This window comes from Citrus clementina, unplaced genomic scaffold, assembly GCF_000493195.1.
Source record: "Citrus clementina cultivar Clemenules unplaced genomic scaffold, Citrus_clementina_v1.0 scaffold_8, whole genome shotgun sequence".
NCBI lineage: Eukaryota > Viridiplantae > Streptophyta > Magnoliopsida > Sapindales > Rutaceae > Citrus > Citrus x clementina.
The window spans coordinates 16,021,911-16,093,035 of NW_006262022.1; the positions used below are offsets into that span (position 1 = coordinate 16,021,911).

At 35.7% G+C, this 71,125-nt stretch overlaps 2 protein-coding genes and 1 pseudogene across 2 annotated transcripts; 2 read left to right on the forward strand and 1 right to left on the reverse strand.

The window, feature by feature from the left end:
* The first annotated feature begins 22,723 nt into the window (after positions 1 to 22,723).
* LOC18035158 (chlorophyll a-b binding protein CP24 10A, chloroplastic) lies at positions 22,724 to 24,023 on the forward strand. Its single transcript, XM_006423858.2, has 2 exons — positions 22,724 to 23,153; positions 23,378 to 24,023. Exons 1-2 carry the CDS (start codon positions 22,942 to 22,944, stop codon positions 23,925 to 23,927), a joined length of 762 nt encoding a protein of 253 aa, XP_006423921.1. The 5' UTR covers positions 22,724 to 22,941; the 3' UTR covers positions 23,928 to 24,023.
* Positions 24,024 to 24,568: 545 nt separating this feature from the next.
* LOC18034207 lies at positions 24,569 to 32,577 on the reverse strand (annotated as a pseudogene).
* An 11,085-nt stretch (positions 32,578 to 43,662) lies between these two features.
* Positions 43,663 to 47,058, forward strand: LOC112096405. Its single transcript, XM_024179828.1, has 3 exons — positions 43,663 to 46,142; positions 46,238 to 46,337; positions 46,429 to 47,058. Exons 1-3 carry the CDS (start codon positions 43,663 to 43,665, stop codon positions 47,056 to 47,058), a joined length of 3,210 nt encoding a protein of 1,069 aa, XP_024035596.1.
* The last annotated feature ends 24,067 nt before the right edge of the window (positions 47,059 to 71,125 follow it).

Here is a 71,125-nt window from a genome sequence, read left to right on the forward strand (position 1 = left end):
CAACAGTTGTTATCACCATAGAAGTCTAGATCTTAATTCGTCTGTTAATTACAAAAGTATTTTTTATTGGACTTACCAACTATGTTTCTTTTAGTTTGTTATTCCTCAAATGAAATTTATGTTTGTAGGTTAGTTATTTGCTTATTGTGGCTTTTGTTTGGATTTGCAGGCCGTTATGGGTATGGCATGCAAAGGCAATGGTTTGTTATGTATTTTTTCCATTCCCTATGATATATAAAATTTCAAATTGTATTACTAAAAAATGAAAAATAAAATTCATGGCCTATTACTTCCATTGGTCCAGATGAACTTCTTTGCATCGTTTCAACCTTTAGGTTTCTTCCGCACTGATGTGTTCTATTCGTAAGATTGAACTCTTGCTTGCCAAGCAAAATGCCTTTAAGTTACCAAACAATATTTACACTTCCAAAACACTTGAAGTTCTTAAACTCGATTCAAATTTTGTCCTCAAACTTCCTATAGATGGAATTTGGTTTCCTAATCTTAAGATTCTTTGTGTTTTTGCTTCAATATCCTAAAAACAACTTAAACCAGATACTCTTTTTTAATTTGCTGTTCAATTGAAGAGTTGTCAATTAAGGCATATATGACTGATGATGGCCCTCCAACCAAATTTATCATTTCATCATCTACTTTGAAGAAGTTGACCTAAAGGGTAGTAACAGACGTCAATTATTTTAGTCAAATTGAGCACAAAGTTCTTACTTCAGCTCAAATCTTGGAATCTGTCGATGTAGCTACTGACATCTTGGGATAGTATGTACTACACAACTTACATTCCTTAAAGGATGTGATTTTAGATATTTTCTATGTGGAATGGGCACATGTTGATCCTATCCATGCTATACAACTTCTCAACGGTGTTAGTAAAACAAGGGTTTTCACTATATTTACTAGGATTATAGTTGTAAGTATTCTCATACTCCATTGCATCAGATAGTAAAATGCAAATTTATACTTTCCATGTTTTAGTGCCACATATTTTGTTTATTTTGGTTATAATATAAGTACCACATACCAGTGCTAACATTCTTTTATAACATAATGTTTGACAAATTTCATGCCACTATAGGAAATTCAGTTCCACAAAGTTAAATTTGTATTTTTGCTATTTCTAAGATATTGTGTTATTTTTTTGCATTTTGATATATTTGGAAATAAAGGTTGGCACAATCAGTTGGTGAGTTTTTCCTCACATCCTCAGCAATTTGCCAAATGTAAAAATTGTTGCCATATGCAAGGTGACAATTTCTTGAACATTAACAGTAAAAGGTAGTCAATTTAAATACATTCATAAATAACTCTTGATCAATGGTTGAGATTAACCTTCATAAATAACTTACTAAATTCTAGAATTCTTTAAGTTTCTCTACAATTCTTCTTACATCATCACTTATGTCATCGCTTATGTCATCATTTCTTATGTCATTGCTTATGTCATCATTCCTTAAAATTAAATATTATAAACTCAAGGGGCTTGTTAGCTTAAAAAATAAAATTCTACTATATTTAAGAAAATTGTACCTCATAGTTATAGTCCATTGGTGGTTTAGAAGGATGATAAAAGGATTGGTATGTATCAAAGAACGGGGTAGAAATGGGTAAAGATTGAGTTTTGGTGAAAAAAGATGGTTGTTCTTTCTCTGCATCAATTTTGGCTAATTCTGCTTTGAGTTTTCTAATCTCTGCTTCTTTTTTGTTGAATTCTAGACCCCAAATACGATTATTGATCATCGATCTGAGATCAGTACTAACTCAGAGATTCTGCTTTGAAGATTTAGATAAATCTGTTCAAGCTGAGCACTAATTGAATCCACCTTTGTTTCAGTTTTTGACATCTGCGTTCCAACTTTATCAATTTTTCTGCCAAGGTTATGAAGTGCTTGATTATGAGCATTGGCATTCTGAGTTTGCCAACTTAGGACCGCCTCATATTGTTTTGGAGGTTCTGGTTGGCTAGAGGAAGTTATGGCTGATTGCACAAAAGGTTGAGAAATAACCTTTGTTTGTGGATCTGTTTGTTTTTCCAGAGGGGGAAAAGATTCTTGGTAAGACCGGCTGGAGGAAGAAAACATCAAGCACGACCTGATATTTGTTTGAGAAGGAATAGGTTCTTGTGGAGTGACCTTTTTGTCTTCTTGTAGATGGGTAAAGGCTGACTTGAGCTTGGATCATCTGGTGGTTCTGGAGAACACGATCTGCGAGGAGTTTTTGAAATGGAAGGCTTCTTCTTTCTCCTTCATCTTCTCCTCATAATTTCAAATTCTTCTTCATCATTATATGGGTCATCTAGACAAGGGCAATCAGGGTTGCACATATGGGCTTCTGGAACATCCCATAAGAAATGACCATTAACTTTGTCAGGATACACCAGATATCCTTCTGAAGAAAAACCATGGATTGGAAGATTTTCTTCTTGTCCCGTGGAGTTTCTAGAGCTGAAGATTGTCCTGGTGAAAGATAGCCTCAGAAGTCTGGATTGGTTCTGAATTATGATGAAATTGCTCATAATTAGAGAGCCAATCCAGTGGCATTAATTTGAGCAATTCGTGTTTTTGAATCTTTTTTGGGATCTGGATGATGGTTTCTCTTCCTTTCAAAGCTTTAACCCAAAAAACTTTCCCTTTCAATCTCTCCTTCAGTTCAGCCTTTCAAATCCAAAACTTTGCCAGAAAATTCCTTTTTCGGTATGTCATGAATGTTCATAAAACTCAACCACTTCAATTTCCATCTCTTCACCTGGAACACTTATTTTTTACAGAATTCACCCTCAGCCCAAATCTTACCATTTCAGAAGATGAATTATGGTATGTTTGGTGTCTCACAGTTCTATATGCCACGAAACTAGTTTTTCCAATTCAACCAACTCTCAGGCACATCTCTACACCTGATCATGCATCGTCTCTCCTCTAGACATTACTTGAATGGTTTTCACCACTCACATGGTGGCGCAAACAGCTTTAAAACATTTCAAACCACCACCAACTAAACAGACTTCCTGACCAAGAAGCAGATATGTTCACTTCCATGTTCATCATACACAGGCCATATTTTCAACACCCGATCACAAGGGATTGCTGGACACAAGACATGGCATATGAATGGAAAACATTTCCACATTTATTTCCAATTAACCATGATCCAACTGTAATCTCAACTCTCAAGGCTTTTCTTATGGAGTTCAATAATGTTCAACCAGCCCCATCAGACATCTACCACACCTCTATAGGGCCATCTCACTCCCTTGAGATTTTACCAAAAGCTCAAACATGTACCCCAGGATCAAGCTCTTGTCCTCAACGAATTCTCGTCCGAGAAGAGCGTCCTGATTACACCAATGTCCTTTTCCAAGATGCTCAAAACATTCGAAAGCAGTATGAAAAAGAGAAAGGTGACATATCACCATCCAGATACCCCTCCACTCCATAAAGCTTCATATGGCTACAGAAGCTTTCCAAAAATCGAGGCTTTAATAAAGATAGATAGGGGTCTTGTCCTATCTAAAGTGTGTTTTTATGTTTTTCACGTGTGTGCTTTTGCTTTTGTCGTTTGCTTTAAAGATAAGGGTCATGTCTTATCTTTTGCTTTGAGAGGCTCTATATAAGAGATCTCAAGTCTTTGTATTCGGCAGAACATCTTCAAAAAACATTTGAAAGTTTGTTCATAATTCCAATGTCTTTCTAAAAACCCTTCTTCTTCTAGGTAGCAAGTCAATACTTGAACCACTATTCTAAGAGTGTTTCATCTCTATATCTATACTGAGTATGCTCTGCACTTGCGTTTGATTAAGGATCCTGTGCATCAGAAAAGTCCTGATTTATCTTCAAACCAGTTCACAAAACTATTCGCTCGCAACGTTCACCCTCTCCAAGAGTCTAGAGAATGACTTGTTCTTGGGTGGTATCGTGGGCAATGGTTTTCTCCCACTGGTTTGATATCTAAAGGATAAGGGTATATCGGTTGGAAACCCGAACTTGCGGACTACTGGTCCAAAGAACAAGTTCAACCTGTTATAGTTTTGGTATAACAATGCCACGTACTCTGACCCCCAACTGGTATCAGAGCCAAACGAACTCAAGCAGAGGTGGTACCATAGTTTAATGTGTTTAAGTGTTACTTGTAAACCTAGGAGAAACTTCATTCATATGGCATCTTCATCTGCAAATCCAGCTTCTTCTCAATCTTCTCATATATCCCTTTCTTCTTCTCTTTCCCTTCCTCGCTCTTGCCAAAAACATGTTGCTTCAAAAATTGAAAATCTTGTAGAATACTCTTACATCCCTGAGTCAGTACAGATTAATGAGTCACAGTTCCCAGTAATGAGCCCTTACCAACTTTACAAACAAAAAACCTCCTTCACCAAAAGCATTCGAACTTTGATTTCTACAAAAAGACCTCTTCCTAAAGAGTATATACAGTCTTCCAGACTGGACCAATGTGCTCTTCAAGCTTCCCAAAGTGAACAATATGTTACACTTGAGATACCTACTGATCTCATTACCAGTTGGAAACGAGAAGGGTATACACACCTTCATTTAGGAGGTGTAAGATTAATCCTCACTTTGCATGGCAGAAAAAGGTTTGCCAGTTTCAGCCAGAGTTGCCTTGCTAGACACCCGATTCAAGGAATACCAACATGATGTCATCGGTACTGTTTTAACAACACTCCATGCTGGAAGTGTACTGTTGGGAAAATCATAGCCTATTCCATAAACCTATTCCTGTCATTGGTTTTCTTGACACTTGTGCACAACAAAGCATGCTTAATCCTTCTGTCCTCCCTTCTTCTTATTGGGAAAATCACACAGAATTCTTCAAAGCAGCCAATGGTGAGATCTTTGAAACTTCCTTGATTACCAAAAAACCCATTGGAATTCAGTTTTTTCCAAACTGTGTCATATGGCATAAATTCGTTGGTTCAGATTTACCAGATAAAGACCTTCGCATAGGGTTTGATATTTTCCATCTGGTTAAAAAGCTTCACATCACACCAACTGGAATCAAGTTCAAACAAATGTTCTTACTTTATACATATGTTCTATGTTTGTATACTCTCTCAGATACAGCCCCTCTCTATTCCTCCATCACACAAAACATTCTTCAGTTCTGTCCTGAAAGTCATTCTCAATTTAATCATCCTTTTCCTCTCTGGATATCAATCCCACAAAAGCAACTCATGCGGGAATGTCACCTTCTGATATTCTTTTAGCCAAACAAGAATGTGATCAATTGTTACGGCAAGGTCTCATTGAGTCAACAACCTCAGATTGGGCATGTCAAGCCTTTTATGTTGAAAAAAAGTCTGAATTAGTTCCAGGAAAAAAGAGATTAGTCATTGATTATCAGCCTCTGAATGCTTTTCTCAGAGATGATAAATTTCCTCTTCCAAAGATCCAGTCTTTGTTCGTGCATCTTCAAGGTGCCACAGTCTTTTCCCAACAGTACCAATTCCTCCTTCCTCAGCCCCTAAGTTTTCTCCCAAACCATCTCCAACATCATGGTTCACTTTTGATGATATTCCCTGACACAAATGGCCAGCCAGATACTAAGAATTTGTTGCATGGATCGATGTTCAAATGACACGACCTAATGCTCAGTCATAAGCAGTCGTCCGAGAATTTTGTTCTAGATTTACTAGTTCACTACGAGATTGGTTTGAAAGTCTAGGAGAATACAGACAGCTTCAACTAATTCAAACTACTCCAGCTACAGCTCTTGTAGTCATTCATGAACAATTTATTGGGGAACCAACTGCAGCAAAGGAAGCAGCCAGAAAAGAATTTCATTAGATGAAATGTTGCTCCCTTAAACGCAATCATCTGGAGATACATTACAAGCGAATGAGCATGCTATGCTACAAGTTAAATGGATTCAATGATCCAACTTTAAAGCATGTCTTCATTGCTTCACTTCCTCCAGAACTCCAGCCAGAACTTCAAAGATAGATAACAGTTTTCAACCTGGACATAGCCAACATCTCCCTTGGAAAAATCTTTCAGTTGACTATGTTATGTCTCGACAAGATATGTGAGCAGAAAGATTTCTTCAAAGACCTCATTGAAAACAGACAACCTTTTGCTTCAGCCTGCAAAAAGCCATATCTAAAGATTCAGTGCAAGGACGACAACAAATGCACTTGTTCCACAAAAAAGAAAGGTCATTTTCAGAAGCACTCTCACAAATCTTCTTCCAATAAATTCAAAAAACCCTACAGATATTTCAGGAAGAAAGATCCATCCCAGTTCAGAAAAAAGAAGCATAACAGATGTTTTATCTGCAAAAAACAAGGTCATTTTGCTAGAAATTGTCTAAACAAGTCTACCAAAGCTGTTCATCTTATCCATCATTTACAACAATCTTCAATGCTTTCTGATCAAGAAGATGTTGAGTCAATTTTCTCTGAACAGACAGAATAAGATGATCAAACAGCATTCATCCTTACAGAGTCCACAGATGATTTTGACATTGAGGAAATTTCTGTTATTTCTACAGTTCAGGAAATCAGTCAAGTCCGTTCTAATCCTACCATACCCTTAGTAAAAATTTTAGGAAATCAGTCAAGTCCGTTCTAATCCTACCATACCTTCAGTAATTTGTTAATGATATAGTGTAGAAATATAATGCACACACAATATTTGACAAAATGCCATAGGATTATTTGTTGTCTTTTTAAGATTATAGGTTACCTTTTTTTTTTTGTTGACAAAATGTTGCAGCTGTGTTTTCTATTTGTTTATAATACTTTGATAATGAAAAAAAAAATTAGACTTGGCCATTCGAGTGTGGTAGCTTTGTGTGATAGGTTGGCGTATGCATTCATTTGATGCGAAAGGCATCATGCGTGCCTTTGTTTAGATGCATTTTGGTTGATGTCCATCACACGTATGAGCTGTGCTTTGGTGCGATAGGCACCGTCACACCAAACACGAGTGAGAGAGGCAATAATTGTTGTTTATTAACTGCTTTCTTGTAGCATTTACAAGATGACATGAAATCATTATAGTAGGAAAAGCAAGGAGTGAATAAAAAAGCATGGATATATTATTTGTAAGTATAATTTATATGCATTTATGTACCCATTATGTTAAAAGGTTTAATTTTTATAATTAATGTAACTTTAAATATTGATCACAGTAAGGCAGAAGCAAAACGACTAAGGTTATTAGGGGTAGAAAATGTGGATAAAACGGTATGTAACCAAAATATGACCTACTGAATATTTACCTGAACGTATATATATGCCACTGAACGTATATATATTATCATTGTTGTAGGTTAGAGCTGATATTGCACAAAATTGGAAGAAATTAACCCCCGAGGAGAGGCATCAATGAATGTTTAGTAATATGAATGAGATATCTACCTCAAATAGTGGTGAAAATAGTGGTGCGAGTAAAAATATTGAGGAATCTAATGAGGACGGGGCTGATGGTGGCAACCTTATATCTTGATGTTGTGTAGCCTCGCTCTCCGAGCCGGCTTTGGAAATATACTTGACCTAAAATGTGGATGCTTAAGACAAGAGTTATGTGCAGCATTAATTGAACAATGTGATATGGGTAGGCAAAGTATAATTCTACATGGGAAAGAATACAATTTAAGCCCTACAACATTTGCAACTATAATAGGGGTTGGAGATGGAGGGACACATGTCGACTTAAATGACCAAGCAGTTGATATAATTAATTTGCGTAGCAGTGGACCTAGAGGAATTCATATAGTGGAGGTGAAAAAAAGGCTAATGAATAGTTCAACTTTTGATGATGAATTTAAGATACTTTTTAGTCTTTTTGCGTTGGGAACCATATTTTGTCCCATAAGCGCAATATACATTAATTTGTTGTATCTTCGTTCACAGAAAGATACAAATTTAATTAGAGCAAAAAATTGGGCTAGTTGGTGCTTTACCTTTTTATGGGAAGGTGTGCAAAAGTTTAAAGAAAATAAAGTAAGCTCTGTTAGCAGCTGCGTTCTTTTCTTAAAGGTTTGTGTTTAATAAAAAAAATTATTATTACTTGTTTCTTGTATTTTGGTTATCTTTGCCATTGATGGACAACTGTTCTACTTTGCCTCTGTTGTATATGATCAACCTTCTATTGCTAGAACATTCTGTCCTATCTATGAATGGAATAATGATGAGATTCGACGATTCTTGAAATGGCAAAAAAGGCTTGGTGGCATTAAAAGCAATAAGGTATAGAAAATGTGCATGCTATTTTAATGAAATCAATTTACCATATTTTGGGACTAAATTATTATTATTTTATGAATTATTTTAGGTTTTGATGCGTGACCCTAATCGGCTTCATAAGCCTCAACAGACAGAACCTCCTAGGTGGAATAATGTGAATAATTATGCTTTTCAATTACTAATGGAAAGGTTTGGGTCATTCGTCGACCAAAACAAAGAGTCGTTCCAAACCCTTGAACGGAGATTGGAAAACATAGAAAAAAATATTAGGAGAGTTGACATCAGAGTATCATGGAGGATCAATCAAACAACCAACTGCCCCCGATCCACCTTCAAATTTACAAAGTCAAAATCCTACATCTCCGAATGGAAAAACAATGTCAAAAACTGAAGGAAAAATGATTTTGGTCAGTGATGATGACTCTGTGGATCGTAAAGTGAAAGCAAGTTTACGAGCCTTTGATGCCATGTTGGGCTGTATTGGGACTACTGACATACTAGCGAAACTTCGCTCGATTCATTTCAATTTGATGGAGGACATGCTCTTAATCTAACGCCACTACCTCAAGAGGAGGGACAGGTTTGTCTGACCTTGGACATTTATAGAATTTGGCTGAATCAATTGACATTAAGCAAGAATTCCAGACCTCTACTAGCATGAGTGTACCGATAACACAACCAGCACAGAACAGAAGGATGGGACGATACCAATTCTCTCCTTACGATAAAGTGTCTCGGGGAGCGAATGCTAAGTTTAAAGCTGGTCTTTTCTATGTAAATAACCCCCTTTCTCTTGACCAAATGAAGTTCATTCAATATGCATTTGATAAAGATACGGAAGGTACTTGTGGTTTATAGGGCTTTGTATTTTTTTATTCCCTTATACATATATATTGATTAGCTAACATTTTATTACTTGTTTGTGTTTTCAGTGAAATCATTGTCTCTACTGATGATCAATTTATCTCCATGCATAATTTCATGAGCCTTTTGCCTAACACAGTTCTGAGCAAAGAGATTTGTGGTGTATCGGTACTCACTTTACATACTATATGTTTGGATGGCTTATTCGAAGATAAAATACTAAGTTGTCACTTATTGACCACTGCTTTAGATTCTCACCATGATAGCATATCACCTCACACTTTGTGAACGGGCTAAACCTGGTGATGCACCAATAAACTGGTATTTACCGACACTATATGTAGTAAGTATCCAACACTATTATGCTGCGTTTACTTTTTGGATTGGAGTGGGAATCCTGAGGAGTGCGAATCCTTGGATTAGGAGTGTGGAGTAGGAGTGGGAGTAGGGTGTTTACTTAGACTAAATGAAAGTATGGATTGTCAATCAGAATCCTAATTATTTGTTTACTTTGTCTTGGATTGGGAGTAAATTGTTTTAAATTACAATTTTATCCTTATGTACAGAATTATAATTTGTAATTAAAAAATTAATAAAAAATATATTTGGAAAATAAAATAAATATTTTATTATATTTATAAATTAATAATAATTACTAATATTCTTAATTATGTAAATAATAATTTTTTATTAATTTAAATTTAAATTATGTGAATAAAAATTATTAATAATAGCAACACAAATGAAATATTATTATTGATAATATAGTACAAAATTAATATTTTTTAAGAATAAAATATTTATTATTATTAAATAAATAATTAATTAATATTTATTAAAATTAATGTTTAATATTATTAATTTAAATATAATATTTATTTATTTTTATTTTATTAAATTTAATAAAATAAATATGATATAATTATTATTTTTAATAAATATGATATTATTTATTTTATTAAATATTATTTATTTATTTATTTATTTTTATAAGGATAAAATGGGAAGAGGGGGGAGTGGATTCCCACTCCCACCTCCCCCCATGGGAGTGGGAATCCCACTCCCCACTCCAAAATTGAGTGGGACCCACGGATTCCCACTCCCACTCCCCCCCTTTTTTAAGGTAAGTAAACACTAGAGTGGGAGGAATCCACACTCCACACTCCCACTCCAGAAAGTAAACACTACATATGTCTATTTGAATTGAACTTGTTGTTTATCTATAATAATTTTTCAAACATTGCTCTATACAATAACGTTTTTTCAATGCGCCATTTATTGACATATCACTTGTTTACTTATTGTTCTTTTATAGCAATCAACACTTACTGTTGGAGCTGACGTTGATGGTTTTGCACAATCAGCTACTATCGTAAAACCTTTCATGCCAAACTTTCGAAGGTGCCAAAAGGTTACTTTCTAAACTCTCAACTGATTACTTTTTTACTTTTTGTAAAACATCATCTATGAGAAAGATATTGATTTTTTTTGTTAGGTTTATGTTCCAATTAACGATGGTGTCTTTCATTGGTTCTTGTTCAACGTAAATGTCAAAGAAGGCTATGGTGAGGTTTAGGGCGCTCTTCCAGATGGTCAAAGTAATCGAAAACATGAGCAACAAGCTGAACGCATAGTATGTTTCATGTGTATATGATGTTCCTCAATTTCGTGTAGGTTTTATTGTTTAATAATTTAATTTTCCATTTTGTTTTGAACTTGGCAGCTACATTCTCTTGATTTCATATTTCATTCTAAGTTACCTCGAAATGCCAAGCCATCAACACAATTCATTTGGTTCCTTATCCGGTCTGGTGAGGGGGTTCCGAAACAACCAAATTGGTTTGATTATGGAATTTATGTCATCAAATTCATGGAGACTCCAGAGCTCATTCCCAACAAATCATATATGGTAGAAATTAAAAAATTTAATAAAGATATTTTAACTCATTGTCTCCTTATTGTATTGATCAAGTAAAACAATTTATTCCAAAATATTCTCCCTGCGTAGCATGATTCACAAGATGTTCGTGGAAGACTAGCAGTTCAACTTATTGACTCGACCTTTAATGAAGCATGAGCCAGATTACTTGCTCAAGCAAATGTTATATTTGATGAACATGTTGCCTAGGCAAGGGCCATAGCCTCTATGCAGAAGGCAAACACATTTAGAATAGGCACAAAAGATCTAGGGAAAAGCCAAAAAAAAAACCAAAAAGATTACAGCAGTAAATGTTGGGTCTTCTTGATAGGGCTTGAGTGAAATTTCACATTTTGTTATAGGTTTAGCTGTGGAATCAAAATTGTTCATTTTACGCACTGACTTTTGTAGTATACATTACTAATAACTTACTAGTAACATTGTTCTGATGTGTGTATTCAAATAATTTTTAGTCATGAATACTGCTTTGAATGCTCTCTGTTTGTATAATGTATATTTTAATATACGAAGGTGTTGTGGTTCATGCTACCTTGGGTCGTAGCTGAATATTTAAGTGTTTTACACAATTTAAAAATTCTAGTATCAGGTGTCTAGCTGATATAAAGCTTGTTGACTAGCTGATTTATAAGGTTAGGATATCGATTTTGATTGTCTCAGAGCAATTTGCCAGAGGTCGACAAGCCACTTGAAGTCAGTCGTCTTCTCGATATGTCTTCGGATGACATATCGTTAGCCACTTCATCATAGTCGGATAGTCGCCATTGGCATGAAAGGAGTGTGAAAGGACTGGAAAAGCTAATATCGATTTCGGCTAGCCGAAACATTTCTGGATTGTAAGCATTGTGGCTGAATCCCGAATTCGACTAGCCGCTAAAAGAATAGCGGTTAGCCAAAACATTTCTGGAATGGCCAACTTTGGGGACGGGGAGAAAATATCCTGAATTTGGCTAGTCGCTAATCTTGTAGCAGCTAGTCAAAACTTTTCTTGAATGGCCAAAGTAGGTTAGTGGGAAAACAAAACCCGAATTCGGCGAGCCGCTACATGAATAGCGGCTAGCCCAAACATTTTTGGAATGGCTAACTTTGGGGACGGGGAGAAACATATCCCCAATTTGGCTAGCCACTAGAAAATTAACGGCTAGAATATTAGTGGTTAGCCGCTAAATGGTAACCGGCTAACCGTTAACTCTCTGGGACAAGATTGAATTTTAATGCAGACGAAATCGGCTAGCCATTTACTATAGAGGCTAGTCGAAACATTTTTGGAATGGCTACTTAATTGTAGTGGGTTTAGAAATCCCGAATTCGGCTAGCTGCTAGAAAATTAGTGGCCAACCGATATATTTCTGGAATATTAGCAGTTAGCCGCTAAATAGTAAGCGGCTAACTGCTTACTATAATCGGTTAGCCAAAAAAAATCTACTTACCATAGATGAAAATCTTAGCCAAACACATGTTCTCTTGAGCATCAAATTACATTTCGCTAACCCTTAACCTTTGTCAGCAATACAAGTCCATCAACAAGACAAATGCCAAGGCATCACAACCTTCAGAAATGAAAGATGCACATAAATACAAAATGATCATCCAACTCAAATATTCATAATCCATCGCCAAGATACACATAGAATCCATGAGTTCGAAAAACAAAATACATAATATAAATAATGTCAGTGCATAGAACAATGGATCATAACAAAAAAAAAAAAGGGTAATTTTTAAAAACTTCCCCTGAGGTTTGGGCTTGTTGCAAGTAGATAGCGAGAATTGATTTATTTGTAAAAAACCCCCTACCGTCAGTTAAGTTTAACATTGACCGTTAGTTGACCGTGCAAAGACAATATTACCCTTAACAATAGTTTATAAACGAAAATAACTATAAAAAAAACCAAAATTATTGGTGCAAAAAGCACAAACCCTATTTTTTGACAATTTTATCCTTGTCAATTCTAAAAATTTACAATATCATAGGTAAAGATTATGACTATTTCATTTTTAAATTTTTAATTTATCTTTTCTTGTATGAATTTTAAGGAAATATCAATAATTTAAAGAGGATTTTTTAATTTTTTAATTTTAATTTTTTATAAGAACTTTAAGAAAATATCAATAATTTAAAAAGTGTAAAATAGCTAATAATTTTGGTTTTTTTTTTAGTTATTTTCGTTTATAAACTATTGTTAAGGGTAATATTGTCTTTGCACGGTCAACTAACGGTCAATGTTAAACTTAACTGACGGTAGGGGGTTTTTTACAAATAAATCAATTCTCGCCATCTACTTGCAACAAGCCCAAACCTCAGGGGAGGTTTTTAAAAATTACCCAAAAAAAAATCACTGGCCAGGAGGCTTCGATGATGGTGCGGAGGGGTGTTGAAGCTCGAGAGTGCGAAAGAGTTGCATTTGCCCATTTAGAATCTGTTGCTGTTGTGCAAATACCCGCTACTACTCAGAAAGTATCTGCTTCTGAAATGCCTCAAACTGGGACTGAAGTTCGCTTTGATGTATCGATATGGAATGAACTTCAGTCAATAACTGCTGCATCAGATCCTCTAGGCCAACTAAAGATGACAATGGAGCATCAGAACGACGGGGTGAAGCTTGTGATCGCACGGAAGTACTAAGGTCAAGAAGCCGGTCGGGAGGAAGCACATCATTAAAGATACGATCATTGGAGGGAGCAAATTCCGTGGCTTTTTTCGTAAGGTTTCGATTCTTGACCCACTAGCCACTTTCCCAGACAAAGCCCAAACTGGCAATGACCTCGTCCTCTAACTCTCTGCTCTCATCATGAGATGGTTCAGATATCGGGACCCGGAAATGCTTGAGGATACAGGTATTTGGGGTGTTAAGCATATGCTAAAAGATAACATAGCCCACATTAATTTTTCTTCCCACAAGAATGCTAACCTCATCACCATGTCCCTTTTGATGACTAATTACATGCTGAAAAACACTATGCAGGACTTGAACTTGAAGAGGTAAAGCCTGGGATTTAAGGGCAGAGTTACAGAATTGTTCCGATAAATCAGACCTCCTACATATGTTTTGAACAACATCTACCACTAAGTACTAGGGATGATCAATCCTACTTCTAGATGTATACACATGGAATCCCTCATCCTTGGTTCTAAGAATCATGTTTAAATCCTTCACATCAAATTCAATAAGAATTCCAGCAATGTTGGTAACAATCCTACTTGCAGTATTAGAAGAAATAATCATATTGGAATAGAACACTCGCACTAAGTTCAAATAAACTGGTTCCCTAAGAACTAAGGCATTTTCCCAGCCCATATTGACAAGTAAAGTCCTAAGCGTTTTGTAACAAATCGATAAATTATCAAGTTTATCCATATTGACATAGCAAGAGTGAATAATGAACCTTGTCTATGAAAAGTGAATGGAGATGAACTCTGGAATGTCCTCAGTGAGTTCTTTTTGCTTCTTGGCTAATTGATTGGCCTTTGATTTGTCACCATCAGCCATTGTGACAAAATCCATTATACCCACAATTGTCAAACTCAATTTGAATCATTTTGGCATAAAAGATAATTTTGATCCCAAGCATATGTTCATGGAGGATATTTAAGTGAATGTCTAGGCTTAATTTGGTGTAGAATGAGGAAAAATAGCTATAATCTGAGCAAATAAGAAACGGGTTTAGGGTTTGCAAATTTGGAGATTTTGAAACTGAATGGAGAAATTGTGTCTTGAGAGTGGAAAGATGGGGTTTAATGAAAGGAAAAGGGATCACGAGGCTTGATTTGGCAAGAAATCGGGTGGCAAACAAAGAAATCTAGAGAGAGAGAGAGAACTGGGAAACACAACATTAGAGAGAGAGGAATGGAATGAGTGACGAAGAAGAAGAAGAAGAAATGATGCTTCCTATAAACAAAACCGGCTAGCCACTTGATATAAAACGGTTAGTCGGTTCATTTCCATAAAGAAGTCGGTTAGCCTTTTCATCTCTAGCGACTAGCTGGTTTTCCCAAAAGGGTGCCAACAAATCCTGAAATTGACTAGCCGTATGATATAAAACGGCTGGCCATTTCAATTCAAAAAAGATGCTAGTTAGCCTCTTCATCTCCAGCAGCTAGTCGATTTTCCAAAAGGGTGCCAACAAATCCCGAAATCGGTTAGCCTCTTCATGAATAGCAACTATATGATTTTCCCACAACTGTGCCTCTTTATCTTTCAAACAAAAATTGACCAATTCCAAAACCATTTTACGGTCCCAAAAAATTTGAAACGCCATTTGTAATGCATGCACCATGATGGTTAACATTATGTCATCACAATTAAAGCGTATCACAACATTACATCTTAAGGAATGTTAAAAAAAGCTTCAATTAAATACATGTCTTTTGATTAGTGAAAAGCTTCAATTAGATACATTTAAATACATGTCTTCCGATTAGTGAGAAGAATTGTCCGAGGCCACATCTCGAAGTGCATGGTGGGATATGGAAGAAATGTAAAGGTATTCCTTCCCACCGATGGTGGCATTGATGAATTATTCCAGAAGTGATCTGTGGATTCATAGCACTGTTGAGAACTACTCCCACATTCATTTTGGGTTTCAATTTCATACAAGACTTTAATGTTGTAGAATGAAAATTGTTTACTCAAGCCAGCTAATATAGATGTACCCCAACATTGGCTTCGCTACTCCTGCAAATAATCATTCGTGAATAAAATTTTATTTTGTTGCCATAAATGGATCAAACAATCAACAACAAATATAAAAGCAACTTACCTCACGCCATTACTAGCAGTAGGATAGCATCTTGCTGTATGGCCAAACGCTACACTTCCTATTGTTTCTAGGGGATTTTTTTAATCTTATTGTAGCACCTTTTGTCCTCACCACAACTAGATCTAGTACCCTGAAATTTGTTTGTGGACTGTATGCAGGACTTCAAAAGCTAGTTCTCTGTCCTCCAAATAGTTCTTGAAATTTTGATGTCAATTGATTGATTGCAGATAAAGCATCTTTATACGAGTGCTCGTTTTTTGCCACATAGAAACATATTTTGTTAGTTGCGGAAAGCATTGAATCTAGCAACATTGGAAACCTCACTATCAACTTATGATCGTGCTAAGCTGCACGATGTATAATCCTTCGCCTTTTTTGTCCACTGATGAAGAATCATATTATTACGAATATTTCTAAACTGTTCCACTTTCATGACATGAAATATGTGTCGACATGGGATTCTAGCAAAATCTATCATTTGACAAGAGCAATCGATTTTGTTAGTGGGTTTATTATAAACCACTGTCCACTTTATGTTTACATTCCCAAATTGTGTCAGTGTGTAGTAGTGAGTATAAGTGTAGTTCAAGGCTTCAAACTAAATCAAAGTGGCTTCTTGACGAATTTCTTCCCTAATCCAATGGAATACCCTAATTGGGAAAACATATGTAGCATGCTTTTCTAGGCTACATAAGTGTGTGGTCAACACAGGAATTCTAAATTTTGTTTTAAACTCATCTTCAGCTTCTGTGGTCCGAATGTTGCAAAGTGCACGATCAATTTGTAGTACAAATTCATATAATTTTAACATGTACTACAAAAAATAATTGAGATAACAATTCATACTTTCACACCATTGAGTGCTTCGCATACCGACGAAGAATGCTCCTTTAAGAAAAGCTTCGGCCCATTTATGTCGCTTTGCATACATTTTTTTAACCCAACCATGTTCGTGCAACTTGAACTCATCAACTAAAGCAAACCACCACTGGTCAAATTCACGTGGACTCATGCCTGTCAACATATGATCACAAAATTTATGAGTGAAGTCTTTGTGTTTAATATTTTCTTGTACTTCATCGCCATCAGTAATCATAGAGTTTAGCTTCCGATTACCAAAAAAGTTTGGAGTAGCCATGTGCCGTCTGCCAATAGGGCAAATCCAAACACTGTAGTCCTACGATAATGGTTAGTGCCAACAAGGGTCACAAGTGGTTTCTAATATGCATTAGTTTTGTATGTCGCATCAAATAGCAAAACATCACCAAAGCATTCATAATCATACCGTGCCATATAGTCGGTCGAAAACAAGTTTCTTAGCCTATTCTCATCATCTAATGTATACTCATGATATAGATCAAGATCATTATTAGATTTTGCCGTAAAATATGCTATAGTTGCCACAAAATCAGTATCACCAATTTCAGCACATCTATATGCATCTAATCTATTTTGCAAATCCTTACACTTGACCTTGAGATTTTGTGAACCCCCAACTTAATCGCCTATGTAATCCACAACTTGGCATGTCTTTACACCAACATGCCTCAAAACCTTAGCTTAAGCAAGATCTCCTTCACTAACATGATGATGTGAACAAAGGAGATGTACTTTGTTCGGAGAAGTCAACAGATGATTGTGCTCAGTTCTGGATTCTGTCACAGTTTACTTGCCATTGGAATTGTCGTAATTCACTCGAACTGATGCTTTACAACCCGTATGTGTTATTGGTTGTGGTTCCCGCACTCTATTATCATTTGCCAAATATTTTTCAGCCTTATATCCTTCCAAATTACAAACCCACCCACCGATGGATCATAGATAGTCCAAACTTGGAACGACGAAGCTCATTTTTTATAACACTAAAACCAAGCATTCTTGAATAGTTCATGTACCATGCATTTGCATCTTCTACTGAATCAAACTGAGCTCCAAGTACATTGGTCCAAGGTAACTCAAGAACATTAGAGGATTTACTTATCTGTAAATCCTAAAAGGTAATAGCATGAAATTTCACTATAAAAATCAAATACAATTACAATGGGTATATTTTAAAAAATCAATTGACATTCATCCAACAGCACACATCATTCATATATTTTAAAAAATTAATGAAAATGACATCAAAATCTACTTGCCATAAAAATAAAATAAAAACTAAACTGAGGTGTGAAGATTAAAACAAGTATTTAAGTCATAAACACTTACTTGAGGAACAACACAAATTTTTTCAACAGTTGAAATTTGCACCTACAGTAGCTATGGAGGTGAAACAAAATCTTAGTCCAAGGTGAGTGAGTTATGGTGGGAAAGTGGCATTTAAAATGAAATATATATATATATATATATATATATATATATATGAAGGAATGGACAATAACATTAATTGGTTGAATAGTGAATGAGTTATAAATGCAACAATAAATATACTGCTAGAGTTGTTGGAAAAAATATAAGTACGTTTTCAAAATACATACATAAAACATTAAACAAAACAAATGAAACAAATTACTTAAAACATGCAACACTGAACATACAATATGAGTACCTCCGTAACAGTGAACATGCAACATGAAACACAAAACACCTCACAGTTAACATGAAACCTAAATGTAAACATGAAACAGGGGCAAAAAAGAAAAATTTTGGGTATTTGGAAAATCAATACATGAAACATTGTTAGAGCTGATATTGCACAAAATTGGAAGAAATTAACCCCCGAGGAGAGGCATCAATGAATGTTTAGTAATATGAATGAGATATCTACCTCAAATAGTGGTGAAAATAGTGGTGCGAGTAAAAATATTGAGGAATCTAAAAACAAAAAATTTTGGGGTATTTGGAAAATCAGTACATGAAACATTGAACTAGAAAGATGAAATAAATTACTTAAAATATGGAACAATCAACATAAAATATGAGTACTTCCGTAACAGTGAATATACTTAAAATATGGAACAATCAACTTAAAATATGAGTACCTCTGTAACAGTGAACATGTAACATCAAACACGAAACACCCAATAGAAAACATGAAACCTGAACGTAAACATGAAACGGGGGCAAAAAAGAAAATTTTTGAGGTATTTGGAAAATCAGTACATGAAACATTGAACAAAAAAGATGAAATAAATTTCTTAAAACATGGATCAATCAACATAAAATATGAGTACCTCTGCAACATTAAACACGAAACAAATTAGGCGGCAGAACCGACCATAACATAACTAAGTATTTTAAATTAGGCGACAGAGCCGACCATAACATAACTAAGTATTTTAGATTAGGCGATAAAGCCGACCATAAAACTAAGTATTTTAGATTAGGCGATAAAGCCGACCATAACATAACTAAATATCATAGATTAGGCGGCAGAGCCGACCATAACGTAATTAAATATCATAGATTAGGTATAAGCAATGACATAAGAAATGAATTTATTAAATATCATAGATTAGGTATAAGCAATGACCACTTAAATATAATAGAATTTATTTTAATCTATGATACTTAATTACGTTATGATTGGCTATGCCGCCTAATCTTTAAAGCGATTTTGTAGACCGTCCATATGCACAAGTCAAGGGGAAAGACAAGGCTCAGCTTTTTAGTTATAACTTAAAATTAAGGTAATTAGGAAAAGCTTACATTTGATTTGTCTAACACGTAGAAACTAGATTAAAAACTCGTTGAGATGTTAAGCACTAGGGGCAACAAAAGCAGAAGGGCAGAAGGAGCTGCAGGGGAGCAATATGCAATTGATCGACTTACAAACGTTGTGTGACGACTCTTGGAAAGAGACATTATAAGGGATGAACCTGCTCAAGCAATGAACAATGCAAGGAGCGAATTTAGAAGATTAAATCCACCCATATTCGAAGGAGGTGTAGATCCTATCGCAGCAGACCAATGGTTGCGAGCCATGGAAAGAATGATAGAAGTATCTAAAGTGCCAGAAGAAGAAAAAGTCACTTGTGTCTCCTTTATGCTACGAGGAGCGGTGGAATACTGGTGGGACTCTATCAAACGAATTCATAATGAAGCAACAATACAATGGGTGGAATTTAAAGAACACTTATACAACAAATACTTTTTAGAGACTGTTTGCTCAGCCAAAAGAAGAGACTTTGTTTATTTATAACAAGGGAGGATGTTTGTGCTCGAGTACATTCGAAAATTTGATAAGCTCTCTCGATATGCCCCACATATGGTTGCAACGGAAGATTTGAAAAATGACCATTTTATGCAAGGATTGCACAAAGATCTGGCAAAAGATTTAAAGGTGGCGGGAGTTCGTGATGGTTCCTTTAACGAACTCATCGATCGAGCTTTGGTAATTGAGCAAGCAGATGAAGAAAAAAAAGGAAGAAAAACGAAAGAATAAAGAAAGTATGGACTAGAGGAATTTTCAAGCTAACCACGAAGGACAACGCTAAAATAATAATAAGAAAAAAGGAATGCTAGTGGTCCAAGATCAGAGTAAAAGCAAGCGCCCAAAGAATCATTAGAAGGAAGTCCCATAGAAACCAACGTGCAACTAGTGCGGCAGAACTCATCCTGGGGAATGTCAAGCAAATACCAAAACATGTTTCAAATGTGGAAAAGAATGACACTTCATCAGGGACTGCCCATAAAATGGTACGGAACAAGAAAAGGCTAATACTCGAGTATTCACACTCACCAAGACTGATGCAGAAAGAAACCCCTCAATAATATCAAGTGAACAATTTATCTCCAAAACTCCTGCATATGTGCTAATAGACTTAGGAGCTACACATTCATTTGCCTCACCAGCATTCATTAGGAAAATCGAAAAATGTCCCTGACATAATAAATAGGCTTTTTAGTGTCATGGTACCATCGAGTAAAATATTAAACTCGAGACAATTAGTGAAGCCATGTGAGGTTAGCATTAGTGGTAATACACTATGTGTTGACCTAATAATCCTCGAGATGCATGACTATGATGTAATTCTTGGCATGGATTGGCTATCAAAGCATTATGCCAAGATAGATTGCAAGAAAAAGGAGGTAACTTTTTGACCACCACAAACGGAATCATTTACATTTAAAGGAGAATGCAAAGAGAACATAATGTATGCCATCTCTGCCTTAAAAGCAGCCAGACTATTAAATGAAAGGTGGGGGGGTATTTATAGGATTTTTTAAGGCTAATGGATGGTTAGGATTTTACCACCATAACTCTTGATCAATGGTTGAGATTAACCTTTATAAATGCCTTACTAAATTCTAGAATTCTTATATTTTCTCTACAACCTTCTCTTACATCATCACTTATGTCATTACTTATGTCATCATCACTTAGAATTAAATATTTTATATTATTATTATTTTAATACTTAAGGGAGCTTGTTAGATTAAAATAAATTCTATTATATTTAAGTGTGACAATTGTACATCACAAAGAAAGATGAAATAAATTACTTAAAACATGGAACAATCAACATAAAATATGAGTATCTTCGTAACAGTGAACATGCAACGTCAAACACGAAATACCTAATAGAAAACATGAAACCTGAACGTAAACATGAAATGGGGGAAAAAAAGAAAAATTTCGAAGTATTTGGAAAATCAGTACATGAAACATTGAACAAGAAAGATGAAATAAATTACTTAAAATATGGAACAATCAACATAAAATATGAGTACCTCTGTAACAGTGAACATGAACATCAAATACGAAACACCTAACAGAAAACATGAAATTTGAACGTAAACATGAAACCGGGCAAAAAAAGAAAAATTTTGGGGTATTTGAAAAATCAGTACATGAAACATTGAACAAGAAAGATCAAATAAATTACTTAAAACATGGAACAATCAACAGAAAACATGAGTACCTTCGTAACAGTTAACATGAAACATGAAACCGTAACGTAAACATGAAACGGGGGCAAAAAAGAAAAATTTTAGGGTATTTGGAAAATCAATACATGAAACATTGAACAAGAAAGATCAAATAAATTACTTAAAACATGGAACAATCAATAGAAAACATGAGTACCTTCGTAACAGTTAACATGAAACATGAAACATGAAACACCTAACAGAAAACATGAAACTGTAACGTAAACATGAAACGGGGGCAAAAAGAAAAATTTCAGGGTATTTGGAAAATCAGTACATGAAGCATTGAACGAGAAAGATGAAATAAATTACTTAAAACATGCAACAATTAACATAAAATATGAGTACCTCTGTAACAATGAATATGAAACATCAAACATGAAACATCGAATAAAAAACATGAAATGGGGGCAAACGAGAAAAAATTTGTGGTATTTCGAAAATAACCATATGAAATATTGAATAATATACATGAAACAAGGCACTTAAAATGTGTAACAATCAATATAAAATATGAGTACCTCTGTAACCGTGAACATGAAACATCAACTATGAAACATCCAACAGAAAACATGAAACTTAAACGTAAATATGAAACGGGGAAAAAATTCGGAGTATTTAAAAAATTAATACGTGAAACGTTCAACATTAAACATGAAACTTCAAGTGTTAAATATGGGACATATTAAATTTTATATGAAATAAATTAAACTTATCTTTTTGTTAATATTTATTTTATTTTATTTTAAAAATATTTATAATTAATTTTTTTCTATTTTTACTTGTCTTTTTTTTTAATTTTTATAATATTATTTATTATATATATATATTTAATTTATTTATATATAAAATACATATTAATGGCAGCAACCGTATGGAAAACCGGTTGCTGAAGTTGTTTGGCTGCCATCTAGGGGTCAATTTATATGATATCATAGCCAAGTCCCGATATCTTTGGTGCCTTGTTGGTTCCTAAAGTCGTTAAATGGAGAATATTAAGGAAAAAAAAATGTAGACCCCTACCTTGTGAGTTGTGAGTGCAGAAGAGGAGAGATAAAAGAAGAGGTCCACATGGTTGGAAGAGATTTAAAGATGTGGATGGACCTCAGGCTCCCATTGGTCCGTAATCTATCCACGATAATTATTCAGATTTCGTCTCTGGATTTCATTATCCGACTTGGCTCTCTAGAAATCTTCCTTTAGATATCTTAAGAACCTGACCAAGCAAGCATTTTACTACTTAGTATTGATTGACAGCCCATTCTGCAGCTACAGAAGTCAAGTAGAGATCATATCTATGGCGGCTGCAACATCCGGGGCTGTGTTAAACGGATTGGGTTCTTCATTCATAAATGGTGGCAAGAAGAGCCAGGCTCTTTTGGCTGGCACGAATAGAGTGACAAGTTCTAAAAAGTCAGTTGTTGTAGCTGCTCTTCCACCTAAAAAATCTTGGATTCCTGCTGTTAAAGGTGGTGGCAACCTCATTAATCCCGAATGGCTCGATGGCTCGTAAGTATTCTCTCTATCTAATCTATTCTTTGCTTGGTTAATAATACATCATATGTCTCGTCGGCCTCAAATACAACTAACTCAAACTCATGTTAGAACAGTGCCTAAACGCCGAACAAGCTAAGAATCAATCAATCTATCTATCTATCCTTCTTGTTTTTTCTCACATTTTAATATTCTACCATATAACTTCGTGCGCGTCTGGGGCGTGTCTGTGTGTTTAGTCTCCCAGGTGACTACGGATTCGACCCACTTGGGCTTGGAAAGGACCCAGCATTCCTGAAATGGTACAGAGAAGCAGAACTGATCCACGGACGATGGGCAATGGCTGCAGTTGTTGGGATATTCGTCGGACAGGCGTGGAGTGGGATTCCATGGTTCGAGGCTGGAGCAGATCCTGGAGCCATAGCACCCTTCTCCTTCGGCTCACTCCTGGGAACCCAGCTTCTCCTTATGGGTTGGGTTGAGAGCAAGCGGTGGGTTGATTTTTTCAATCCTGAATCTCAATCAGTTGAATGGGCAACACCTTGGTCAAGAACTGCTGAAAACTTTGCCAATGCGACTGGTGAACAAGGCTACCCTGGTGGAAAGTTTTTTGATCCCTTATGTTTGGCTGGAACAATTAAGGATGGTGTCTACATTCCTGACACTGAGAAGCTTGACAGGCTCAAAGTTGCTGAGATTAAACATGCTAGGCTTGCTATGGTGGCCATGTTGATTTTCTACTTTGAAGCTGGCCAAGGCAAGACGCCACTTGGGGCTCTTGGTTTGTAAAACATGCTTATGTAGATAACTCACTGATTGGTGTTAAAGCGTAATCAATCGGATGTATATGAGTTCCCTCAATGAGAGTTCAATTTGATGGGGTTAGTTTGGGATTCCAGTTGAGATTTTTAAGAATCTAAAACCTAATCGAAATCACTCCATATTTTGAAAAGGGTAATTATAAGAGTAAGATTATTTGTCTTTCAACTCTTAACCCTACTTGCTCCCTTTCTTCTTTAAGCCCCAAATTTCTCCCACTCACCAAGTACCATCCATTAGACTGATCATATATCTCATATTCTAATCGTGCATGTTCATGGATTTCTTAATCTCATACTGAAGTAAAAAATTTAAGAGAAAAGAAGGTAGTGTCACAAAGTTAACTGAAACTAAAGCAGGAGCTTTGTCTTTTAATCATAACTGAAATTTTATGTCTATTTTCACGAGCTATCCATAATAAGACCAGAAAATGCGATGATGCAAAAAAGTCTGCAGCTACCGAGGTTGATTTTACAATAAGTGAAGGGAGACCAAAGAGCAAACATAGGGTTACTCAAAATTCAATGACCAAGGGAGACAGGGAGAGGCTGGAATTAAGGAATATCTGAAAAAGCCACCCATTTAGATACTATTTCATAATTAGAACATTACTAACTACCAGTAGCCATCAAAAACTCGCCCTCACAGATGACTTCACCTCCCACGTAAGCTTTGCCTTTCATCTTCGCTATTCCAAAGCGTTTCTGTAGCTTGATGAGTGTCATTCTCATGACCCAAGTATCACTTGCAATCACTGGTTTCCTAAATCTTACTTTATCAATTCCAGCAAAGAAGAAATTTTCACGAGAGCCTCCTGCTTCTGGTTGCAGCATAACCAAGCCACCAACCAGTGCCATTGCCTGATCCAACAATCAAAGCCATGCATCATTATTTAATTGGAATACAAATACAACATAAAAGAATAGAAATGGCTTTAAATAAGTTTGTACTACAGCAATTTCAATGTTGCCTGTAATCTATGCCTTAAACTCATTATGCAGCCATGGAGGAAGTTCTAGTTTTTGAAAAGCAAATCGTTTACACACTCTAACCCAAAATAACATTTCTAGCGCATTTGGTACCATGGACTAGATCGGATTACATTGGGTAGGAAAGAGCTAAACAATTTAGAACTGTTGAAATTAGAGCAGTACTACATTGGCAAGCTTGTAAATATTTAATAAAAGCAAGAAATAATTAATTTTGGTTTAATTATTTATTTTTTGATTATTATACTTTTGTAATTACGTTTTATAATAAAAACTAACATGACACCATTTTACAAAAAATAATTAAATGCTTAAAAACATAAATTCAAATTAACTAGTAAGTATTACTGAAATTATTTGTGGTATTAAATACTGAATATATATTTTTATGTTATTAATCGAATATATCAACTTAATAAAAGAAACCAATTAATATCAATATTAATGTTTAAGCCTTTTTGCAGAGATTTTTTTCTTTTGTGTTTTTAAAGCCATTTCATGGGTTAGGATTTAATTTTAGCAGAGTTTCCTACATATAAAGATCAAATCTTCAATCAGTTAAGTTATTCTACCGTATATATAAGTTAATCTAGAATAACTCTTTTTATATGTATTCTTACTAACATATACTAGAAAATTAGTGTCAGGTCATTTGTTTTTGGAATCTTGTGCTCCCTATTTGTTTTAATATCTTCCAAACTCATATTTGATTATGGTAAGATCTGTAACAATATTTGAACTCTTCCCTATCCTACAAGAATGAGGACAGCTAGCCAGACCCTATTACCCATTTTGTATTCTAGATCCTTATTTCATTCATTCATATTGGATCTCCAAAGTCAAAATCAATGACCTAGCACTAAGGCACAAACTTTAAGATGGTGTTTGGTCGGGAGAAAAGAATGGAGAAGAAGAAAGTAATTTAAATTCTATTTTTATTTCCATTCTTTGGTTGGACAAAATATATAAGAATTTAATTTTTATTACAATTTAATAGCCATCATGATATAGAATTTGGATTCCACACCATGGAGTGAAGAATTTTAATTCCTCTTATGTTGGACACCAAATCTTCCAAAATTACGCTTCAATTTTTTAACTTGTTCAATGCCATTAACAATTATTATTTATAAATTTATTTTATCAATTTAATATTATAAATAATTTACATTAATTAAATTTACCGAATGATTTAAGAAATCTAATAAAATAAATAAACTTATTTATTTTTTATTTAATATGAAAATATAGAAATATAAATTAACCGTCATCGGAACTCCATCGGACAGTCACTAGACCATCGCCGAAAAGTCATTTGAACTCCATCAGAAAGCTGCCAAACAATCGTCGAAACTCTGCCAGGCAGTCATCGACCTTCGTTGGAACTTCGCTGGACCGTCACCGGATGACTGTCGACAATCGCCGGAACTTCGCCCGACCGTCGCTGGACGATCGTCGACCGTCGGCAGACTGCCGTTTTATTATACATATATATAATTCTAATAAATTATGAATTGTTTTAGAACTTTTTGACATTAAAATAATTTGGTATTGATTTTAAATTATATTTTATTACTAATATAGATAATTTAATATTTAAGATAACGGATAAATTTGTCCAAAGAAAAAAAATTATAATTCCTTTCCTTATCAAATTTTGTATCAAATCAAACAGTGAAATTTAATTTTACTATTCTCCTCCACTCCTTTCTTCTCCCTTCCCCTCCATTCCACTCTTTTCCTCTCCTCCCCTGTCTTCAAACCAAACATGGCCTAAGAGTAGGATAAAATAAAATAAAATCATCAACCGGAGGAATTCCAAGCTACAAAACAAGTGCATATGATTTCTAAAAGGATGAGAAAAGAACATAGTAGCTTCTTTTAAGCATTTTCTTGCGTGTGCTGGTTGTTTGAATCTCACTCACACAAGGGTGGGAAGGATTTTGGTTTACATTTATATAGTATTTGACAATGGAAAAAATGAAAAGATATACACTTAAAATTTTTCTTAACCAAACTTAAGATTTCAAATTCACTACTTATCATATGATTTGCTTCCATTATTGCAGAAGAAACTTTACATGGTTATAATTTATATGGGAACCTCGTCTTTAAAATGTCTACGTGTGTGCGAAACCTATCACCAATATATATTACAGATTTATATGTGAAAATGTTTACCTTCATTTTAGTGTTTGTACACATTAAAACAAGAAAAAAACAATAACCAAATCTACTTGCTATAAACAGCATTAGCGGGGAGGTACAATACCAATTTTTAATACCCACAACAGGAGTTAAAATGCATAAGATTCCAAATAATCGAGATTTTGCTAATAATCATACAAAATAAAGGCTATCTTGGGAGGAAAAAAAATCATTTTCCATTTCTGTTTGTTAGGTCAAACTACTAATCATAAATTCAAATTGCATAACTAAAGCAAGTGAGTACATAGTAATGATACTTTAGACTGAAAAATTGCTATCCTACTCTTCTTTTTAAACCCACCTAGCTTCAAGGAAAAATTAAGCTTCCTTCTTATTGGATTCAGTGCTAATCATTTCAAAAAGTTCTCCATCTTCATTTCAAAAAACATTAACATCACCTCCTAGCCAACAAAACAACAATTGGTGGTTCAAAAAGATTCAACTATTGGTGCAAATTTGTCCCAACTTGTTAGAAGGATTGGTTTTCCTCTTTTTGGATCAAACCATGTTGAACTCTCGACGTGGGCCTGTCATTTTCAAGTTCTATTGTACTCCTCTAAATTTTCTCTTGGGATGCACCCACCTCCTGGGATTTAAAAAGGATGATATATTGTGCAAATTTTAATGTACTCGAATCTATTGTAGAATAGACTAATGGTGACGAGTGTCGATCCCACGAGGAGGTGGATTTTAATTGTGTAGAATTAATTTTGTAAATGGGTGATTGGATTTGTGGTGGAAATGATTTGGAATATGCTAAAACTTAAATTAAAATGGCGAGAATAAATTCTAAAGTTGGAATTGAAATGGCAAGAATAAATTGAAGAGAATTCTATTAAAATGACGTACTTGGGTATCTGGATCCGTATCAACATGCATCATGGGCTAAATAATCCGTATTAATGCCAATTAAATCATGAGGGGGGAATCCACACCTCATGAACCACGCTCTAATCAATATGGTGCTAAGGGCTTATCGTGCCAAATAATAATAACCTTATACTAGAGAGCCGGTGTAACCAAGGCGGTATCTAGACAAGATTATTATTATTTGTCGACGAAAAGTCAAAACATCCACAAAAACTAGAGGGGAAGAGAAAATAAATTTACCAAATTAAGCCCATGACACATGTTGAGACTTCACCTTCAACCCAAGCTTGAAAGAAAATTAGCTACTCATAATTGAACTAGGGGCAAAATGGGAATTTATTAAAATACGAAGAAAATACAAGATGGAGAGAGAATTACAGAAAATGGAGTCCAAAAATAGATTCAGAGATATCAAATTAGGGGGGGAGGCCCCCTTTTTATAGTACATAGAGTAAATCATGGCCATCGGATTAAAAACAGTTTGGACGCTCAGGATTGCGCCACGTCATCAGTCAACAGTCCACGGTTTGACCACGCGGATGAACAGTAACACAGTTTGACCCGACTTTGAACAGTAACACGGTTTGACCCGACTTTGAACAGTAACACGGTTTGACCCGGATGAACAGTAACGAGGTTTGGTTGAAAATAATCCTGTGTGATGCATGCACCGTACGCGAGATTTTTCGTCCACTGATATGCTGCCACGTCACCATCAACAGTACGTAAGAATTTTAGTCTAACAGGATCGTAACACCTCATCAGTCAATGCCACATCATCGGTCAATGCCACGTCATCGATCCGTCTATGTGAACAGTGCCGTGAACAGTAACGTATACAGTACCGTATATGTGAATAGTACCGTACATGTGAATAGTGTAATTTTTCCTTTTATGCTCCTCCTAAGGTTTTCGACCGTCTGATCTCTCCTTTATTGTGAAATGACTATAATGCCCCTAAAATACATAAATTACTTAATTAAAATAAAACATACGTAATTAAATCACAAGAATGTTAAATACATAAAAGTAAGGGTTGTTAGTAAGACTTGAAATGTAAAATGACGGTTTTCTCCTTTATAAATATGCATTTTCTAACACTCAACATGATACTGCGCGATAATATTCTACAAACGTAATAAAGAAGTCAGAAGACTGGCTTTACTAGCATAAACCCTTTGACCACCAAATCATTCACCAGATTTTTACAGAGATAAAGTTTAGAGAGGGAAAGCCAATATTTTCCCTAGGTGACTTTGATTTGAATTTAGTCATTATTTTGATGACAAATGTCATTGTGCTTGTGACAATTGGTGAAGCTTGTAATTCTTTTGTCCAGGCTGGGTGACACTTGGCCATGCAATCATCTTCTCAAGTCAGAGGAGGAAGTGTATCCATCCTCTCCGTTTGGTTAAGGATATGACGTCCTAGTACTTAGTTCGAAAGAAGCATTTTTATCTTAAGTTAATCTAGAAGTTTTGTCCTAAGAGATATTATTCTAGGTGATTTGTCCTAGGTGATTTTGTCCTAGAAGATTTGTACTAGGTAATTTGTCCTATGACAAATTTAGAAGATTTATCTTAGGTGATTTTGTCCTAGAAGATTTGTACTAGGTAATTTGTCCTATGAAAAATTTAGAAGATTTATCTTAGGTGATTTATCCTAAGAGATTTATAGGTTTATCCTAGGTGACTTATCCTAAGAGATTTGTTTCAAGTGGTTTGTCTGATGAAGTTCATCTTATGAGATTTTCCTAAAGATTTTTATCAATTAGGACTTGTACTTTGTTGGGACCATATTTATTTGGGCTTTAGTTAGAGCCGTTCTAATTTTGTTCCAACATCAACATCACCTCCTAACTGACAAAACAACATTGGTGATTAAAAAAAAAATATTATCAACTCTTAGCTGTTAAAAACAACTACTGGTGCTTCTTTAAGCAAATGTAAAATAATCCAATGTTTTATGGACCAACATAATTTCCCCATTGTAAAACTATATGATATGGGTTCCACTATAAAGTCCACGTTAGACTCCAAAATAAACAAATAAATAAATGTTTCGTAGAAGAAAGAATTGGTTTTAAATGGATGGGGAGAAAAGTAAACCAGAGAAGAGATACAATGATACAAACAAAAAGTGTTCGAAAATAGAGTCCAAATACAGACATCAAAAGAGAGACATCTAATAGTCTAAAGATGATAAGAGTTCCTCAATCTATATTTGAAGGAGCTCATCTATTTCCTTCAAAGATTTTCCATTTCATTATTATGCAAACTACCAAAACAATAGCCATAAATCCAAAGATTATTCCAAAAATGCATTTGCTCCAATTCTAGGCAATGTATTAATGACGATAAAATATGGCAACGCCCGCACCAACCCACAAATTCATTATTCAAGACACAAATTAAAAACCTAAATAAGCATTTGGATCGTGGAGCATCTACTCCCAAGAAGAGTAAGACAGTTGCCAAGCTCAACAATTTGAATGCTAAAAGTGGTATTCATTCATGCCCGTTCATAACACTGTTTGAAAAATTTTCAAGTTCTATTCATGCATTCCCAAAAGCAAATTACCATCTTAGCAAAATCCTGTTCTTCATCCTAACTTGTGGTTGTGAGAAATGTTGAAGTCAACAAATTGTTGGTGCACCAACAATTTGTTGAAAAATAATAATAATTAAAAATTATATTTTTAATTATTTTATTCTTAGCATAGTAATTCATTTCTCCTATAAATAGCTAAGGATTTCATTCATTTGATATCATCCCAAAATTGTTAAGCTTATAAGTTTCTAAGCTTTTGAGAGAAGTGAGAGAAGTGTGTCTGTGGAATTTATCTTTCTTGCAGAGTGTGAGAGTACTGGGTATATTTGGGTTTCTGGGAAGTAAGATTCGTTACTCAAATATTGTACTCTATTAATTGTTAAATAAATAATTATTCTTTCTTGCCTCCATGGATATAGGTTTAATTACCGAATCACGTAATTCTTGTGTCTTTTATTTTTCTATAATTATTTGGTGCGCTTGATTCTGCATTCCGCGCACAACAAGAAATTATCAGACCCTTACATGAAATTCTCTCGAAAAAGTCTTACACAAGGAACATCCATCATCTTACTCTCACTCCCACTTGCTCCAAGATTCCCTACCACTATATTAAAGGATTTTTGCTTTGTTTTCTTTTCACTTGGTTCTGATCTCGAAGTCCTACTTGTGACTGTCACATTCTCTAATCTCTATCGCACTATCAACTTCTCTTTTCTACTAGTCTGAAATTCATCTTATTATTCTTATGAATCCACTTCTCTAATCTCGAAGTGGATTCATAAGAATAATAAGATTTTTGCTTTGTTTTCTTTTCACTTGGTTCTGATCTCGAAGTCCTACTTGTGACTGTCACATTCTCTAATCTCTATCGCATTATCAACTTCTCTTTTCTTCACAACCACTTTCCAATGCCAAAGGCAATCTGGCAACTACAAAATTTCCAAAAAGATAATAGTTTGAAATCAAATAAAAAAAATTAATAAGATCGAATCCAAGCCATAATGGCCATCTTAATTACTCAATTATTTGATCAGAATTTCATTAAATAACCCAAGGAAACCAATGCATTGGTGTGGCTGTAAATATGATGTGTCGTAAACTTGAGGACACAATACTTGTTTCGACCCATGTAAAAAACTTGTATAGAAAGTTGTAGAAGTGAAGTGATTATGGTCTAAAAGGTCAGGTAATTGTTTGAAGGTATATCCTAGATCTTTTAGAGTTACCAAGTTCAACATTCCACGTCTATGTTTAAGCATGACTTTTGTGCCAATTTTTGCCGATCATAACTCATTTGTCTTGCACCACTGGCAATTCACAACAAATGAATACAACAATCCACAACATTCGCAAACCCCAGGGAAAGAAAAGCAAACAAAAGGGATAATACATTCAATTGACAAATCAATTTTGTCAAAGAAGAGTTTGAACTTTGGTTTTAAAAAAATGGGATTAGAAAGTTACAAACTAATACTCATTGTAGCCCTATCAGTAATACGATTCGATGTAAGCCCACTATAAAACAGATAAGCAAAGAGCATTCAGTATTGACTTAATAAGAAAAAGAAAATACCTCAACCATGATAACACTAGGCCTAATTGGCCTCTCACAAAAATGGCCCGGAAAGAAATTATAATTAATAGTAACACTCTCAATAGCAATTCAAGAACTCTATCCACCAAAAGAAACGGGAATCTATACAAGTACATCAAAATCATAATTAATTGTTGTGTCATGAATGTGTTTAAATTTCAGTAAGCAAACTAATCTGTGTGGCAAAATGTCACAAATCTAGTTGATGTCCATCACTTTAGGAAATGCTGTGTACCCTGTAAAGAGACAAATTAAAGTAATGTTAACAAAAAAATAATTAACAACATACAAACAAATTATTAAATAAAAAAGATTTTTCAAATGAAGCAGCAGCAACAGCAGCAACCATTGTCTTTTGAGATAAAAGTGAATTGGCAAAAGAAGCAGCAGCAACAGCAGCAGCCATTGTCTTTTGAGAAATTCAATTGAGAATGAATATGTTAGCTAATGGTAGTAGTGGAGATTTGTATCATAGAAGATGTAATAATAAAATTTAAGTCAAATTGGTGCTGGCGTTGGCCACATAAACAAGGCCTGGTGGTGGTAGGAGAGACTAATGCTTCAGTGTGTAAGATTTTTCAAATAATAATCCACTGCTAGTATGGAGATTCCAATGCTAGTTTCCACAATCATGGGTATTTTTACCCAATCATACGAACACGCTTCAAAATTATTTATACTGCACCAAAATTTCTTTTATAATGATAATCTCTATATTAGAAAAATCTTCATATAACTATAAAAAAAATTACGATTTAATTTGAGTAATTATAAATAAGAATAAAGTTTATATTATAATAAATTGTAACTTTTTAAATTATGTATTAACAAATTTATCTCCATATAATAGTAATTATTTATATATTGCAAAAAAATGTTATATTGCATTAAAGGTTTAATATAGGATAAATTATTTTTTTAAAGTTGCTTGGAACAATAATTTATTCTTTAGAGTTATTACCAAATTATTGTATAATATTTATTGGAATTGTATTGAGAGAAAAACATTAAGGAGAATATAAAAGTTTAGACTTTTAAGATAATTTTATATATTTCTAATTATATAAGATTATTGTAATGCATACTTTTTATTCCTATATCACTTGGATTAAAGATAGCTAAGGACCCAATTGGGATTGCTTTTGAGAGGCACAAAAATCATTTTGAATAGTTAAAAGTTGATTTTTGATGTTTGGTAAATGTTTTAAAAAATCATTTTTGGTAAAATCAGTCTATTTTACAGCTGATTTGAAAAGTAGGGAATGAGTAATTCTTCAAAATATAATTTTGAGAACAACCTTTATACCTAATGCAATTCTATATATATCCTCTTATATATTAAAAAAAACTCTAAAATTATCCTTGTTAAATAGAAAATGAAATCATTAACTTTAAACATCTTATTATTATTATTATTATTATTATTATTATTATTACTAATAATTATACTGAGATAACAAAATAAAAAATTAAGAATATAAAATATTTATTTTATTATCAGTCATGATATGTACACAATAAAAAGAATATTGTTTATAAATATTAGACATTACATTCATACAATAGTTTAACAATAAGATTTACCAAACACATAGACTAGCTTTAAAACTCACAGTCCTTCTAAAAATGAGTTTTTTCAAAAATTCAACTAGTTTTTTTTTATAGTTAATTATTTCTATCGTATAACTAACAACAATTATTTTACAAGATTCAATATTACCAAACTAATCTTAAGTCAAATCAATAATTTTTGTAACTACTTGTAGTTTTGAAAACTATTACTATTAGATGTGCTATAAAAATAGTCAATTATGAAAAGAAATAGTTAAATGTTTAATAAATTTTTTTTAAAATGCTGTAAATTTGGATTTAACAAATCTTATTATATAAAATTTATTATTATATGAAATGGACATAATATTATATATAATAATTGATAACCAAATAAATATTTTATTTGTTTGTTTGTTTTGGTATCTCAATATTACTGATAATAATATTAATCTTTAAATTTTTAATTTTATTTTCGAATTAAATATAAATGATTTTGAATTTTTATAATAAATGCGAGGACATATAAGAAATTTTAATAAGTGTAAATTAATTCTCAAAATTAAATTTTTAAAAATTATTTAATTTTGTAAAATCACTTTTAACTTTCTAAATAATAATCACAAATAACCTTAAGTTATAATCATTTTATAATAATAAAAATAGTTGGTCCACTGTTATGATATAAAGACATTCTATTGCACATACTTTTGAGAAATTTACCAAAAATAACCCAATTTTTTTTGTAATTTTCACAATTGGCCCTCCTATCATAATTAGCCAAACATAAGGTTTCTTCCCCAAATTACCCTTGTCCATCACATCAAACGCAACTTTTCTTCTCCCTCTTTATCAAACCAAACGCAGCCTTGTACTCTTGAATCATCACCAACAAACGGCAACGACAAACGACGACGGCGAACGGTAAAAGTGCACTCTGATCAAATACAGCTGAATCCATCCGGATCCAACACCAATCCAACATGAGTCTAACAAAGTGAAATAGAGTCAACTTGATTTCGTATGACAAGAGAGTTTCAGTGCGATTGTATATTGGTGCGACAAGCGCCTGTCCCACTGAATTTGTGCGACAAGCAACTTGTTGCACCGAAACTGTCTCTTGGTGTGACAGGCACCTGTCGCAAAAATTTAGTAAGAGAATTTGGCGCGACAGGCAACTTCACGTTAACAAAAAATTTTGGTGCGACAGGCGCGATGCCTCCCGGCACCAAGCCCACGCTGTTAGAATCCTAGTCTTAGATCTACATTTTTTCCTTTTCTGTTAAGAATTAGTTATTAAGTTATTATGTTATTAGGAATTATTATTTTCGTAGGATCTCTTTGGCTTATATAAGGAACTGTTGCTACTTTAATAAATAATAAGAATTGCTTCTAAAACTCTCGTTTCCCCTCTGACCACTTCTTCTCATTATACTTCTCATCAATTCGTCGCTTCTAAACTGCTATCTCAAAGCAGTAGCCTAACATATGGTATCAGAGCAATTTTTTTTCTTGGGCATAATGACTGTTAAGGAGCTGGAAGAAAGGGTAGAGCAATTATCTCATCAATTTAATGAGAAAGTTAAGGTCTTATCCCAACAGTCCAACGACCTCCAAGAATTAATCTTAAGTCTCCGCGATCAATTTGTTGAGTGTTAGAAAATGCATATTTATAAAGGAGAAAACCGTCATTTTACATTTCAAGTCTTACTAACAACCCTTACTTTTATGTATTTAACCTTCTTGTGATTTAATTACATGTGTTTTATTTTAATTAATATTTTATGTATTTTAGGGGCATTATAGTCATTTCACAATAAAGGAGAGATCAGACGGCAAAACAGACATCGCTTTTGAACTCAGGACGTTCGAAAACCTTAGGAGGAGCATAAAAGGAAAAATGGCACTATTCATATGTACGGTACTATTCACGTGTACGGTACTAACTACGTTACTGTTCACAACACTGTTCACATAGACGGATCGATGACGTGGCATTAACCGATGATGTGGCATTGACTGATGAGGTGTCACGATCCTGTTGGGCTAAAATTCTTATGTACTGTTGATGGTGACGTGGCAGCATATCAGTGGATGAAAAATCTCGCATACGGTACATGCATCACACAGGATTATTTTCAACCAAACCGCGTTACTATTCATCTGAGTCAAACCGTGGACTGTTAACTGATGACGTGGCGCAATCCTGAGCGTCCAAACTGTTTTTAATCCGATGGCCATGATTTACTCCATGTATCTATAAAAAGGGAGCCTCCCCCCCCTAATTTGATATCTCTGAATCCATTTTTGGACTCTATTTTCTAAAATTCCCTCTCCATCTTGTATTTTCTTCGTATTTTAATAAATTCCCATTTTGCCCCTAGTTCAATTATGAGTGGCTAATTTTCTTTCGAGCTTGGGTTGAAGGTGAAGTCTCAACATGTGTCATGGGCTTAATTTGGTAAATTTATTTTCTCTTCCCCTCTAGTTTTTGTGGATGCTTTGACTTCTCGTCGACAAATAATACTAATCTTGTCTAGTACCGCCTTGGTTTCACTGGCCCTCTAGTACAAGGTTATTATTATTTGGCACGATAAGCCCTTAGCACCATATTGATTAGAGTGTGGTTCATGAGGTGTGGATTCCCCCCTCATGATTTAATTGGCATTAATACGGATTATTTAGCCCATGATGCATGTTGATACGGATCCAGATACCCAAGTACGTCATTTCAATAGATTTCGCTTCAATTTATTCTCGCCATTTCAATTCCAATTTTAGAATTTATTCTTGCCATTTTAATTTAAGATTTAGCATATTTCAAATCATTTCCACCACAAATCCAATCACCCATTTACAAAATTTATTCTACACAATTAAAATCCACCTCCTCGTGGGATCGACACTCGTCACCATTAGTCTATACTACAATAGATTCGTGCGCTTGCGAGTACATTAAAATTTGCACAACACAATTCATCCGGTTTCAAGAAGATAGAAACAACAACCAACCGTTACAAATCAATAATCAACAACCCAAACCTGCAGGACGTATTGGAGGAGCACTTGTGCAACCCTGCCATATACAGCTGGATTTCTCAATTTTCAGCGGGGAAAATCCAACAAGCTGGATCTTTTGTTGTGAACAGTATCAGCGATTGGCTGCCTTGCCTGAGATAGATGTGCTGTCACTTGCTATCGGACACCTAGATGGAGATGCGATACCTTGGTATCATTGGTTAGAGCAAACTATGGGTAATATGACTTGGGCACAATTCAAACGAGCTCTAGTTACTCGATTTGGAACATTCAAAGACGGTGATGCAGTCGGGTCCATTACCAAACTATGACAGACTGGGATTGTTATTGAATATCAACGACAATTTGAACGATTGGCTGATAGAACTCAGAATTTACCAGAATCATTCTTCATTAGTTGCTTCCTTTCGAGATTACGAGAGGATATTAAAATTGGAGTGCAGATGTTGAAACCTGCAAGTCTCCTACAAACTTTTGAGCAATTCCAAGAAGAATACGCGGCTGTTTCTAATCGAAGGATTCCACCTCGGCCTACTATGAGCAGGCCATCGCCACCACTCCTTAATTCATCTCCCACAATAACCAAAACTGGGGGGTCATCACAACCGTCTTTATTAGGCCCACCCCCTCTGGGATTACCACCATTTCGACGTCTATCAATTGCCGAACAAACTGAAAGACGAGCCAAAGGATTGTGTTTCAATTGTGATGAACAATTTAAGCCTGGGCATCGTTGTAAAGTTCCTCAACTTCTATTGTTGGATGCAAATATTGAAGATAAAGATGAACAAGCTGAGGCTTTAGAGGAATTACTAGAAATAGTAGAAGTCTCTTTAAAGGCTTTCACTGGAGGAACCCCACAAAACACCATGCGACTGAAAGGGAATTTAAAAAAACATGGTGTCACTATATTAATAGACTCTGGTTCTACTCACAATTTTTTGAATCCATCCTTGGCTAAGCAATGTGGGTGCCTTGTCACTACTACAACTCAGTTTCAAGTTACTGTAGCTGATGGTGGAGTGATCAACAGCTCGAGAAAATGTTCTCACGTCCCAGTGAATATTCAAGGCTTCCAATTTCACTTGGATTTTTTCTTACTTCCAGTAAGTGGCTGTGACATTGCGTTGGGTGCTGAGTGGTTACGTTCATTGGGTGCTATATTGTGGGACTTCTCAAAGCTAACTATGCACTTCACTTGGAAAGGCCAAACTGTTCAACTCACTAGATATGATTCCCTGCCACCGGCTTTGGGAAATCATGGTGAAATTAATTGGTTATTGCTTCAAGAAAAGCAAGGCATTTTTTTCCAGATTATGGCAATAACCACTTCAGTAATTGATATATCAGCACCTTCAATTATTACTAAAGTCCTAGAGACATATTCTGGCATCTTTGCGGAATGCACCGAACTTCCTCCTGAACGCTTAATTGATCACCGTATTCCATTATTTCCTGGAAGCTCTCCTGTCAATGTGCGACCTTATCGTTATCCTCATTTTCAGAAACAAGAAATTGACCGCTTGATTCGTGAGCTTTTGGATGCTGGGCTCATTCGGCATAGTGTTAGTCCTTATTCCTCTCTGGTTTTATTAGTTAAAAAGAAAGATGGTTCTTGGCGTATGTGTATCGATTATTCTGCTCTCAACAAGGTAACCATCAAAGATCGTTATCCGATTCTGGTTGTTGACGAACTATGAGATGAATTACATGGTGCATCAGTTTTCAGTAAGCTGGACCTCGCTCGGGCTATCACCAGATTCGAGTTCATCCCTCCGATATAGAAAAAACAGCCTTCCGTACTCATGATGGCCACTACGAATTTCTTGTGATGCCTTTTGGCCTTTCAAATGTGCCAGCCACATTTCAGAACCTGATGAATGAGATTTTTCGGCCCTTCCTTCGCAAATTTGTTTTAGTTTTCTTTGATGATATCCTTGTCCTCAGCACTTCTCTACAGGAGCATGCTTGACACCTCTCTGTTGTCCTTCAATGTTTGCAACAAAATCGACTTTATGTCAAGCTTACAAAATGTTGTTTTGGTCAGTCATCTGTTAAATATTTGGGTCATATTGTTTCTTCTACTGGAGTAGCTGTCAATCCTGAAAGGTTCAGTGCATGCTTGAATGGCCTAAACCTACCACTATCAAAACTTTACGAGGCTTCTTTGGCTTGACGGGATACTACCGTAAATTTGTTGCTGGGTATGGAAAAATTACTGCTCCCTTAACTGACATGCTTAAACAAGATTCTTTTACTTGGAGTCCTACTGCTGAAGCAGTATTTGATGAGCTACGCCAAGCCATGGCTTCCACTCCAGTTTTAGCCTTGCCGAATTTCACCAAACCATTTTCTATAGAATGCGATGCTTCTGGCCGGGGAATCAGAGCAGTCCTCATGCAAGAGGACCATCCAATCGCTTATATTAGCAAAGCCTTATCTGGAAAAAACTTAGCCATGTCCACATACGATAAAGAAATGCTTGCTATTGTCTTTGCCATGCAAAAATGGCGTCCGTATCTTATGGGACAACATTTCAAAATTATTACGGACCATCGCAGCCTTAAGAATTTCCATGATCAGCACATTTCCTCTCCGGAACAACAGATGTGGTTGTCTAAACGCTTAGGATTTGATTATGAAATTATTTATAGGAAGGGATCTGAAAATTCAGTTGCGGATGCTTTGTCTCATCGCTTCGAAGACTCACATTTCCATACCATTTCTTCCCCAATATTTTCTCATCTTACCGAAATCAAGCAAGAGTACGAAGCCGACCCAGCCCTGTCACTTCTTATTGACCGTCTTCAGTCATCCCAATCTGTTCTTAATTATTCCTATGATGGCTCCATTTTATGATACAAGGGTCGAATTGTTCTTCCTTCTTCTTCCGTTAAGTGCCAGTACATTTTACAAGAATTTCACGCCTCTCCAACTGGAGGTCATTCGAGATTCTTACGCACTTACAAAAGACTCAAAGCTAGTTTTTACTGGAAAGGGTTAAAAAGGGCTGCTAAATTTTTTGTTGCTGAATGTGATGTATGTCAACGAAACAAGGCTGAAAATGTGCATCCTTCCAGGTTGCTTCAACCTTTGCCCATCTCTGATAAAATTTGGGAAGATATCTCCATGGATTTTATTGATGGTCTTCCACCTTCTAAAGGCAAAACATCTATTTTTGTTGTGGTAGATCGTTTGTCCAAGTACGCTCATTTCAGTGCCTTATCCCATCCTTATACAACCGCTCTTGTCGCTAAAATTTTTGTGCGGGATGTTGCTAAATTGCACGAAATGCCTCACACCATTGTCAGCGACCGTGATCCTATATTTCTTAGTCAATTTTGGGAGGAATTCTTTCAATTACAGGGCAGTTCTTTATGCCGCAGCTTTGCTTATCATCCTCAAACGGATGGCCAAACCGAAGTCGTTAATCGCTCATTGGAAGGATATTTGCGATGTTTTGCTAGTCACCAGCCTTCTACATGGACTAACTAGTTGCCTTAGGCTGAATGGTGGTATAATACTACATTCCATTCTGCTATCCAACTGACCCCCTTTGAAGCAGTCTATGGTCGGCGCCCCCTTGAATCGAATCTTATTTGCCTGGCACAACTCATGTTCATGCTGTTGACTTGGCTCTCCGCGATAGGGATTTGATTTTACGTCTTCTTAAAGAAAATTTGGAAGCTGCTCAGTCACGAATGAAGCTTTTTGCTGACAAAAAACGTACAGAACGAGTATTTGCTGAAGGGGATTGGGTGTATCTTCGTCTTCAACCTTATCGGCAGTCCACTTTGCATCCTAATGGTACTCATAAGTTATCTCCGTGTTATTATGGTCCTTTCCGGATTCTTTCTCGCATTGGCACTGTGGCTTACAAATTGGATCTGCTAGCTACAAGCAAGGTTCATCCTGTTTTTCATGTTTCATGCTTAAAGAGGAAACTTGGGGCTCATACACCATCACAACAGCTTCCTGATTCTCCTTATGTTGTTGCTTGGGAATGGCAGCCCTTGGCCATTTTGGATTGTGGAATTTTCAAACGCAACAATCACCCTGTTACTAAGCTCCTTGTTCAGTGGTAAGGTCAGTCTAAGGAGGAGGCTACTTGGGAGGAATGTTCTGAGTTCGCGGCCCGTTTTCCTTTTTTCCAGCTTGCGGACAAGCTGCCTTCTTAGGGGGAGGGGATGTTAGAATCCTAGTCTTAGATCTGCATTATTTCATTTTCCGTTAAGGATTAGTTATTAAGTTATTAGGAATTATTATTTTCGTAGGATCACTTTGGCTTGTATAAGGAACTGTTGCTACTTTAATAAATAATAAGAATTGCTTCTAAAACTCTCGTTTCCCCTCTGGCCACTTCTTCTCATTATTCTTCTCATCAATTTGTCGCTTCTAAACTGCTATCTCAAAGTAGTAGCCTAACACACGCCAACTTCAATCTTCACCTATGCACCACACCAACAACTTCACCCATGCCATCAATGTCACAAACACTTCAATTTTCACTCACCATCACCAACACAACAAGAAAACCACAACATAAAAGAAGAATAGAAAATAGAACATGCTTCAAAATCTAGGGTTTTTGAACTAACCTTTAATTTCAGATTTTAACCGAAATTTTGGTGATATTGGCTATCGAGGATGGACTTCGGGAAGTCTCCAGCGATGAGTGACCACCTTGAGAGAAAAATCGTTGGTTAGAGAGAGAGAGAGAGAGATGAAGCTTGGTGAGAATGGGAGGGGTATTTTTTTCACTTGAGAAGGTTTTTGACTAATGTTGACAGGAAAAAATTTAGAGGGTTAAATGTGAAAATTACAAAAAAATTTAGGTTATTTTTGTAAATTTCCCCATACTTTTTATGCACGTTTTCTAATTTACCCTCAGTTAAGATCAACCCACAACTGGCATTGCTGCATCTTCACGTCATCCCCAATCTGCTGCCACTACAAGAAAAAGTATCTACTATGACAGTCCTCTGTGTGACAGTTTTTGGTCTGGAGGCCTACAACAATAGAATCGTGATAGATTTATTTTCTGTCATACACTTATGACATATTTGTGATAGAAATATCGTTTATCAAGAAATTATGATATATTGGTGATATAAATATCATATATCAAGAAATTATGATAGACTAGTGATAAATTATTTGACTATCAAGAATGAAAGACTGATTTTTTATGTTGACTTTAATTGCGCGGGTTTGACTTAATTTTTAAAAATATTATATTACTAAAATAGAAGTGAAACGATGTCGTCTCAGTTGTATGTTTCGCAAGTTTGAGGATAACAGACGTAAATAACAAAAAACAATTAATAAAACGTTGCGTTTTGTTAAGGGGGGAAACATTTTTGTGAGAAAAGAGGGAAATTTTTTTCTAAGTGTTCAGAAAATTTGCAAGCGTTATTGTGGAATCTCAAAATCGATTAGCACACTTGGAGCAAACCCTCAAAGGCCAGCCATAGCAAACTAACGACACCCAAACACCCATAGTTTCAAAATCATTCTGGTTGTTTCACTGAATCATCTCTCTTTGCTGGGACGAAGTCAGTGCTAATCGAAACCCAAATTGGAATGAGAACAACATCCAGGGTACTTTTATTGACTGAAAGAAACCCAATCGCTTACCGTGAAAGAAGACCCAAATCGTTGTTGCCGAAGTTGAAACCCTAGGCTTGACGGTGAATTGAAGCTTCACGGCCACTGGTGAGTCATTGCTGCATTTGCATGTATTTAATTTTGACTATTTATTGAACTTTTATGTAAAGTAGTAAATAATTTGTAAAAAATTGAAATGTATTTGCATGTATTGCATATATTGCATATATTTCGGTAATCAATTTACTAAATAATTTCCTAGGAAGATATAATGTTGTTAATTTTGAGTTCTGTTTTGAGTTGTAATCGTGCATTGCATAATGCTGTTAATTTTTTTTTATTCTAGGTAATTCTGAATTATATTCATGTGTTTGTGTGTGAATTTTTTTTCTAGCTATTTCTGATATTGAAGCTTCGTTAAGTTAAATGAGTGTTTGTGTATGAAGATGGTGATATTGGCCTGAAATGTCTATAACAAAGCCTGAGGAGGGACTTTTAGTAACTGATTCTGTTATGTAAAATTGAGGGATTCTCACATCTCATTGTCATCTACCTATGCATGTGGTGTTGTAGCTATTTTGCATCTGGTGGTATTATTGTTACTGTTGTTGTCTTGAGTCGTAACATTTGCGTGTCAAATATAAATAGTTGTGATTGCTGCATAAACGTGACAGTTCGATGTTCTTGATTTGTTGAAGGCATTGTATTAAGGTACTTGAAGCTTTTCTTTGTGTTTGCTTTCATTTTTGTTCTACTGATGTATATTATTTGAAGTTGTAGTTTATTATTTCTTCTTAGGCTTACTCATATGATTAATGTAATTTATTGGTAACTTTTTAGCCCTCTTGAATCCAAGTTTTGGAATTTTATCAACTGATCATTCAAAATATATTTCAGTAATCAATATTGTTGCTGGATTTGTACCTGGAATTGGATATAACAGCAGATTGTTGTGTTTAATTTGGTAAGTTCCATTTCTTATCCTCTATTATTTGACGTAGATTGAAGTTGTTATACACTTGCTTAAAATTTACATATCTTTAAATTTATAATTATGATACTATGTAATGTGTTTGTTGTGGGGTCTGTCTTATTTATTATATTTATAGTATAGTAGGAGAGTGAACTTTTGAAAAGTATGAAATTCAGTTTATCAGCTTTCTTGTTTGCTATATTTGTAATTTTAAAATTTGTTTAGTTCACATGGTGTTATAACATTAGACAAATATTCTAAGTATGTACATTCTTTCTTTGTTTTATGTATATGTCAGGAACATTAATTATTAAGCCCGAAATGGATAAATCTTGGATTCAATGTAATCGACTGTCGACAGAATATGAAGAGGGTGTCCAGAAATTTATAAATTTTGCTATAAAAAATGTTGCAGGGAGTAGCGTCATTAGGTGTCCATGCGTTGATTGTGGGAATTTATCATTTGAAACACCTACAACTGTAAAAGATCATTTATATATGCATGGTTTTGATGTGAAATACGACAATTGGTTTTGGCACGGGGAAGAGATTCGTAAGAGTTCTTCTCCTCAAAGAGAAAACCATTTTCAGCAACAAAATATAGAGTTTGACAATGGTAATGAGTTAGAAATGGTTAATGATGCTTATAAGGGTTGTTGTGGGGACCCTAAGGCATTCAAAGAGTTGCTAGAACAGGCTGAGAAACCCTTGTACCTAGGATGCACAAAATTTACTAAGTTATCCTTTTTAGTGAAATTGTTCAATGTGAAGGGTAGATTTGGGTGGTCTGACAGTAGCGTTTCTGCATTGTTGAGTGTTTTAGCAGATGCTTTCCCTAAAAATAATGAAATTCCAACCTCTATGTATGAGGCCAAAAAGACAATGTCAGCTTTGGGCTTAGAATATGTTAAAATTCATGCTTGCCCAAACGATTGCATACTCTACAGAAAAGAGTATGAAGGTCTTTTGGAATGTCCTACTTGTGGGTTATGTAGATGGAAGAAAAAGGATGGTACTATAGACCAATATAGGAAAGGGGTTCCTGCAAAAACTTTATGGTATTTTCCTCCTATACCTAGGTTTAAGCGCATGTTTCAGTCATCCGAAACTGCTAGGGACTTGACTTGGCATGCAAATGAGAGGATGGTTGATGGTAAACTCCGACATCCGGCTGACTCACCATCTTGGAAGTTAGTAGATGAGAAATGGCCGATCTTTGCATCCGATCCTAGAAACCTTCGCCTAGCTCTATCAGCTGATGGAATCAATCCACATAGCTCTCTTAGTAGTACATATAGCTGCTGGCCAATAATTCTTATTACTTATAATCTTCCACCATGGTTGTGCATGAAACGAAAATTCATGATGTTGTCCCTCTTGATTTCTGGTCCTCAACAACCGGGTTTAGATATTGATGTGTATTTGCAACCTCTTATTGAGGATTTGCAAACTTTATGGGATGTTGGGGTGGAGGCATATGATGCCTACAAAAATGAGTACTTTAATTTGCGGGCTGTATTACTATGGACAATAAATGACTTCCCGGCATACGGAAATTTAGCAGGATGTACTGTTAAAGGATATTATGCCTACCCATATTGTGGTGTAGAAACACCAAAATGTAGACTTAAACATAGTGGAAAAAATGTATACATTGGGCATCGGCTTTGGCTTCCTCATGGTCATAAATTTCGGTTCCAAGCAAAAGCCTTTGACAATAGTGTGTGTGATGAAACCCCTCCAAAATTGTTAAACGGGGAGGAAATTTTCCAGTTGGTCGACTCTATTGATAATAGATGGGGGAAAAGCAACAGTAAAAAGCGTAAAAGTGCGAACAATAATGATCTCGCGTGGTGGAAGAAGAAATCTATATTTTATAATTTAGAGTATTGGAAGCACTTGCTTGTGCGGCATCAATTAGATGTTATGCACATTGAAAAGAATGTGTGTGAGAACATCTACGGTACACTGCTACATATTCCTGGAAAGTCCAAAGATGGACTGAAGTCGAGGATGGATCTCTTGGAAATGAAAATTAGGCCCACCTTAGCACCACAAGTTAAAGGAAACAACAATCGTACATGGCTTCCTCCTGCTTGCCACACCTTAACTAAGGAGGAAAAAGCAAGATTCTGTGCAGCTTTGAAAAGTATCAAGGTTCCTACTGGATACTCTTCAAATATTAGGAATCTTGTTTCAAAAAAGGACTTTAAACTCCAGGGTCTTAAGTCTCATGACTGTCATGTTCTTATGCAACAACTTTTGCCAATTGCCGTAAGGTGTGTGCTGCCCAAACATGTCAAAGAAGCTATCATTAGGTTTTGTTTCTTCTTTAATTCGTTGTGTGGGACTGTGATTGACGTGACAATGCTAGATGAATTGGAGAAAAACATCGTAGAGACTTTGTGCTTGCTTGAAAAATGTTTTCCCCCTTCTTTTTTTGACATAATGGTTCATCTTACTATTCACTTAGTGAGTGAAGTTAGACAATGTGGTCCCGTATATTTTCGGTGGATGTATCCTTTTGAGCGATACATGAAAACTCTAAAAGGCTATGTTCGAAACCGTAACTGTCCTGAGGGTTGCATAGCGGAGAGTTATATTGCCGAGGAAGCATTAGAATTTTGTGCAGAATACTTGGAAAACATGCCCACAATTGGGGTTCCACCTGGACATGTGCAGAATTTAGAAATTGACAAGCCCATGAGTGGTGGACAAATGGTGGAAGTTGATCGAACTTCATTAGATCAAGCACACTTGTATGTTTTGCATAACACTGAGGAAGTTCAGCCTTATATAAGGTGATGTTATCTAACTTGTGTTATTTTAGCTTTATATTTGTCAGGTTTTGGTAGTTTAGGAACCTGAAAATTTTATCCTTTTAACTGATTTTTAGAGAGCATGAGGATTGGTTACAACTTTGCCATCCACGAAAAAATGAGAAGTGGTTGCAAGATGAACACAACCGAACATTTGCAGATTGGCTAACAGATAAGGTTTTGATAACATTAGTTTAATTAATTCCTTTTTTCCTTTCTGTTTCGGTTTGTGCTTGTTTAACATTATATTCCTATTGATTAATAATAGGTAAATATGTTGATAGAGAACGGTGACGTTGTTACTCAAACAATCCGTTGGTTATCCCAAGGGCCTCGTCCTTATGTTTTCCAACATCCTGGATATGACATAAATGGTTTTCACTTTGTTACAAGAGATCGAGACTTAAATAGAGTTACTCAAAATAGTGGAGTGTCATTGGTTGCACAAACAATTTCAGTCGCAAGTTCAAAAGATAAAAATCCTGTCACTTCTAACATCACATACTATGGAGTGATTAGAGAGATTTGGGATCTAGATTATGTTATCTTTAGAATTCCAATAATGAAGTGTGACTGGGTACATACCAGAGGTGGTGTTATGAAGGATAGACTCAGATTTACTTTGGTAGACTTGCAACGAATGGGTCATAAATCTGATCCATTTATTTTAGTTTCTCAAGCCAACCAAGTTTTTTATGTACCTGATCAGCTTGATAAGAAGTGGTCAGTTGTATGCCAAATGCCTAGAAGAGGTAAACCCACACAAAGAAGCGAAGATGCAGTGGAATACCCTTCGTTGACTACTGAATTTCCAAGTGCTGATAACATAAACTCTATTGACGATGATTCTGAAATGTACGCACGAGACAGCAAAGAGGGAATTTGGATTGGACCTTGAATATCGTTTCTGTGTTTGTTTGCATGAGCTGTTTGTTGAGTCCTTCTCAAAATGATATATGTTAAGGTTAATACAAGAAGTATTTATGGTATCTATTATTATTTTATTTTATATTTTTTGGCAGTTTTTATATGGTAGTGTATTCTCATCATTTGATTTTGTTCTGCAGTTGTGATATTCATCATGGATAAGGGAAAAAATGTCCCTGAGAGTTCTTCACCTGAGCAATCTGATGCCCATTTCGATGAGTTTTTAGATGAACAAAATGATGGATTTGTTGGTGAGGAATCAGAGTACCATGAGGCACTTATCCGCGAAGAATATGATCCTGAAACGCCCCTGGCCGATCATGTCCCTGATCTTGATGAGTTTGGAGATGGGAACGAGGATGAACCTGAGAGCAGCAGTAAGCGAAGCAGAGGTGGCACTGTTGGGTCAGAACAAAACAAAAAGAGGAAAAGAAGTGGAAGGTTTGTGGTTAAATACAACAGCCTTGGTGTTCCAGTTGGTGAAGAAGCCATTGAGCTGGCTACGTATATTGGTGTTTTGGCTCGTACATCAATTCCAATCCTCTACAACGATTGGCGTAGAGTTCCAGATGATACGAAGGAGCGTCTATGGGAGTCTGTTAAGGTATAAAATAATTTCCTTTAGACGATTACTCTAGTTTTATTGTGGCTGGAAAAATCTCACATTTTCATAATGAAACTTGAAGGTGTCCTTCGTGGTTCATCCTCGAAGTAGGAAGCAAGTACTACAAGCCATCGGAGCTGCATTTCGGAACTTTAAGTACACTCTAATGAGGAACTATGTTTTACCATTTGTTAATGACCGTAAAAGGCTTTTCAAGCCACCAGCACGGTACAGCACGATTGTTAAGGAAAGTTGGATTAAGTTTGTAAAGGAAAGACTATCTGAAAAATTTCAAGTGAGTGTCTTAATTCAAGTGTTAATAATATATCAATGCTTATGACATTTTTCCTTATGGGTTTATCCATTGTTTGTTTGGTTGTTTTAAGCAGAAAGTTAGTGGTGTGAATAAACTTAGGCGGGCACAAAACAAGTTTAATCATCGCCTAAGTAGAAAAGGTTACGTTGGGTTAATGCAGGAAGTGGTATGTACTGTGAGTTAGTTGCTAACATTTTACTGTTGTTTGGTTAATGCAAATAATGATTGTTACTAACATTTTAACTTTTTATTAACTTTTTTACAGTGCTCAGAAACAGGCCTTACTGAAGAAGAAGTGGACAGGAGTGTTCTTTGGAAGAGAGCTCGGCAAATGAAAAACGGAGGATACCACCCTGATGTTGAACCAGTTATTAAAAAAATCGTAAGAAAGTTTTTGCTTACTACTGTAATTCTATTTGTGATTACTTATACTTTGATAACATTGGCTTACTTAATTCATTTGTGTGGTAGGATAAATTGGAGATGGAAGCTAAGAAAGGAAAGATGCGGTCATCCGGAAAAAATGATATTCTCGCACAATCTTTAGGAAAAGCTCCAAAATGTGGTCATATGCAAGGAGTGGGCAAGTTTGTGACCCCGTCTCTGTATTTTCAAACTTACCAGAGGCCTGCTGATAGAGACAGGCAAAGAGAGGACCGTCTATGGAGGGAATCAATTAATCGGCAGTTGGAAGAAATGAGAAATGAACTAAGAAAAACACCTCGTCATTCAGATATAGCAAGTTCCAGCTACCCTCGCGTGCCTGGTGAAAACAATAATGTTGTTGGAGATGATGGCATAGAGTCTGTTCAAGCTGAAGCAGTTGCTGAAACAACAAAGGTCAGTTTGTTTACTATTTTTCTTATTATTTCTAGATTTAGTCTTTTGCTGGATAAGGGTTGTTGTAGTTACTGTTCTTACATGTTATTTGTGGATTTAGTTTGCTGTATGTTTACTATTTATACATATGTTCTTTCTGGGGTGTCATTTGATACTGTTAACTACTTTGTAAGAGAAATTTAGAGTATTTAGAAACTATTTATGCCAATCACACTGAACAATTATGTTTGTAACAGCCTGATCATTTGAAAAAAAAGAAGCAAGGGACACCTAAGAAAGAGACAGACATAGCAAACAAAAACAAGAATACACCTGCCAAAAAATTCTCTGTCATTGCAAGAAAGAGTCCAAGATTGAACCCAACTGAAATCCCAGTGGAGATGCCTGATGATTTGTTACAGGGAAAAAAAAATAGCAATCCTAAACATCAAGGCACAAAAAAACATTTGAACTTTGAATCAGCAGAACAACATAATGATATAATAGAGATAGGACATACAGATGTTGTAAAACAGACCAAGGACGAGGGCAAAAAAGTTGCAGTGAAGCCTTTGCCAACAAGGAGGAACACAAGGCATGCAGGAGGAGTACAACGAAACAAGATTCCGTTGCTGCAGTTGTTTGGCACAATGTGTGAAGCTAAGATGTCAGACCAAGAATGGATTCCATATCTACTGGATGATGGTGTTTTCCATTTGGAAGGGATTAGAGCTCATATTGGAAGGCGTGACTGTAGTGCAGTTCTGTCAATGGATGCTATAGGAGTAAACGTAATCGAAGTCTATATTGCGTAAGTGATTCATAATCATTCTAGTTTTATGTGTACTTTATATGGGAGTCCCAATTAATGGACTTTAACATTGTTTGTCTATTGTTTATCAGGATGTTGTATGCTTCCATTCTCCCTGGGAAAAGAGGAGTGAAACCATTTGGATTCATTCGTCCAGGTCTGGTTTCACTAGGCGAAGAACGTAATCCTACTGCATCATTTGACCTTAGGGCACGTGGAGTTTGTGATCGATTGAAAAAAGCAAAGAAGGGACAATTCATCTTTATGCCTTATAATCCCTAGTATGCTCCTTTAATACTTTTCAACTCATATTAATTTCTTTTCTTGCCTTAATTTACTGAAATTGCTACCTTACTGTTCTTTCTTTTATTATAGTTATCATTGGGTGCTGGTCATCTTTGATGTGTTGAAAAAAGAAGTTTATTATCTCGATTCTTATGGGGGAGATCCTGATGATGATTTAAAAGAGCTCATTAAAGTGTATGTTCAATTTTTTTTATTACCATTGTCAATATAAAATTACTTTTACATAATTTACAGATACTTTGTTACAATTTTTTTTTTGTATACAGCTCTATGACAATGTTTATAGCACAAGAGGGTAAGGAGAAATGGAATTATAATAAGATGGTCAGATCCGTAAAGGTTTGAACTATTACCTTAACTATAATTATATATTACCATGCTTAATTGTTATTAAAATGAACTGTACAATTGCTGATTGTGAACAGGTCCCACAGCAACCAGCAAGTTCAGTCGTGTGTGGATTTTACGTCATGAGATTCATGAAAGACTTAATTAATGACTTCTCTTTACTAATGAACAATGTGAGTTCCTTGATCATAATTTGCTTCATAAAAAAGAACATGTCCTGTTTCAAAGTTTCACTAAATATTTATTTTTCATAAATAGTTCAACGGAAAGACAACATATTCTGATGCTGAATTAGATGAAGTCCGTATTGAGTGGGCAAACCATTTTTCTGGAGTACTTGCTGTTATGTGAGGTAACCCTTACCTATTATGTTGTTATTGTGAGTTCATTGATGAAATATATTTTACTTGGGCAGTTATCTAGCTTATTATACTTCTATGTTGGATTATGATGAAGATGGTGGGTACTGCTGGAGTTCGCTAGTTTTTTTCTTTGTTTGGAAAATAGCTCCTGGATATTGATGCAATTTTACACATTTCGGTTGTTCTTAGGTTGGATTTTCACGTTTGGGAACTGCTGGCCTTGTCTGATCAGTATTTTTGGCTCCTCTTATGTTGCTGGAAGTGTTGCTGGAAATGTTGCTGGAAATGAACTATGTTGTTGCCTTTGTTCATGTTGGTAGAAATGACTCTGTTGTTTGGCTTCCTTATGCTACTGGAATTGAACTGATCATTGTTAATTTGTGTTGTACATGCTGCTGGAATTTAGTTCTTAGGTTGTTACAATACTCTTCTTCTATTTATGTTGGATTTGTCACTCTCAAATTTGATTAAATTATGTTTGCTCACAATTATGAAATCTTAGTCAATGTTATCCATTTCATTTTCTTTGTCAGTTAATTTTTAATTGCAATATTAATTTTAATAATCTAATTAATTAGCTAATTTATGAAATATTAATTTCTACTAAATCAATTGCAGGATTGTTATTAAAATGATAATAATTTCATGGTGCAAAAAAAATACCCCTTTTTTATTAATTATAATTTCAATTTTTGATTTAATTGAAAAAATTCATTTAATTATAATTTGCATTTCGCGCCAAATTTGATTTTCCCGCCAAAAATTCAAAATATGGCGCACAAATTTAAAAAAAAAGGGGCCAAATTCAAATTTATTATATTCCTCTCTAAATAAAGTTATGACAGTTATGTGACTAAAAATATTTATCACAGATTATGACTGGTATTATTCTGTCATCAATTCTTGATGGTGGCTACAATGACGGTATGAACAACCGTCATCCACCCCCTACTATGACAGATTTTGCCTTTCATGGTAGGCACTTTTTCTTGTAGTGTGCTTTCACTGAATAGAGGTGTTTTCATAGCATCTATACACTATACCTGATTATAGGGTCTGGGCCTGGGGTTTACTATTATTAGAGTTATATGCTTAGGGTTTAAATATTAAGATTACTTGGTGAATTGCTGAGTGCTTATCAATCGACCATTCTCTTGTTTTGTTTGTTCCTGTAGGTCGATTCACGATGTCATCTTCGCTTTGTAGTCCACAATAGAGCAGATAGTTGCTTTGTTTATTTTGTAGGCAGAGGCTCACCTTTATATTTTTTTTTTCGAATTTAATGCTATGTTCTACGGAGATTCAATGACATTAGTTATCTGTGCAAGCCTGGAATCTCTCAAAAGGTGAATATCTCGATCCTATTACTTATTTATTTGTTTGTTTGATATAGCATCAGTTGTGGTTGTTTAAAATGTATATGCTGCATTATCTCTTTTAGAATGAAACAAATTGTTTATTAGTTTGTACGCAAGGTAATAAAAACTCAGTTGATTCAATTACAAATTAAGAACTCATATCTCCTCAGGTTTCATGGTTTTTGTTTCATCTTTCTTTTATCGTTAGTGTCAAGTAAGAAACACAAGTGCCAATTTTTTATGTGATTTGGAAATAATAAGTGCCCTTTGTGCAGGTCAACTAATACGTGTCTCTTTAGTATTGTTCTATGGTCTTGTTCACCGTGAGAATGTGATCCCATCGCTGTGTAAAGCCTCTGCATTTGCCAAGTCTCTTCATTTCCAGCCAAGTTATAGGGAACTATCAATACCTGTTGGAATTTTGATCGATTCTCGTGCTGATATTAGAAAATGGCTGCATGTTAGATACATGACAAATGCATCAGTTGGGGTCAAGGCAAATGGTGAGACTGTAAGGTTTTCACTCAATAAGCAATGTGATGGAAATAGGTTGCTGATGGAAGAAAAGAAGGGGACTAAAATAGTGAAGATGTCGAAGAAGGCCAAGAGGAACGAACTCAGGTTCTATCGTCTTAAGGCTAAAAAGAAGATTAATTCTCCAAATCCAGAAGTTAGGATCAAATACAAACTTGAGAAGGTTGGCAAGTTATTCAGATTTATGTTCTGCTGAAAACATTAGAATTACCACTTGGGTCTCAACATTACCCAATGTATATTAACATGATTTAGCTACTGCTGCTCCAGTATATCTTTGAATTATCATTTTCATTTTTTTGGTTGTTGTTTGGGGGTAGATTTTTGCGTCCGGCCTCTGAATGAATCATGGAAGTTTGTTTCTTGTGAAGGATAGCTTGTAATTTATTTCTTGAAACTGAAAGTACTTCAACATTTTTTTCACTCTTTCTTTTTTTGTATGTTGGAAAAAGAGGAACATATATTCTGATCTTATTGCGGGTTTGAGCTTTCTCATTGACCTCACTAATTAATTTATTCATTTAGATTTCTTTAGTTTGATTTATTTTTGTGTTAGTACACCATATAATTATTAGTTTTACCTTTTTCATTCTTCTATAAACTTTTTCAGGCAAAACGTAAGGAAGCATGGCTCATTGAGAATTTGACCAAATTCGAGCTTACGAAAGCCCCGGCTGAAGCATATGATCCTGAAATTTTAACCGACGAAGAGAGGCACTACTTAAAACGTACCGATGAGAAAAAGAAGAATTATGTCCAAGTTGGAAGACGGGGAATATTTGGAGGTGCTGTTCTTAATATGCATCTTCATTGGAAGAAGCATGAAACTGTGAAGGTTGTTTCCAAACCTTGCGAGCCAGGGAAAATTCATGAGTATGCTGAAGTGCTTGCTCAACTGAGCAAAGGCATTGTGATTGACATCAATCCGAGCAATACTATAATATTTTATCGTGGAAAGAACTATGTGTAGCCAGAAGTTATTTCCCCTCCAGATACCTTATCTAAGAACAAGGTAAATTTCTTCTTTTTCTTGTGGATAGTCTTTATCTATTTACTTGCTGTATTTTTTATGTTTACTCGTCCTTTTTATCTATGGTCTTGGAGCTGTTAATTTTCATTTTTCTTCTAGATTATAGTTTGATTGTAATACCTTCGAAGGTTTAATTGTAAGACACCAATTTTTATACTGAACAGAGCTGCATCATTATAAGGATTCCTATTGGATAGCAATAGCACAATTTTCCAGTCAAAGAAAGACGTGAAAAACGTTTGTGCTGATAAATCAATACTTGTAAAAACTTAGCTCCTGAACACAAAGTTGCATACTTTCTTTCTTTTTTCTTTTTTTTCCCCCTCCTCGTTGGGTTAGGTAGGGCATTCTTTTTGGCAGTTTGTCCTTTTTCGCTTATTCTCTTTTGTCTCTGCCCCATTTGTCATGAAAATAAAATAGATGATTGAAAGATTCTTGTTTTACAACTTGCTTTATCAAATGAACATAGGCCTCGTTACTACTATGGAAAAGAAGGTATAACTATGAAATAAAAGTTGATAATGTATAGTGAACATGATTTTTAATAATTTTGACAAAGAAAATAAAGATATCATAGTTTTTCATCATACAAGTGTGAGATTAAATTAACTTAGCTTCCAAGTTACAATAGCTAGTATTTACCAAATACTTTAGGGTGCGTGTGGCACATTGTATTGTACTACGTTGTATTGCATTATGTTGTATTGTATTATCACTGTATTATAACAATCTGTACAATATTTGGTGCCACACCGTACTGTATTAATTTTTTTTGTGATTAATTTAAATTATATATTATATTAGTATATTTAAATTGTATTAATATTTTATATTATTATAATTTTAAATTAATATTATTCAAATTTATTCATATTCAAATATTTATTATTAGTTATAGTAAATTATAAATTTTTTAATAAATTATGATGTAAAAATAAAAAAATAAAAATATTATATTATAAAACAAAAGCAAAAAAAAAAAAACCTTTAACCCATTCCCATGTTCTTCCAAATGTAGCACTAGCATTAATTTAATGTGAGCAGTATTTGAATACCCCATAATGCAATGCACCAAACATATCCTTAGTGAAGTTATAGCTGTCCAACCTCAATACCAAATAGGGCCTTAATAGTGAAAGCAGTAGATTGGTAGAAAACTGTGATTTCTATTGGATATTTGTGTCTTCACATGAGGCGGGAACATATTTGGGTGTCTATTAAAGCCTATGTAGGTGAAGCCAATTTCTCTGTAGTTGTGCTCTAATTACAAATTAATGCTGAGTGAATATGAAAGAACAGAGGGAACGCTGAGAAAGAGCGGAGAGATAGAAACTATAGGAAAAGGTAAGAATTAAAAAGCAGAGATAATCATGGAAAACTAAGTGAGAAAGTCAATATGTATTGGTCCATAATTATCAAGTCTACCTGTAAAAATCCAATCGTCCCCAGTATAATTTTAGATACTAATAGAAAATGAAAAGCAAATCATTAAATAATTCAAGTCAAATGTATTCTTTTAGTCATTAGTGTTTGGAATTTGAGAATACGAAGTTAATTCAAGTCCCAAAAATCTCGAGTCTTATTTCTTAAATAGTCCTAAATTGCATGCTATTTTCCTACATTGCTAGGCCAATAATTGGGCATCTATGAGTGCATATAAGTTAGTTTAATTAGACCCCTACCCACATACTAGGGATGGGTAGTTATAACCCCTATACAAGGTTAGAATTAGTTATAACTTTCTATTTCAAAACCCTATCCCAATTTAGGTGTATAAAGAAAAAGGATGAATCTTGAAAATCGTGAGAAACTGAAGCCCCCGGTGAAGTAAGAAAATGAACTCTATCTCGCATCCACACTTTTCTCCTTAAAAATGTGAACATTTCCTTCCTCCCATCTTACCCAAAACAGTGCTTCCCCCTGCACATTTACAAAGAATTTTAGCCTTTTTCACTCTACCAAAAGCTAAGGGATTCTCCATAATAAGGGAATCACAAGAACCCAGAATGACCCATAAAAAATTAGGGTGCGTTTGGTAACGTTTTTAGTTTGCTATTTTTTGTTTTGTGAAAAGAAAAATGGATAAAACTTGTTTGGTGGGCTCATTTTTTAGGAAAATTTTACAGTAACTAGAAATGAATCATTTCTGTTCTTTAAAGTTTGTGAAGAAAACTAGAAAACACCATATTGGCGTTCTCAAATTTTTGTTCTCTGCCAGTGGTCTGACAAATTTGATTTTGTATGATCATTGCAATAATTTTCATGGGTCTCACAATAAAGATGTCTTCTTTGCATTATTATAATATATAATAAGAATATAACAAATGTAATATTATTATAAATTGATTTAAATAATCTTAAATATTGTTATGTTATAAATATAATTTATATACACAATCAAAAATACATTATTATTTTAAAAAATAAAATAACTATTTTTGGGAATATTTATAATAAATTAAAAAGTAATATACAAAAAATATAATTTTTAATGACATATTATATTACATTATGATATTTATATAGACACTTTTGTATTTAAATAATAAAAGACCATTTAAAAAATATAGACACTTTATGACAATAACTCAGTAAAAAAAATTTAATGCAACTATAAAAAAATCATTTAATAATAAGTAATTCATTACTCTCTCTCATTGTTCCAACTTTTTAAGACAAACAACCAAACATATTTTCATTGTTTTCATTTTCATATATTATTTTAGAAATAAGTTACCAAACACATTTTTGTTTTCAAAAATATCATGTCAAAAACACAATTTTCCTTCTCTAAAACAGATATAAAAAACATCAATTAGAAAACAATACCAAATGCACCCTTAGCTTCTTTGCACAACTTATACCACAACTTTGAAGCCACGAAATGGTGAAGGAAAAGATGGTTTGAAGTTTCTGCACTTCTTTTACACATCGCACACCAAGAAGGAGAGAGACAAAAATTAGGAAACTTTCTTTGCAACACTTCTTCAAAATTTAATTGTCCTTGTGCCAAGGCCCACAAGAAGACTTGAATTTTAGGGGTAATTCTAACCTTCCAAATCATTTTGAAGTCTAAAAACTCTCTAGCGGGCCAACATATGACTTGCAAGTATACTGTCCAGAGACCTTGTCTTTGCCAACTGATATGCCTTTAACTAACCTGGCTTCAACAGCTCTAGTTATCAATCTGCTCAAACCATCAACCGCTAGGGTAAAAAGAAAGGGAGAGAGAGGATCTCCTTATCTAATTCCTCTAGATGCACCAAACTTTTGTTTAGGCCTTCCATTTATGAAGACTGAGAAGTTACTGATTGTAGGTGGCCCTTTATCCATTGCCTTCGCCCTTTTTCTTGAAAAACAAGATCAACAAATTCCAATCTATGTGATCGTACTCTTTCTCAAAAGTAATTTTGATAACCATCCCCTCTTTTTTCTTCTTTCTGCAATCTTCTACAACTTCATTTGCAACCAAAATAGCATTAAAAATCTGGTGCCCATTAACAAACGCTGACTGGGATGAAGATATAGTTTTGGATGGCACCTCCTTCAAACTCCTTCAATCTCAAAGAGAGAACCTTAACTATTATCTTGTATAGACTTGTCACCAGACTAGTAGGTCGAAAATATGTGATCTTGATGGATTAGGCAGATGAAAGTAGCATTGGTGATTTTATTGATAACCCTTTGTCATAAAAGTCATCAAAACTTTCTTCACATCTTCTTTGATTGTATCCCAACAACTCTAAAAAAAAAGCCAAGGAAAAAACATCTGGACCTGGAGCCCTATCCGGGCAGCATTCAAACACTGCCTTCTTAATTTCATCTTCATCAAATCTTCCCCCCAACTAGCTTGCCTGCTCTTCTTTAATAGGTACCTAATTTAGCCCTTCAATAAGAGGCCTTGAAAATCCTCCATCTGAGTACGAAACAGAAAAATATATGATTATTTTAGCTTTTGTGCCAGTATCATCTTCAATAATGTTTCTTTCCCAAGATTCTAGCTTCAATCTGTGTACCTTTCACGGATTAGACAGAATGCCAGAACAGGAAGCTAACATGTGGACTATAGTTTTCATCATCCACAAGCCCTACTTCCAGTACCCAGAAACATGAGACTACTGGACACAAGACATGGCATATGAATGGAGAACTTACCCTCATCCTTATACCCTCATCCATGATACATCGGTCACCTCCATTCTCAAAGCCTACCTCGTGGAACTTAACAATGTTACTCCACCTCTATTGGACCATCACACACCCTTAAAATAATTCCAAAAACACAAGGCTGTACCCCGGGTTCAAGTTCAAGTCCTAAAGGAATCCTTGTCATGGAACAACGCCCTGATTACACCAACATCTTATTCCAAGACGCTCAGGACCCATGGGAAGATTTTCAGTCCCTTCTCCATACTGAAAATCCCCATTATACCGTCACCAACCCCGACTCTCCTGCTGCCTCTACATCATAGCACATGACTGACGCTGATGAAGACAAATATCAGCAAGCTGAGGCGTATCTAGACTAAAGACATATACGTCGGCACAAGTGCCAATATGAGACAGAGACAGGACACGTGTCATCATCGCGCTATCCATCCACTCTATAATGACAACTTGTCGCCATCACACAACTTTTAATGCAATAAGCCCATGTGTCTCCCGTTTGCTTTGAATGCTTATGTAAAAGTCTTAGTCGGTGTGCTTTACTTTCTGTTTTACTTTGTCTTATGTAAAAGTCATAGTCGGTGTGCTTTACTTTCTAAAAAGGTGTGCTTTCCTTTTCTAAAAGCATGTGCCTATTTGTCGATTATAATCATTCAAGGGGTCCTATCCTTGATGATTTTCTATATAAGGCACCTTATGCTTCAGTTGTAGGCATGAGTTAATCAGAAATAAACATTAAGTTTCCTTACATCATGTTTCTCTAAATCTTTTCTCTCTTCTAGGGCTCAAAGAAATTATTTGGGTTAATAATGATACGCTCGCCTCTCATTTTCTATACTGAGTATGCTCTGCACTTGCCTTAAGCATACCATTTAGGTACGTGACTTGTTATTCGACAGTGCAAACCAGACTAGTGCCTATTCAGGATCACCTCTGGAATTTATGTCATCGGTTTCCCGTCGATATACTCAAATGGGGAATCAGAAAAACCTTTAAAACATTTTTCATCTCGGGCTATACAACCCAAAATAGACTTTCCTTTAGTCTAAAACAGGGTACCAAACCAGATAAGAAAACGATCAAAAGTTTTTTGATGCACAGGATCCTTGCAAAAGGCAAGTGCAGAGCATACTTCCTTAGGTTTCAAAATGAACAAATTTAATTCTTTATTCTTTTTCTTTCTCTAGAGAGCTTCATTTGCAGAGAGAGGAGAGAGGTTTAGAGATTCATGGTGATAAAACACACGAGAGTTTATTGCTTCAAACTTCTATATTCTATCTCTCTTACAAGCGAGGGGAGAATCCTTTATATAGGAGAATTCTCAGAGAAGATAGGACAGGACCCCTATCTTTTTTTCAAGAGTAAAAACAAAAGATACGACAACATGGGTCCTTGAGATCATGACTTCTCAAGTGATCATGACCTGTAGCACACCTTTTTAGAAAGCTAAGCCCACCGATCAAGACTTTTGGACAAATGGACAAAAGATAAAGCAGGCTTACAAAGACTTTTACAACTGGCAAAAACTAAAGCGTAAGGCAAGCCAAGACAAAACCATAAAGTAAAACATTATTACAACAAGACAAACTACTTTATTGAAAGCAACAAGACAAACAACTTTATGGAGAGCGGAGATTCATGTAATCGTCTTCGGATGAGCTTTCGGTTTCATCGGGGTCAGTGTCACGGTTGGATTTTGGGAAAAAGGTCTTGGAGAGCTTTGGATGCTTATAGTGGGGACCACGGCAAGGGGGATAAGGACAATCTCGTCGGTATCCTGGCCTTGGTGATGTTTGAGTGGCTTTGTCAACTTTGGAGGGTGTAGCGGTCGTGTCAGCATTGGGAGGTTGGGATGAGGATCCTAGTTCATTCATGGATGGTTGTGGAAACTATTGGAGATGTTGGCTGAGGGGAAGGAAATCTTCCCAGGGGTCTTGGGAGTCCTGGAAAAGGAAATCAGTGTAGTCTGGCTTTTCTTCTTTGATAATGATTCCTGTGGATTTCGGTTTGGATATGGCGGATGGAGTGGGGATCATGACGAGGTCATGTTGTGGGCCTAAGGAGGTGTGGAAGATATCTTTAAGTGGCGGAGGTTGATGGTTTAATTGACAAAGGTAGTTGTGAAGGACATCTTGGATTTCATTTTCAATGACAGCTAGATGTGGTGCAGTGAACCATTCATATACCTGGTCTTGAGTCCAAAAGAGTTTTGTGTCTGGATGTTGAAAGTATGGCCTGTGAACGATAAAGACTGAGGTAAATATTTGTGCTTCCGAGGCAAGCATACGTTCAAGGTTGTAAATTTCTGACAGTTGTTGGAGCTTCTTTCTCCACCATGGTATTGGGGAGAACCATTCAAATAATGTCCAGGTAAGAGAGGTGGCTTTGTCTGGGTCAAAAAGATGTTCCAATGTGGGAGTAATTGGTAGGACTAACTTAGTGGCATAAAGGACTGTTAGGCACCAGATGTACCGTAACACATCTTCAGTGGTTTCTCTGGATGGATCAAGGGTTAAACCTGTAAGGAACAGATTTTCTGGGTGGAAGGAGGAAAATGGAAAGGGTTCTGTTACAAGGTAGGCTTTCATGAAGAAGCGAAAGAGAGCTTTCTTTGCAAATTCTTGGATGGCAAAGACAGAAGAGAAGTTTTTGTTAAAGGGAAAAGTTTTCTTAGTGAGAGCTTCTGGGGGTAGTGATGTGGCCATGGAGATGATCAGAAAGTGGTATGTAGTGGAAAACAGGGTGAGAGGTTTTTCTGGTTTTGAGAGTCTGGATAGCATATCAGGGATGAGGTTCTGGGATCCCTTTATATGCTTGACCGAAAAGTCATATTTGGAAAACCAATCTTTTAATCTGAGTAACATTTTTTCGGGAACAATTTTACCTTTGAAATTGAGAATATTGGGGAAGGCTGAACTGTCCATACGGATGAGAAAGTGGTGTCCAATCAGATGATACTCAAATTTTTTGATGCCATTCTTTACCGCTAAGATTTCTTTGAACACGCTATGGTAATGCTTCTGTGTGTCAGAAAATTGTCCACTAGCGTAAGCGATAAAGTGTTCTTTTCCATTGATCTTCTCAAGGAGGATGGCACCCCATGAGTCATCACTTGCGTCTGTCTGCAATATGCGCTTTCCATCAGTGATCAACTTTAAAGGAGGCGGATTTTGCGCAATCCACTTGAGAGTAGTGACAGCATTTGTGTGGTCAGCATTCCATTCTAGGGGTTTCTTTTTCAATAAAGCTGAAAGGTGATGAGTGTAGTGATCCACATGTGGGATGAAGTCTCTGATGTAATTGATGATGCCGAGAAACTGTTGAACTTGCTTTTTGGAAAGTTGCTGATCTGGAAAATGAAGCAATTCTTGGGCAATGTGTTTTCCTGGCTGATAATGGCCATCTTTTATGATCATACCAAGGAATTCAATATTATCGGTAGCAATGATGCTTTTCTTGGCCGATAACATAATTCCATTACTTTGGACAATATCATAGAATTAAGTTAACAGCTGACGATGTTCATCATGTGATCCTGAAAAAAGCAAAATATCATCACTATAAATTAATGCATGATGCAGAATAGGCTGAAAGATGTTGACCATGGATTTTTGGAAAATGGATGGGGCAGTTTTGAGGCCAAAGGGTAGGACGGTCCATTGGAAATGGACATTTGGAATACAAAAGGCAGTTTTGTAACGCTCATAGGGTTCAATGCCTAATTGCCAGAAACCTGATTTTAAATCGAACTTTGAAAAGATCTGGGCATTTTTGAGAAAAGTAAACATGCTTTGTCAACAGGGCAAGGGAAACTTGTCATCTTGTAAAAACATGTTTAATGGCTGGTAGTCAATAACTAGGCGTTTCTTGCCTCTGATAATTTCAGAATGCTTTTCAACATAAAAGGCTTGGCAAGCCCATTGAGAATTTGTGGGCTCAATAAGACCTTGGGCTAACAGTTGGGAACATTCTTGTTGGGCTAGGAGTAAATCAGAAGGACTCATTCCTGGGTGAGTAGCTTTGGTTGGGTTAATGTCTTCATTGAGTTTGAAAGGTAACCTAATGAAGAAAGACTTATTTTTCCACAATGGGGTTGGATGGGTGAACTCAAAATGGGACTCTGGACAGAAGCTCAAAAGCTTGTGGGAAATATCCTGGTAGGGTTGAGGGGTTTCAGACAGATTGTAGAGTTTTAGAATGTCTGTGAAAGGCTTGAACATGGACTTGACTAGAATTCCATTGGGAAGGATTTGGAGGTGTTTGATCTGGTGAAGGATGTCAAAACCTAACAAGAGATCCTTATTAGGAAGGGTTGAACCAATAACTTTGGTCCAAATGACACAATTTGGGAAGATTTGGATACCAATGGGTTTTTTGGTAATCAAAGTGGTGGTGAAGAGTTTTCCATTGACAGTTTTGAAATGTTCTTCATAGTCTGTCCAGTATTCTGGTGGAAGAAGATGTGGGTTTAACATGCTGCGTCGGGTACCAGTGTCGATGAGACCAATTGCTGGAATGGGCCTTTGAAACTTTGAGGGCAAGATTTGGAGTTTGATGGATGGTATAGGAATAGTAGTGTCAAGGGACAGTAACTGTTGGTGGAAAATGAGTTGGGACTGATCACTGTCTGAATCATCAGAGGAGTTCTGCAGTGCGAACACTGTTTCATCATTGGGTTCATCTTGTTCAGAGAAATAGAATTCCAGTTCATCCTTTTCTGGAGAGTAATCTGTAGTTGCTTGAAGATGCTCAACTAACCGAATAGATTTTTCTCGCTTGTTGGGACATTCTTTAGCATAATGACCTTTTTTCTTGCAGATGAAACATCTACTTGATTTTCTCCGTTTAAAGTCTCTGGAAGAAGATGACTTCTTTCGGAAGAATCTGTAAGGCTTTCTGGATCGGCGAGGTCTGGTTGAAAATTCTGGATTTCTAAATTTCTTAAAATGCCTTTTCTTTTTAGGACTACAATCACAATCCTTTTTCTTTTTGCATTTGATCTGTAAATAAGGCTTTTTGCAAGCACTCCGAAATGGTTCTTTGAAAAACTGTTTCTGCTCGCAGAGTTTATCGAGACAAGTTTTGGCAAGCTGGAAGATTTTGCCAAGGGAGATGTTGTCAAGGGAAAGATTGGATGCTGTGAGTTGTCGCTGGATGTCGGGTTGGAGTTCATCTGGAAGAGAGGCTAGAAAGACATGCTTTAATGTCGGTTCATTGAATCCATTAAGCTTATAAAATAGCAAAGACATCCACTTGTAATGGAAGTCAAGATCCTTAGCATTAAGGGAACAACATTTCATGTTGAGATAGTCTCGTCATGCAGCTTCAAAGACTGCAGAGGGGTCTCCAAGGAATTGATCATGGATAACTGCACGGGCACTTGAGACTTCTGGTAATTGAACAAACTGCAATTGTCTGTAGTTGCCTAAAGAATCAAACCAATCTCTTAGGGCACCCGTAAAACGAGTAGCAAACTCTCTAAGGACTGATTGAGTTGTGGCTCCTGGACGTAGTATTTGAAGGTCAATCCAGGCAAACATTTCATTAAGGCGATCACGCCATTTATGAGATGGAAGATCATCAAATGTGAACCATGGGCCATTTGAAGATTTTTGACTAGGTGAACTGGTATGGGCTTGAGCTGGAGGGGGTTGGTTTGTGGCAGAGGATTCAGGCATTTCTTCTTCAACTTCTGAGGGAATATCAACATATGGTTCTGTATGGGAAGTTTGGCCTTGAGGAGGTTGATCAGGTTGGGCCATCAAGATTCTGGTGATATCAGCATAGGACTTTTCAGAATCACTAGTGGATACTGAGGATTCTGTGTCAGTCTCAGTATGGCTATCAGAGACAGCTAGATTTAAATCGGAAGTTGGGTCATCTGTAGTAGAAGAGTGGGCGACTGTATAGGCACTAAACTGGTGCATTGGTTGTTTATCTTTGGATTGAGATGGTGGTTGGGATTCAGTTGGTGGAGGAGGTACCGGTGGCGATGCCGGAGTATGACCAGGAGAGTGTTGGCCAGGGATGGTAATAGATGACTGATGAAATGTAACGGGTCGTGGTTGTGGTTTAGGCTTAGGTAGTGGTGGTAAGGGATTGTCTCTGAAAAGAGTAAGGGTCATGCAGAATAACTTGGAAGGATCATACTGTCTGATGGGTGAAAGCATAGAGGCAAAGGGGTGATAAGTTGGACCTATGGAAGGGATAGGCAGTGACGTGGTAAAAAGGGTAGGTCTTTGTTTTTCGGATTCAATCTGAGCAAGTTCAGCTTTTAAGCGTCTGATCTCCCTTTCCTTTTGGTCAAATTCTGGGCCATAATAGCGCTGGGCAAGCATAGCTCGTAACTCAGAATCGAGTTGGGTAACTCGGGACTAGAGATTTTGGTGGATCTGCTGCATCTGTTCAGAGATGGAGTCAACTTTTGTCTCAAGTTGTTCAGTTCGTAAACTGATGTTCTCAACTTTGGAGTTGATATTCAACAAATTATCATTCTGTGCTCTGGCATTTTGGGTTTGCCAGTTGAGGACTGATTCAAAAGGTTTGGGAGGTTCTAGGTGGCCAGATGAGATAATTAGTGAAGGGACAAAGGGTTTGGACACAACATTTCGTTGGGAATCGGTGTGGGTGTCTAAAGGAGGAAAGAGGAAGAATAGTCTGAAGAAGTGGATGAAAACATCATACAAGCCAGTGGTGGTGTTGGAAGTGGGATTGGTGATGGAGTCTCAGATTTGCAATGCTTTGCAATCCATTTGAATTCTTTTTGATAAAAGGGTAATGGAGCTGGTGGAGGTGGAGGATCTTGTGGTGGTTTGGGGTCACAGTGGTGACATGAGACAGGAGATTTTTTCTTTTTGGGTTTCTTTTTCCTTGTGGTGGCATAATCATCATCCTCTTCCCAATCATCCCAGCAGGGACAATTTGGGTCACACATGCCTGAGCCTGGGACATCCCATAGGAAATGTCCATTTTGCTTTGCTGGATATACAGGGTAGCCGTCAGAATTGAACCCTGTAATGGGCAGATCTTCTTAGGCTGTCTGGACAGCTGTGATCATTGAAGAATAGGTAAAAGAGAGCCGAGGAGGCTCTTGTGGAGCACTTGGAGGTGGTTTAAAAGTCATTCGCACTGTGCCATCTTGGCGTCTTTCAAACATGCTTTCAGAGGTCTGAATTGGAGCTGTATTGTTATGGAACTGTTCATAGTTGGAGATCCAGTCAAGAGGCATAAGCTTGATGAGCTCATGACGGGGAATTTGTCTTGGGATCTAGATTATGGTTGGGATCTGGTCAGATTCGGCTAAGACCATAAGGGTATCAGAATAATGTTCAGGAGTGGGTAGATTTAAGGCATGATTTTGAAGCCTATAGACCAATTGGTGGTGTAAGGTGGCAATTTTGGCAGAAGAAATTTGTTCAGCACCTTGGATTTGGACTTGGACTTTCAAGGTTGTGGGCAAGTTGGGATCTTGGAGAGAAAGGTTGAAGTTTGGATAAAAGGTAAGTAAAACACTTCCTGCATGGAGGGTTGTAAGAACAGTGCCAATAACAGCATCTTGGTACTGTTTAAACCGGGTGTCGAGCATAGCAAGGCGAGCTGTAACCGGTAATCCTTTTCTCCCGTGAAGGGTAAGGATTAATCTGATGCCTCTAAGATGAAGATGAGTATAACCTTCTCGTTTCCAGTTGGAGAGTAACTCGGAGGGAATCTCCAGAGTGACATATTGCTCAGCAGAGGTGGCTTGAAGAGCACACTGATCCAGGCGGGAAGACTGGATATATTCTTTAGGGTGAGGGCGTCGGGTAGAGATGAGGGTGCGGATACTGCGGGTAAAGGAGCTAGGTCGTTTGTACAACTGATAAGGGCTAATAAGAGGGTAGAAAGACTCACTGATTTGGGCTGATTCAGGGATATCTTATGCATGACGTGCTCAAATTAGCTAAGGGACTAAAATAGTCCTTAAATGGCCTCTCCTGTGGTGCTTGTAAATCCATTTTATTTTTAACGTGTTTGTGTGTGCGAAGTGTTTTTTCTAATTCAAGGTCTATAGGTTCAAGATTAGGTAATAATGACCTACGACCATGCATGCAAATAAATAAAATAAAAATAAAGATGCAAACAAAACAAAAAATAAAGATGGGAACAAAACAAATAAAAATAAAGAAGAGTGAGAAATTACGATACTAACCTTATTGCGCTATTACAACCTTTCTATAAAATTACACAAAAATAAATACGTGAAAGAAATTAACTAAAAATTAAATTAATAAGATAAACAAAAAAAAATTACAAAGAAAAATAAATGGAAAATTAAATTACAGAATTTTAAAGAAGAGAAAAAGAAAAGAAATACTAACCTTTAAATGTAGATTCACTTTTTTTTTCTTTTTTTTTTAATTTAATAAAAAAATACAAGAAAACAAATAAAAGAAATTATTCAAAAAAAAAATTAATTCTATGAATTAAAATTACTTACCTCCCCGGCAACGGCGCCAAAAACTTGTTGTGCAAATTTTAATGTACTCGCAAGCGCACGAATCTATTGTAGTATAGACTAATGGTGACGAGTGTCGATCCCACGAGGAGGTGGATTTTAATTGTGTAGAATTAATTTTGTAAATGGGTTGTTGGATTTATGGTGGAAATGATTTGGTATATGCTAAAACTTAAATTAAAATGGCGAGAATAAATTCTAAAATTGGAATTGCAATGGCGAGAATAAATTGAAGATAATTCTATTGAAATGACGTACTTGGGTATCTGGATCCGTATCAACATGCATCATGGGCTAAATAATCCGTATTAATGCCAATTAAATCATGAGGGGGGAATCCACACCTCATGAACCACGCTCTAATCAATATGGTGCTAAGGGCTTATCGTGCCAAATAATAATAACCTTATACTAGAGAGCCGGTGTAACCAAGGCGGTACTAGACAAGATTAGTATTATTTGTCGACGAGAAGTCAAAACATCCACAAAAACTAGAGGGGAAGAGAAAGTAAATTTACCAAATTAAGCCCATGACACATGTTGAGACTTCATCTTCAACCCAAGCTTGAAAGAAAATTAGCCACTCATAATTGAACTAGGGGCAAAATGGGAATTTATTAAAATACGAAGAAAATACAAGATGGAGAGGGAATTACAGAAAATGGATCCCAAAAATGGATTCAGAGATATCAAATTAGGGGGGGAGGCCCCCTTTTTATAGATACATGGAGTAAATCATGGCCATCGGATTAAAAACAGTTTGGACGCTCAGGATTGCGCCACGTCATCAGTCAACAGTCCACGGTTTGACCACGCGGATGAACAGTAACACGGTTTGACCCGACTTTGAACAGTAACGCGGTTTGACCCGGATGAACAGTAACGCGGTTTGGTTGAAAATAATCCTGTGTGATGCATGCACCGTACACGAGATTTTTCGTCCACTGATATGCTGCCACGTCACCATCAACAGTACATAAGAATTTTAGCCCAACAGGATCGTGACACCTCATCAGTCAATGCCACATCATCGGTCAATGCCACGTCATCGATCCGTCTATGTGAACAGTGTCGTGAACAGTAACGTAGACAGTACCGTATACGTGAATAGTACCGTACATGTGAATAGTGCCATTTTTCCTTTTATGCTCCTCCTAAGGTTTTCGACCGTCCTGAGTTCAAAAGTGATGTCCGTTTTGCCGTTTGATCTCTCCTTTATTGTGAAATGACTATAATGCCCCTAAAATACATAAAATACTTAATTAAAATAAAACACATGTAATTAAATCACAAGAAAGTTAAATATATAAAAGTAAGGGTTGTTAGTAAGACTTAAAATGTAAAATGACGGTTTTCTCCTTTATAAATATGCATTTTCTAATACTCAACACACCCCCCAACCAGCTTATTGCTAGTTCCTAGCAAATAAAGCGAAAACAAAATTCAAATTCAAAATAATTAATTTTTTTTTTGTTTTAATAGAAACACTCGTATTTATTCCATCAGATTAATGATAACACTCAAATAAAAGTATAAGCATTATCTCCAGTCTAAAGCAACATCACACCCACATCAACCATCCACATGAATTAGCCCAGTAGACTTTGTTTTAGCTACTCTCAAGAATGACATGTCAAACCCCAAAATCTCACTGGAAGTAGTGACACTCTCACAAATAAATTAATCCCAATAAAAATAGTCACTCCAATGAATGGTAATTGAGAGAGAAAATAATAAAGAAGTGATATCACATGCTCTCACCAAGATGAAATAAATATGCCCTCAGCTTAGAAATAATACGATCTCAAGTCAAATAAAATGTTAGTCAACCCACTTTATTTATCTTTTTTTTTTTTTTAATTATGCATCACTACATCTTTTTAGCCCATATAACTAGCTTCTACTTCAAACTATAGTTCCCTAAAATCAAGAAGGACTTTTATTAGGATGAAACGTAGGCTAGGGACATGGCTAACAAAGAAGGAAAATAAGGAAAACAAAGTGTATGTTTGAGAAAAATGCAGAGAAATTTTTTTTTTTTTTTTTTGGAAGTTGCAAGGTGGATTTCACCTATTTTTATTCTTTTGAAACAACAACTTTTGTTTTTGTTTTTTGTTTTTTGTTTTTTTTTTTTGGCATAACTTCACTGAACAACATAATTATTTACATTTTCTCAAACATAAATAGGTGATGGAACTTATAAGACATTGGGTAATACTCCAAATCGGAGTGGGTCAAGATAATAAGTTGACAAAGAAAATGTTTTTTTTTTTTTAAAGGCTCAAAAGGGTTAACTATGGATATTTAATAAAAGGGATGGCTAGAAAGGCTCAAACGGATCAAAGATGGCCTTTCCATCGTCTTTTAGGGCTCTGAATAACCTTCCATATCTACTAGTTAGATGGGCCTCCAAATGTAGCAACACACTCTTTTTTCTTTTTTTTTTTATTTTACAAATTTTTTTTTTTAGGGTTAACTCAAAAGTAATTTAGAGATCGTGTATAAAATAATAAACTACTAAGCTGTATAAAGAGTGGGCAAAAGGGTTATTCTCCAAGAAAAATAATAGGCTCAAAAACTCACTTGGTACTTATTATGACATGTTCATTCCTTCAAGCAACTCATATATGTCTCCGACATCAACATGTAGAGTAGCAAACATAATGTAACATCACTTAAGACCAAAGATAATACAAATACTAAAATTTAAAATTAATCATGTCACCCAATGTTAAAACAAATCACACAAAATTTTTTTTTTTTTTTTAAACAACATTCTACCCCCCAACCTATTCTAAACATAAAAAAAAAATAATATGCATGCAGAAATGTGAAAATGATGTAGAAAAATTAATTTAGAAAAGTTACAAAAATGATAGAAAAGAAAATGATTTTTTTATTATTTTTTTTAAAGAAGATGCGTTTCTAGAGGAACTACACTCCATATTCAGCCATCTTCGACTCAAAAGTTGGAAAATGTATATTTATAGAGGAGAAATTAAAAAGAAGAAAAATAAACATAAACACATAATAAAGAAAAAGAAAATGTCTGAATTTTTTTTTTTTTTTTTTTATAAACGATGAAGATGCGTTTCTAGAGTCACTACACTCCATATTCAGCCATCTTCAACACAAAAAGTTAGCAACAGTTAGTTTCTACAACAAAAATTAGTAAAAACTTAACCAAAATTCTACAATTGTCGACTATTCCCTCCCCCCAACCAGAACGAAACATTGTCCTCAATGTTTGAAAGGAAAGAAGTAGAGTTTAGAAGACATCACCTGGGTGGTGCAACACAGAAGAAAATATTTATAGGCGGAGAGTTAAATCTAATTTGTACTTCTTACTGCTGCTACTGTTACCATCATTATTTGGACGCTCCAACACGAAGGTCCAGGGGTCTGGCTCCGGTCTATAAGCTTGTAACAGATCAAGTAGCTCATTAGCAGTGTGAGCACAAATAAAAAGTTTTTTCACATTAGCGGGAATGAAATAGTTTTTTATTGCATGGTTAAGAAATGCGATAAAGCCATCATAAAAGTTATTGACATTTAACAAACCGATGGGCTTTTGGTGGATGTGCAGATGGGCCCAAGATGCTAGTGTCATAAGTGCCTCTAGTGTTGCAAGATCTCCTGGAAGGAAAATAAAAGCATCAGTATGATTAAGCATTTCAGTTATTCTTTCTTGCATACCTGAGACGACTAACTCTTCTCCAGTTGATGAGTCAGACGAACTGCCCAATGGTTTTAGGACTCTTGGGATGATGCCTAACACTTGACTTCCTCTGATAAAAGCTGCTTCTGAGACCATTTTTGATAACCCTCAGTTACCTCCTCCATACACCAAATGTAATTTTCTCGCTGCTATGCTTCGACCAAGATCTATAGCTGCCTCAACGAACTCTTTATGTTTGCCATAGGTAAATCCATAAAGCACACAAATGTTCTTGAATTGTCTATTGGGAGTAGCTGCCATTGTGATACTTCTCGAAAACAATTTGTGAGTGCTTGACAAAAAGGAAATCACATTTAAGAATCTTGGTGACAGTGGATCACAGTTATGTATGAGGTAACATGTCAGTGTCAAATAACGCGTAAAGCACGTGGCTCGCTAGTCAAAAAGGAAACAGTAAAAGGGAAAAAGAAAACAGTAATAAGGAAAAAGCAAACAGTAATAAAATTTTTAAAGACAATAATGCACACAATAAAACAATAGTGAAATAAAATAACAGTAAAGTAAAAGGATATTTACAGGTAGTTGCGACTGTGGCTCACATCTTCCTCTGGTTTTACGTCCAGAAACGGCTTGAACGCCCTCTATGGGTCGAGGATAGGCTTCCTATCCAGTTTTCTTATAAACTGGCAAACAGGGTCGTTTATAGTCAGATTCCCGAGACTATATCGTGCATGCTCTTTCTGGAATAATGGCCATAACTGGAGAATCGCTCCTTGCACATATCCACTGGGATGCGTTTCAAGAGACAAAAGGATATCATCCAATGACTCCTTATTCAAGCCATCCCTAATGAATTGAATCTTATCTTCCCTGTTATCAGACACCATTCCTAAAGAACATGGGTTTTTATTGCAACTCATTCTGGCACACTTATGACAAGCAACAGAAATTCTTCGAGCTCGTCGTTTTCTTGCATAATTTCCTTTACCACAACCAGGCATGTATGCAATAAATTTTGGAGGTAACTCACCTGCCGATCGTACTTTAGCCTCGATTAACCAACGGATGTCAGCAGGTATGTTATTCCTCATGAGTAATCGCATGCGTTCGGACCGAGCTTTATAGATCGTAAGGAGGGCATTCTGAGGAAGTGAAGGGAATCGCTTGTGAAAGTTCGCTAGAATCTCGTTTTTGTCCATACCTTCGCCTC

Bases quoted from the DNA above. Each gene is read 5' to 3' on its own strand.
- LOC18035158 (XM_006423858.2), top strand. From the start codon at position 22,942: ATGGCGGCTGCAACATCCGGGGCTGTGTTAAACGGATTGGGTTCTTCA. The intron at 23,154-23,377 runs GTAAGTATTCTC...CTGTGTGTTTAG, and splicing joins CCCGAATGGCTCGATGGCTC to TCTCCCAGGTGACTACGGAT.
- LOC112096405 (XM_024179828.1), top strand. From the start codon at position 43,663: ATGGATAAATCTTGGATTCAATGTAATCGACTGTCGACAGAATATGAA. The intron at 46,143-46,237 runs GTGATGTTATCT...ACTGATTTTTAG, and splicing joins GAAGTTCAGCCTTATATAAG to AGAGCATGAGGATTGGTTAC. The intron at 46,338-46,428 runs GTTTTGATAACA...GATTAATAATAG, and splicing joins CAGATTGGCTAACAGATAAG to GTAAATATGTTGATAGAGAA.